A 72,089-nucleotide genomic window follows, 5' to 3' on the forward strand; every position below is an offset into this window, starting at 1 on the left:
CTTTAAGACACTTGTGGCACATTAAAAATGGTTATTAAGATTGGAGGATTAAACAACTGAAGTACCTTTTAAGAAATATTTACTCCTGAGATAAAGTCCAAACTTCATGAGATCTGAGCTGTGTTGCAAAAAATAAAATAAAATGGTGATTTATAGCACCTCCGCTATTTATCCATATTGGTGTTTAGGACGAGGTGCTAACTGCACGTTTGAACACAAGTATTCTATTCAAAATTAAAGCAATTGGATGAGCAGCAGGTAATGCTGCAACCCTCCCCAAGTAAAATAAAGTCAAGGATCCAGTATATATTCTTAAATATGGTTTAATACTCTTCTCCATTTCTGTACATCACAACACCAAGATATCACTGCTTGGGAGCTCTCTGAAGAGGCTACGTAGTATGCAAAAGGCTAGGATTCTCATCCTTTTAATGTGTTTGTGTAAGTGTAATACATATCAGTATATATTGATATATACATCAATATATAATGCAATATATACCACCAGAGATCACACATTGATTAAAGAGATACAAAATTTTGGCATCATTTCCAAACTTAAATAGTAAAAATAAAACTACCAAAAAAAAAGGAGCTGCATACCCTAAATGTGAAACAAGCAGTATATTCAAAACTAAATTTACACCCAATTTTTCTGCTCTTGTCATGTCATAGCAGACCCATTTACAATGGCAAAATCAAAGTATGCTGCTTTGAAGAGCTTAAGGATGCTTGTGATCACAATTTCGGCAAATCAGTCTGAATATTCATAATCATAAGAGCTTCCACCCTAAGAGATTCCACCCAACGTGAAAACTTCCTGTGGGCAAACACATGCATTGCCTGCTTGCCAAGTTATAAAAAGATACAAATTCTATTGCTCACATTGACAGAAAGTCATTTTGGACCTTTTTAAAGTATATACTGTGATGAGAAGGCTTAGTTAAGACAACTCTCCCTTCAATTCAAGTGAGGCAGGATTTGGAACGATATACAATGTTCGCAGGTTGGGAGTCTTTGACCAACACAAGAAAGATAAGGAAAATGAGAACAGAGCCAGGCGTTAAAAAATATCAGAGTACCTTTAGAAAATCAGCCAGTCCTAAAGGAATGCAGGAAAATGAGCTAACTGCCTTGTATGAATTATGCCGTAGTGTTGAATGTGAATCTTTGGTGCCTAACTTAAAAAAAAAAAGTTTATTTCTACAGAAGCTCCATAGCCACCAGTTCCAAGGCTTATGTCAATCACATTTTGCTAGATAATTGCATTTTAAAGCAGTTTGTGAATGTTGGCTGTTGATTCACCAAGGCAGCTTATGCAGTCCCAAAGCAAAACATAAAAAAACAAAACCTAGTAAAGTACAGAACCAAGCGTAAGCAATATTAGCTTGCTTGTGGAAACTGTTTATTGACTGACAAAAGGGAAAAGTGAAGGCCACACAACTCATAATCCTGGTTAAGCCTGCTGAGACCCTGGCACTTCAATTTTCTTTAATGAAACACACTTCCTGATTTATACAAACAGTGTTTTTGCAGTCTAAGAATGAAATAGGTGGACCTCCCAATTTTAAAGTCACACCTTTCAAAGCTGGCACAGCAGAGAGTTTAATTCCTTTTACTTCCACCACTGTAGACTGGCAACAATAGGAACAAGGTCTCCCTAAGATGGTTCTTCTGCAGTCTAAGCCAAGAACGCCATGTAAATGGGTCGTATCACTGCAAAAAGCAGCAATAAATTTCTTCCTATCAAAGTAAGAAACAAACCAGTATAATTACTTTGTTTCAAATGAAGGTTGAGAGCAGTTAATGTAGCTGAAGGTTAAAAAAAATCATTTTCATAAAATACAAGAGCAACCAATTTCACCATTAAGTAAAAGTAAAAACTGGGATTCTTTTTTTAATTAGTCCAAATGGCATTATAGAAATCTAGTAGAGTGCTGCTGTACTGACACTATGACAAATCAGTAGGGTTTGCTTTCTTTCTCTCTCTTTTTTTTTTTTTTTTGAAAACCGATGTTCTGGATAAAGTTCTGGAAATACTCCAATTCTAAGGCAGGGATCTGTTTTGTTTTCCATCATGAGTTTTCTCCTTGGGTTGGATGCTGGAGGGGTGAGGCACATTTGCCAGACCCAGGCCGACTACCTAGTAGTCATCAAGGTCAAAAAATTCATCATCTCCTCCTTGGTACTCCATTCCCTGGAAGTCCACTCGGTACCGCAAGATACCTTTGGAAATAAATGTTAAAGGGAAGATATTACAAATACTTCCTATTTATGAAGAACATTCAGCACAAAGCCTGCTTCCTGGTACCAAAGTACTGAACTAGACTATATTTTCCTTCCCACTAGTGTTGAACACTGTTTTAAACTGAGAAAAATCTCAGTTTAAATTGTTGGCTTCAAACAAGTTTGCCACTAATAATTCATGTCAGAGCAGTGCCGCAAATCTGACCTCTTAAAAGTATGTTGATTTGCAGCACACGATAGCATTTCATTGTATGTCAATTATGTTAAAAAATTTCAACAATAGTATAAGCATGAACTTTATCACATCTGGAAAAAGATCTTAAAACTATATGCTGAAACAAGCAGTTCACTATGGTGGGACAGAACTGGCAAAGAATATCTAACTTGAGACAGGCAAGCAAGAAATCACAGGGCAAACTATTTATGGATTAAAGTGTAGTCTAAAGTAGCTGGCATCCGGGTTCCAGTCTGAATAGCATATATTTGTCCAAAAGAGTGGAATAAATACATAAGAATTGTCATAAAAGTAGCAAGTGATTGAAAACATTCTTAAATTCTTATTGCAATTTTACTGTAAACAAATAGTCCGCCAACTAATGTGCTGTGAGTTATCTCGTATGTGAAATACTATTCCTGGAGATACCCACACAAAACATTTTCACACCTCTCTTTACAGAAGATAAGGAAACATTTGCATTTTTCTTCAATCCATCAACTATTTCTAGCCATCATCCCAAATTCAGAGAATATCTGGCATCTACAGGGGGTGGAACAGGGAAGGATAGCAGTCACAATCAGCTAAGAGCAGATAATGCGGCAATCTTCATCCTGGTTAAAGCAGCAGGGTTATACTAAATCAAGATATATAATTCATAAAGGGAAACTTACAAACTACAATGTTGCTTTCGTATCAGAATATACATGCATTCAGCAAACTGATGTCTCACCTAATGCCAACCATATTTCTTGCCATTTTTTTTAGTACAGGTAGTCTCTCAACTTACGACAGTTCTTTTAGTGACCGGAATTACAACAGTGCTGAAAAAAATTGTGACCCTTTTTCACACTTACGACCACTGAAGCATCCTCATAGTCACGTGATCAAAATTCAGATGCTGGGCAACCAGTTCATATTTAGAGTGTCTTGGGGTCATACGACAACCTTTTGCAAACTTCTGTCAAGCAGAATCAGTGGGCAAGCCAGATTCACTTAGCAATCATATTAGCAACTTAACCACTGCAGTAATTCACTTAATTGTGGCAAAAAAGGTTGTAAAATAGGGCAAAACTCACTTAACAACTATTTCACTTGGCAACAGAAATTTTGGGCTCAATTGTGGTCTTACGTCAAGGGCTAACTTTATCCTATTAACGTATTTTGCTCAGTCTCTTTACTGCATTGATCAGTGTACCTTAATATCAGCCGAAGAGGCTTTCTTTAATGAGAAAAGTAGCATTTACATCGTATCTATTCTAGCACTCAGCAATAACTATTCTTACTGAGTGCAAATCTTGTTAAGTTCAATAATGTACTCCCAAGCAAAGCTTGTCAAGGAAGCCTGCCAGCTATCAGATGTATGGGAAGCCTAAATTATCTGACAAAATTACTGAGATAATTGTGGAAGTATTACGAACACATACTCTCCATGTAGTAATTTGCTTTAAATTCTTATTGCATTGTTTACACCAGAAATATTTATATTATCATCTTTACATAGATCAAGGACTCTCTTAAAAAAAGCTGTGGGTCACAGAACATTGATTTTTCTTCCCCTTGTGGACAAGCATATTTGTGAGCAGTAATCCTCCAAGAGTTTAAAGCATGTCAATGCAACTTAAAGGACAATCAAAAGACTATGCAAAGCATCCTCTGAAAAGAAATTTCAAGTTATTCATTATGTTGTAACTATCTGCCAAATGATGAAATATTGATAGAACTGTAAATTCTATCAATGTAAAACACAATTTATGCCAAAAACCAGGAATGGACTAGTGGTCTGGAATACTACTGCAAATAATATTTGGCACAAATGCCAAAATAAATAATCATTTGTTGAAATAATTAATATTTCACAGGATTTTAGCATTCTCCATTGAAATTGTGTGAAATTTTGACAATCTTGCCAATTGGGACACAACAATGAAGGGCACATAGTAATCATGCACTCAAATTATTGTTTTCGTTTTCCATTTACCTCCAATCCCTCCAAATCCTTTCACAAACTGGGATCCTTCCTGTGACTTGTCTGTCACAATTTCCAACGTGGCTCCAAATTTCTTGTAGTTGTTTGCAAACCACTCAAGCAGAGGCATGCTTTCTATTAGTTCATGCTCCTGTCCCGTCTAAAAGAGATGACATTTGAAGTATACCTATTAGCAATGTTATGTTTCAAATCAAAAGGCAATGTACTATTAGTATTTACCTCACTAGACGCAGAGCATTGTGTTGCCAAAATAAAGAAGCATGCAATAGAAAATAACCAGAATAATGCCTTTCATTCACTTTCCATAGTGTATAAACCTAGCATCACACCAAAATGAATTGTTAGCAAGTCTATGTCACTTATCTCACTATTATACGCTTATCTCCATATTAGGACATCACTCAGGATATTGCTTATCCCCTTTAGAATCCTAAATAGTTTGGAACAATAGCATTTAAAAACCATCATCTTTACAGAATTATCTGCTTGCTAATTCCACTGTGCCCTATTACTGTGAAAGGAGAAAGAACAAAAGAACAAAAAAAGGTATTTTGCTGATTATTGGGAACCCAAAACCTTGGAATTAGCAAGCAGATAATTCTGTAAAGATGATGTTTTTTTAATTCCATAACAAAACTGACTTCATAGGCTCTATGTTAAGAACGTTCCCATTCTTCTGCTGGAACTATGCAAAACCCTTAAATCCAGCAGCATCTCCTAAAAATTATATCAAAAAATAAGGGTTCATCAAAGATAATAGCCGAGACTCAATAATTCTTAAACGCATAGAACAAAAATAAAGCTGTCGATCTGGTTCTCTTTCTAATGGCAATTATTTTCCAAAACAATTCATTCCAAGGGCATTGCTGCATGTCCTTGCTCTTGCCTACTAAGGCAAGGAGGAGCACAGGGGGCCCCACTGCTTCATACTACTGGAAGGATCATATCATAGCATGACCATAAGAAACAGTGTGCTTAGGCAGGAGTGCTTCCAGTTCTCTCCTGAAGAAAGGCAGATAATTATTTTTTATTCATTTATTCAATTTCTATAGCCACCATCTCAATGGCTCTAGGCAGCTTATTAATAAAATTAATTTGAGTATCTAGGAGATAGAATTTCCATTGCCTGTACTGTTGAATTCTGAACACAATTCTTTACTATGTTAATTTCCATTCCAGCACAAACTCAAAGGATTTAGAGTACAAATACATACTCTTCTCTTGTGATTTATCTGGAATGTCTCTACTGAAATCATGATCATCAAAATACCACAAATGGGGAAAAAATAAACCCTGGCTTTTGATAAATACCTCTTTATCTGTGAAGTGGGATTTATCTTTTTCTTGTTCTGGTGTCAAATAGAGAATCTTCTCTTCTGCAGGAGGGGAAAAAAAAGCATAATATGCATTAATAGCACAATGTCCTAAAGTGAAATCAGATGATCCAATTAGCATTACACAAAATATTACCAATACAGATTAGGGAATCTATTCATTATGGGGGGAAGTTGTGGTCCTTTACCCCATCTCACACTTTTCTATGACATAAAAAGAGATGCTAGAATATTGTTTGTTAAGTAAGAAAGAAGATGCAGGAGAAAATTACTAGCTATATGGACGCATGCCTTTTATTTTTCTAGAAGGAGAAGTAGAACACCACTACTGACTAGATTGGATTGGAAATTCCAGGAGTTTTTTTTCCCCTTGCATATTCAAGAAGAAACTGCAACCCAACAGATGAGTATGAAATACTGTAGAAGAGATTTGTTGTTATGAAAATGTGGAGGGATGTCACATGACCAATACACAGCATAAGCCGAGGTGGCGCAGCAGTTAGAGTGCAGTACTGCAGGCCACTTTAGCTGACTGTGTTCAGCAGGTCAGCGGTTCAAATCTCACCGGCTCAAGGTTGACTCAGCCTTCCATCCTTCCGGGGTAGGTAAAATGAGGACCCAGATTGTTGGGGGCAATGTAAATATATATATACATTGCTTACTGGTGTACACCGCTTAGAGAGTGCTTGCACTTAAAGCGGTATATAAGTCTCATAAATAAATAAATAAACAAATAAACCTGAGGAAAAGCACTGAAATAAAAAAAAAGTGGACAAACTGAAACTATTGGATGACCATGGAGGAGTCCCACGATAGAAAACAGAGTAATTTCTTCCAGATCTTTCATCGTGCTACCTCATGTAATGCTTCTTACTGTAAAACAGTCTTCCTTTCTAGATCTCAATATGGATGAAGGCAGATGTTAATTGTTCCCTTTTTCTGTCCTAGGCACTCAGATAACAGATAAGAGTTGCATGGTTGTAACACAATAGCTGAGAAGAATGAAGCTAGAACCATTAGGATAATAACTGCAGTTGTCTCAACTAGACATGTTCTGACCATAATCACTGTAAAATTAGAGCTACCTGCATGGATCACATCCAATGAGTACATATAGAAGTAGTCCTCAACAATCATCTGTTTAGTGACCGTTCAAAGTTACAACAGCACTGAAAAATGTGACTTATGATCTTCCTTCACACTTGTGACTGTTATAGATCCCCATGATCACATGATCAAAATCTGAATGCTTGGTTCATATGACGGTTGCAATGTTCCGGGGTTATGTGATCCTTTTTGTGATCTGACAATCAAAGTCAATGACGAAGTCAAATTCGCTTAACAACCATTGTTACTAACTTAACAACTGCAGTGATTCACTTAACAACTGTGGTAAGAAAGGTCAAAACTCACTTAACAGCTGGACTTAATGAAAGCAGCAAGAATGCAAACATTTACAGTGACCTACAATCCACATATAAATAATAATTCCTGAAATCCCAAGAGCAAAGTGATGGGCATCACATACCTTCCGTGCCTTGGCAATGAAGTACATATCTCATTATATCCAGGTTCTCATAAACTATCAGGATTTCTACTGCTCCCATTTCTAAGGCTTTTAGAGTATCTTCAACCCCAAAACAGTATTTTCCTGTGTCCTGACTGATTTCGTCAAAGTATCGCCCTACATTTAGTGCAAACCAGAGAGAAATGTTATAAAATATGATTATTTTGCACAAAAACAAATTAATTAGGCCAAGAAGGCCACATTACTGTGACAGATGGTGACAAATATGCTTAGGAAGACAATGATTTATCAGATTAAAAAAATGAGGCTAGATGACTATAGGACCAGATACTTTTTATAAATTCTTCTTTTGGGTGGGTAGGTATGGTTATGGGCAGCTACAGGGCATTCTTTTATATTTCAGCCCAGGTTCAGACAGCAGTGCTCTCTGTTGTAGATGATTTGTATTAAAGCATTGTATTATGCTCTATATAGAACTGCCTATAAAGCCCATTCAGAAAGTAAAATTACTCCAGAATGTGATGATCTGGTGGTTAGTATTGACATTCACCCCCAATAGCACATTATATCCTTGTTCCAGTAGTTGTGACAGTAGTTTAGCTTCCTATCGGCTTCTGAGTACAATTCAAAATGCTGATTGTCATCCATAATGTTCTATATGGTTGGCAATAAGGCTATTCAATTGGACTTCATCTACCTCATTCGTACATTTTGATAAAACTGATTACTTCTGTGACATATGGGAGCAAAGGCCAATCTGTGCCTACTTCATTACTAACACCTACTCTTGAATAGCCTTCCCTCAAAATCAAATACATTCTACTGTTTTTAACTTTTGAAAATTGAATTATTCCAGAGGGATTATGGTAAGTAGGAAGCCCCTTTGGTTTAATGTTTTGAATTTTATTTTAATTATACTACAGTTGTTTTATTACATATCCTTCGTTACTTTCTACTGTCTCATGATTGCAGCAGGTATAAATTTGGTAAAACACAAATTAGCGTGTACTGTTTGAACAAAAGGTTCTGATACATGACTTGAAATCCCAGATGGAGAAACAAACTTTTATTTTGTGACTAGCATGGAGGTTTCTCTTTGCATAGAGTTCTGGCTCAGTAGCAAATTATATAGTCACTACTCATAGTCACCAACATTGAAGCAATAGCATTTTCTTCTGGTAAGCTCAAGGAGTATGAAGCACCAACACAAAAAACAAATATACATAGGAAACAGATGTTAACATTTGATCAAATATTAAACTGTGTTAAAAATATTTTTAATTCAGATTTTTTGTGTCTGTAACTAACACCAAAGAATGTTGAGTGGAAAGCTGTTACCACTATTCCTTAAGGACAAGATAATTCCTATAGAAACTAGAGAATATGGATGCTAGACCTTTATTTTCTTTTTTTGACTATACAGTTTATGTTGCATGCAACATCAAAAAAACGGATGTGTATTTCTTCATACCTATTAGCTTCTTTTCTTGAATGAATTTCACATTAGACAGGACCTCAGTGGACAATTCAATTGCTTGATTGAATCCATTTTCACCACCATATGAGATGTCAACTAGCTTTAATACTTTGGACTGCAACCTCTGCAAAAATAGAGGTCTAATATTAGAAAAGATAAATGAACAATTAAAAATCTGAAAGTATTACACAAGATGAAATAAATAATAACCAGCATTAACTTTTTAAAAAAAATAATTCCAACCTCCAAACCATTTGCGCTTATCATCTTTTAGTGATTTTATTATAATTTCCTTGATTGTCATGAGCCACTGAGTTGTTACTATTATTAAAAATGGATAAACCCCACTAAAGCACTATAACCTTGATGTGCTTGTGGCACTTATGTGCTCTGAAGATAATGAGAGCTATGCCAGATATTTTTAACATACTGACAACTTACATCCTGCAATGATAATTTTAACATCCTCAAACAATATTTGCCTATTCCAGGTTCTTGGGAAGGACTTGATAGGTAGATGAAAATGCCAAATCCAGTCTAAACATCTGGCCGACTATGCAAAAACTAATAATTCCAACGGCCAAGATTTTAAAATCTGTAAACTCTTCTCCTTTAGCATTCTCAATGTTATTGGTTTTCTATTTTATAAATGTAGCTCCAATAGCCACATATTTCAGTTGCTATTATCAGCTTACTATTGGAAAGACTTTAGATGTATCCTAGTAAGCCATACAATTATCAATAAAATATTACATGTATAACTGTTAGTAACATTAACAACCAACAGCAAATTACTTCTACTTACCTGATCAAACATATCTGATTGACTTAATTCAGTTTTGAAATCAGCTGACCCAGCTAACACAAGACCAGCCACATTCACCTTGTCACCAGAAATAAACAGCTGCACAGCAGTTTCTGCTACTTTCCTTACATAGTTGTGACGTTTTTCCATTCTCAAACGAGCAAAACGCAAGGCAGACTGGCCTCCTCTCCCTTTGAAAGGCAAGAGATATAAATATATAATATTAGCTCTGGTATCGTTCAACATTCAAATTGGAAGAGCCTTGATTGGTCTAGTCAGGGTTTTATAACTATCAGGACAAACCTGGGTCTATCTCAAATGTCACCTGTCCAATGGCATGTAGAAAATCATGCAACATGTTAGCAAATGTTCAAGATCAAGCTTACGTTGTGGCAGTGATGGGATACCAACCCAAAACTAATTTTCTCTACCACTGTGTCCTATCAATGTCACTCAGCAGAACTTTCCTATGTGATTCAAGAACTTTTAGGATCTGACCAAAGCTAAAAATCATTCGGAACCCTGTAGCTCTTTTCTGCAACGCTTGGCTAGACTTTGTACTAAACCAGTGTTTCTCAACCTTTTTAATGCCGCAACCTCCAACCGGTCGTAAGCCGAGGACTACTCAACTGATGCAGCACCGTTTGCAGAATGGGATTTTTGGCGGGCTCAGCAGGACAGAGACAGCCTGGACAATTCCTATTGGTTTTTGACAGCCAATAGAATTAGACTCTATTCAAGAGAGTCTATTCTATTGGCTTTCAAAAGCCAATAGAATAAAAGGGAGTAGCACAGCTAAGGAAAAGGGGGAAAAAATGGCGGACTGCATTGTTTGGCGACCCCTGTGAAATGGTCGTTCGACCCCAAATGGGGTCCCGACCCACAGGTTGAGAACCACTGTACTAAACCAAACTGGCAATAACTTAAGAATCTACATGTTCAACAGTTCAATCTATAGAAATGAAAAAGCTGCCTGATCAAGATTTTGGGGTGGGGTGGGACTGCTTCACTTTTTAAGATCTAGTGATGCAGATAAAATGTCTAGTGGCGTCAAACAACTGTATACAGTAATTACTTGCTTCTTTTTCTTCACAGATTTTATTTTTATGTTCAGCTGGATTTAGGAGATTTATAAATTCCTCCACATGAATAAAAGTAAATCCAGCTTCATAAAAGGAGGTTGTAATGAGGCAAGTCCTGGAAAAAAATGGATTCAGAAAATTTAAGTAATTATAGGCCAGTGAATAAAATTTCTTCCTGGACAAGATGCTTAAGTACACGATGACAGATCACATCCAAATATCCTATGAAACAGATGTTCTAGATCCATTTCAATCAGGGTTTAAGCCTGTTTTGGTGGCAAAATAGTTATAATTGTCCTGTTGGATTTATCTTTGCTGGGAGAGTACAACCCTGTTGCTTCCCTCAAACTCTTGATGAATTTTAATACCATCAACCTTGCTCTTCAACATCTACGTAAAAATACCGAGACCATTAGGAATTTACCAAATAAGAATCAATGTACTGAAGTGCCATCAAAATAAATCAGAAGTGTTATTAGTGGCTAATTTATTTGCCAAGTGAGGGGAGATCAACCTATTCTTCATGTGGTTATATCCTCCAAAGGATTAAATTCCTAGCTAGGTAAGGCGATTTCTGGATCCATGAGTTCAAAGTCATTTTAAGGTCAACTTAGAAGTTACAAGCAGCAACCCTGCAGCGGGGGGTTTCAATGTCGGAATGCCTTCAGTGAAGTATCCCTGGGGTTTGTCATTATGGTTATAATGCCTTTGTTTTGTTTGATATATATTGTACTGTTTTTATAAAATATTTTAATGTTTCAAATTCTGTTAATACAATGTTTTAAAATGTGGCTTTAACTGTAATCCACTTAAGATTAATTCTAACTAGAAGAAGTAGGGGGAAAAAATTCAATGAGATAGCAAGTAAGTAAATTTGGAACATTTATTTCCATACATGTGGCTTCTGTTCTGTACTAAGTTCATATGTAAAAAAATCTCTTATATTCAATGTTTAAACATTTGTTTTAATGAATGACTCAGATGCAACTGGACTATTGTCTGGAGCCATTTCATGGAACTAAATGTATTTAGTGATTACTTTGTCAGCTGCAAAGAATATCAATTGATGTTAATTTGATCTCTGGCCTAACTTTTTAGTCTCCATATTACTGTACTGCAATTACCCAAACACATTGAGAAAAGAAACTATTCAGGATACAGCCTCTCAGGTATTATTGAACTGCTTACAAGTCTTACTTTCCCAAAATTATTCTTTCTAAAAACACATCTCTCTTATTTTTGATGCAATACCGTGCTTCTTTGGAAGATCCACTGTGAATTTGTGCAGCACCTCTCTGGTGTTTCCTTGAAGCGTTCCAAAAAGTGCACCACTACCATCTATTACAATGAAGCCGAATTTGCTATCATCTGACAATAGTGCTGTTAGGGCCTAAAAGTCAACATGACAGAAATTGAGTTGGAACAAGCTAATTAATGTATAACAAATCAGACAAGAGAGATATTCTCCTGAAGGAATGTTTTTATCGTTTTTCTACTCCAAAATTGCTTGGAGGTTAAGCTACCATCAATGTACGCTTTTGCACTTAAATAAAAAACACAAATGATCTTCAAATACAATCCATACATCATTTTGTGAACAAGAAAGAGATACTCCAAGATGAATGAAGCTCAAATGATTTGGGCTGTCTTGATACTACAGTTTTAATAATATCAGTAAAGTACCAATCTTACAAGTGGGCACATAAAGCAACACCCTCAAGTGAGCTTGTGTACTAAATAATTTTTGGCTCACTTTGTTTTCCAAGATAAAGGCTGTTAGTAATTTAGTTAGTAACACTAAGTAATAAGAGTCACACGCAAGCGTCACATAGACACCTGACATACAAAATGAAGGAAATGCACTGAAAGGTTAAGATTAGCCATAGTGGCGCAGTAGTTAGAATGCCACATTGCAGGCTAATTCTGCCGACTGCCAGCAGTTTGATTTCCACCCGCTCAAGGTTGACTCACATTTCATCCTTCTGAGGTTTGTAAAATGAGGACCCAGATTGTTGGGGGCAATATGTTGACTCTGTAAACCACTTAGAGAGGGCTATAAAGCATTGTGAAGCAGTATATAAGTCTAAGTGCTATTGCTATTAGCAAATCACAATCTGACTTCTAAACTTCACTAGGACAGTCCATTTAAATCACCTGTGATATGTGATTGTGTAATGCTTTGCAAAAAAAATGCAGAGCAACTCAGTTCTCAGATTATATTTATGTTCACATGTTCTAAATTTTTCTTTTGTCTCCCATCTTGAAAAATGCAATTGTCAACGCATTTTCATCTGGAAGTTCTGGAACTGATGTTCAGGAAAATGGTCATGTTTTCATACATGACTAGACTTCCCAATGCTCAGTAGCTTTTCTTGCTATTAAATAAACAGTATGGTTCAATTTTTAAGAAAATAAAAAAGTTAACTTACCTCTGTATGAAATTTATTATCACACAAATACAATGATGTATTTATTGGTTTGAAAGGTTCAAAGTCAATGTTCACTTTCTTCTCCTTTCCTTCTTCTGTCACAATTGTTCCACAGTAAACAACCAGACCATTTGGAGGTACTGTAAAAAAAAAGTTATAATCTTAAGTACTGCTGAAGCTTGAATCATTTTATGTATAATGGAATTAACCGGATATTTTACCTTTGTTATATAGTTTTAGCCGTTGCTGTACAGAAGTAATGGCGCCAAGGACTGAAAGACGATTCACTCGAGATTTAATATTTGATGCTGTGCCAAACTCATCAGCTAACATTTTTGCCACTCGGGAAATCTGGTCTTTGGGGGGAATGATCAAGGATATCATGCTGGTGCCATTGCTAAAATAAACAAAGAAACAAAAAGATTCAAACCAGCAACATCATATTTAAGAGATAAGATTTCCATACTAAATGTGGAAGAGATGGGCAGCCATATAAATTACCTAATAAATGGTGGATAGGGTAATAGTTATACAGTATTCATTACATGTAACAAAACATGCTGTGTATGTTATGTCAGCATATATGTTGCTGTATATAATTGCTCAACACAATGAAATTGAGGGAACTGAAATACTTTCAGGTTCTGTCAAAAAAACAACACCTTTTTAGTTCTAGCAAGTATGTAAACTTGATCCATTTTAACCTGAAATTATTAACAAATAATTCTTCAGAACAAGGGTCAATCTTACACTTATGAAGATAGCTCTCATATACATCACCACAGAGAAAGCTCATGCAGAGATATACAATACTGCAAAGATACAAAGGTTTGGGCCCATAATAATGGTGACATGATACTGCAATTGGAGCTTTTCATTTTGGCATACTTGATAAAGTTAAAGAAATAATGTTTACATATCCTTTAAAACTTGCTCTTTAGTACGGTGGAAGCATCTCTCTCCCTATTCCATTTTTAATACATTCTATTCAATAAATATCCCATTTTCCCATCTACCTTAAAGGCAATTAACAAATGACTCATTTTCATACTGGAATTTTTAGTGACAGGACATACCTTCTGAAATACAAATTTTAATGCATTATATGCCTTTCTAGAATTTTCTCTCAATCATAAAGGGCATATATAGTTATTCTTTCCATTCCTACGATTTTTGGTGTTCGAATCATCAGTTAGTCATTTAATCCTTCACCAACAGTATGCAAATATTTTAAAAAAATATATTTGAAATTCCCTGTACCAGCGTTTAGCATTTAGCTGCCAGAGATAGAACATGAGCAGTATCCCTTTATCTAATCTATTTTTCTCTACAGAAAACACTAAAGGTAAAATTAGTGTTGCAAAAATATGCTTTGATGGAAATTCACTAGCAGTTCCCCCTCTATCTTTTTAAAATGATCACAGAAACCTTCCACAACCAGTGAAAAATTTTGTCATATTGACCTTGCCAATGTCATCTAGCAGCACTCAGCCACCTATAGGTAGTAATAATGTCTCTAAGCAATAGATCCCACCTTCTATGAATGGGTAAAAGACCATGTTTTCAAAGCACAATGTAGCACTACTGGAGCAGCATTTCTTATTTGCCAAAACCTTTAATAAAGAGCCTTTGGTTTGATCTCAAATCTTCACAGATATTTGAGACCTGTCAACTTTACCACACAAATAGATCTTAGATACAGGCAACCAATTAAACTGTATCCAAGAAAATTACATGGATATAAGGAAGTGATTTAAAAGAGTTGTCTGTACATTCATTTCAATAAACGATTTTTGCACAGCATGCCAATGTGTACAGAACAAATTGCAAAACTGACAATGCAATACTGCTGCAGACCATAGAAAGAGTTATATGGATAACTAAAAAAGCTTTGAATAGAATTAAACCTAATTGGGTTTGTTTAAAGTGACTTCAGATCAAGTTCAACTACCATGTTTCCCCAAAAGTAAGGCCTACCCCGAAAATAAGCCCTAGCTTGATTTTTGGGGCGGGCCTAATATAAGCCCTACCCCAAAATAAACCCTAGTTTTGGGGCAAGGCTCATGCCTAAAAATCAAGCTAGGGCGGGGATGGAGCTGCCCACGTGCCCTGCATCCACTTTACCAGACTTCCCATGAATTGACACCTGCCTCTCCTCGCTGGCCCACTTCTTCTGCAGTGTTCCCTGGCTTGCATTTTGCAACCAGGGGCCTTTCTGTAAGGCCTCTGAAACCGAGAACAGAGCTATGGATTCAATCTGTAGCTTGGTTCTTGGCTACAGAGGCCTTTCTAGAAGGCCTCTGATGGCAAAACGCAGGCCTGAACTCCATTCTCAGCTGCAGAATGAAGCTGATCCTTCGGCGGCAGAAGTGGGCCAGCTGGGCGGGGCTGTCAGTGGCACTGCCACGAGTGGAAAAGACACCCTCCGAAAATAAGACCTTGTGCCTCTTTTGGAGGCAAAAGAAAAAAGACTTGATCTTATTTTTGGGGAAACACGGTAATGAGAAGAATGATATAAACATTCAGTTTTCTTGGCTACAGTACTGAAATTCTGAAATTGTTTGTTAATTCCCAGTATAGGTCATTGCATTAGAATTAACTATGAGTCTCCCAACGCAGGCTACTTAATTTCAATGTCCAGACAAGGATGGACAGGTGCTAGTGCCAACTTAGTTTTTCCAAAAAGTTAGCCATTCTTATACAATTTAATGGAGAAAGATATTTACTCAATATTTCCTCTAAGGTACAACTTGCCTTTCAAGACCATTTCATACCTACCTCACACATTAATCCATTTCAACATTACTAGAACACTAATAATAATTAAGCTGCTCAGTTTCTTAAATTAGATATATAATAAAACTGTATTCAGATTGAAAGAACAAAGCTGCATGAATCATTTAAGATCAAATGTGACTGTGCAACATGCACAAAAGTCAATCAAATTAACTGAATCATCAAATCAGAGTTTCATATAGCTCCTTTGCAGAACATATTCCTGCCATCTGCTGGTTAAATTAGTAAGACTTAGTAAGGAAAAACTGCAATGATGAAGATCAAGATCTCTATCTTAATCAAGATTCAGATTAACTTTCAGGATTCAGTTTTACCTCACAACCAAATCTTTCAATTATTCACAAGATTTTGACTCCTCAATGGGTTTCAGTTATAAAACTGCACTGAGGAACAGGGTTAAGAGTATTGTATCTATCCACAGTGAAGATGAAATAGCTAAAGAAATGTGTAACTCCAACAGCTTCTATGGAAAAGTACCTGCACATTTTAAGGCAAAAGTTTAGAGAGCTATGGATATTATGAACACTTTGTGTTGAACTTTCACTACAAACAGAATTTTCCATAATCCCTTAATCAATACAGCAATTAGAAAGAAGAATTAGGACAAGATTATCTGGAATATTTTATTATCAATCAGTAGCTAAGTCACACTTTGAACTGCAAAATATAAATTTATATTTATTAAATTAATAAAATGGTAAATCTAAACCTATTTGAATCCGTACTCTTTCATATACTAATGTTTTAATAAAATATATTTATTCAGTTCCTATAAGATCGGTCAACTAGCCCAATACAGCTGTTCTCTCACTTCATGCAAGCTACACTATTAAGTATCAATCAACAGCTAGTAGGCAAAGAGAAAGCCTCCAGAGTATAAGATTGTTTTCATTTACTATAGTTACTAGTCCACTATAGCATCTCTCCAGTTATAGAAACCCGTTGTTGGATTTTTGCAGTTCACTTTGAGATTTAAGTTTGGGTTTGTTAACTGGTGAATTTGGCCTCATGTAATTTTTGCAGCCACACGGTTCTCTGAAGTTTAGTTTGGGAGCAGTTAGGACGTTTTGCAATAATAACTCTTTTATGAGGGGTCCTTAGTGCTCTCTGAGCTTGCTTGTTTTCTTACAGACATTTCATTACCCAAACTAGGTAGCATCATCAGTACATCTTCCAATTGTAGCTCTTCATGGGCTGAGTTGATGGGCATCATATCTGATCATGGTGCTGGGCTTGAATTGCCGTTTCAGGCAGCTATGGAGCCACATCTCTTCTTGTAGGATAATATCTCAGGATGGGAACGTCAGCGTGTTCAGCCTACTTGGAGTGAACACACAGGAGTAGCATGAAGCCACCTAGGAAAAGTTATCCTAGAGGAAAGGTAAAACTAGGCAAAAACAGTTTGATCTTAGCCAGGACTGGTTGGGTGATACTAAGAAGAGCTGTTGCCAGCCATTCCAGTGGGTACAATGATGGCCACAGCCCTAGGAGTAAGCAAATAACACCTGTACATACAGAGCTACATCACTATGAGAGATCAGGTCTGTTCTGCCTCACTGAATCTGAGTTTTGTGCTTAGTTCCAGCTAAAGCATACTGCCCTAATTGCACAAATTACTAGATTATTATTACACCTGCTAAATCCTGCTCTTTCAAGTGTACATGATGTTGATATGCCAGTCTAAGTTGGCAAAATAAACAAACACATTTTTGTGCAGCATCAAAATATTCTATTATAATTATATTACGCCACCTGACATAACATTCTGTGTGAAGCATTTTACACTGGGTCTTGCATCACAAATAATAGTAATTTATTTCTTCCTCAAACTGAGGGAAATTCATTTGTATTGTTTAATGAAACAGATATGAGGATGGACTTGATCATACATTTTTATTTACTTATTAAATTTATATGCTGCCCATCTCACTATCAAGCAACTCTGGATAAATGAAAACAGCAGGCATTACTTTGTATTTAGATCCTTTCATAGATTGTGAGGTACCTAGGATACATGGATTAACTAACCCAGAAATACAAATAAGAAACAAAGGCCTAGGGGTGAGTCAGTTAAGTAAGTAGCTTTATGTAATTTATAAATGAGGATGAGACCTAGTATTGACATCTAACAGCCTGTCATATATTCCTTTGCAAAAATACAAGTCGAATAGACCTTGTCAAGAATTTAAAACATCTTTTCTTTTTACTGACCCCAGAAAATGGTGAGATCACCAATGTGTTATTTAGGATAAAGATTAAGTTGACATAACAGGACCAGAACAATCCAAATCAGAGAATTAAAGACATCTAAGATACAAAGGATTTTACTGATAACTATGTTATTCACACCAGCAAAAAATCCAATGAAGTAAAAATTTAAGTATTATGATAGTTAATAATAACAAGCAGAAGTCAAGGCTTAGAAGGATAACCATAAATTGACACTAGGAAAGCATTATATGGTAGTATTAATTTAATTTTTTTTAGAGATTTTGGAGGAAAGCAGGATATTTTAGAGAAGTTTCGTTGCATTGTTTAAGAATTAGGTTTTTAGAGTTGGGATGAATGAGTATTCCTGAGAATTCAAATCAGATGTTTTAATATTAACAAGCTTAGGTGGATGAAACACTATCCTTAATTTATATACTTAATATGATTAATAATGCATTTTTTGCAAAATAATTAAGTTTTGTGGGAAGTTATAAAGCAGATGAAACATCCTCTTAAAAATGAACGCCAACATATTTTGAGGAAAATTTTCAATATCTGTAATGTACCTTCTTTCTCCACATATCTGTTTTGTGCGGGGGTATGCACACAAAATTCCCAGCGTCTCTTTAAAAAAAAAACTAGTAGCAAGATAATTGGAAAAAGGCAAAAAAGTACTCGTACTCTTCCATCCAAAATGTTTTAATTGTTACATTAACAGGGAAATGCAACAAGGAAATGCAAATAAGCTTCTGACAACAGAGAAGCTGATTCCTGCAACAATAATTTGTTCTTTGGCAATTCTCTTTGAGGGTTCCATAGTTGTAGTATTTTTCTTTTTAAAAGGTACTATGCTTCCTCAGTCTATAAATGTAGGAGAGGTTAATTACCAATAGGGAGGCAAAAATTAATTTATAAAAATTGCTAGTATCAGAAATTCAAGACTTAATCATTTAATTTTCCATCTAGCTTTGCTCAATTTTAACCCCAAAATGATTAATTTAGGATTCAAAGCAGTTCAAAACCATTCCATATTATTTTTAGACAACTTGTTGTCTAAACTTGTTTTCCTGGTTTTGCAGCCTCAAGGTAGGATTGAAAGTTTTCATGACTCGAAAAAAGGAGGATGGCCCCTAAAAGTGCTGTTCATAAAGTATAATAAAAAGGTACTGGTAATTTCACAAGTATAATTTCCTTTTAATTATTCCATATAGATAATTTTGTATCATTCTCTTTCATATACATGCTTCCTATTCATTTATAAATAGCACTGAGGAAGAAGAGAGAAGTACTTAATACAAATATTATAAAGCAGTTGGAAAGTTTCCCAATTTAAAATTTTCTACAAAATTCTTATTACTGTAGGCTTAAATTATACAGCCATAACCTATGGGTATGAGTGTATGTGTGCGTGCGTGCGTATATGTACACACAGAAACCCACATCCTAAAGATTCATCACAAGTAGTAGTATTTGCTAGTAGACCAGCTTTACTCTTTCTACCTTCTTATTTCCCATTTCTTCCTAAATGATCCTTAGGTTTGGAAATCTTCAACTATGTCACAACTCTGATATTCAGGATAAAGATATAGCAAATACTTTTGACAGGGGAGTTCTTTCTTATATAAGCTAAAGCATTACTGGAAACTGCTTTGAGCTATTTGGAGTCAATGACTTTATAAAGCAGATTAGCAGGAATCTCTACTCAGTTATAATACTCTCTCATTTAATAAAAAACCCTCCACTTAGAAATGCAGCCTATTATGAGATCATTGTGCAACAATCTATATTCCAAAACAACTTGTTAGATCTTAGAAAATGTAAAGTAAGGAAACAAAAGAAAAGCATTCCTCATAAGACAGAATATTCAACTTTGTGTATTTTAATTAAGATGTTGCAAGTTTATCATGCTCTTGCCTGAAACACTCATAAATCTAAAAATGGTATGCCTAAAACCCAATTTTATATGAAAAAAAATCACTCAATTTACAAAGCACAACTATTCTGATATCTCACATGACTTTTTTTTAAAGTTGCAGAACTCAAACATTATTGGTATCTCCCTTAGCTTTCCCTAGCCTATAGGTTATAGGTTAAAGGAGTCACACAAACCAGAACAGTCTAAAGACTTAATGTTCAGTTGCTTTGTTTAAACCTTGTACAAGATCTGAGCCGTTTTATGTACACTTTGTGAACACTTCATGAAGATAGGGTTTACAACAGAGCAATAGCAAACCCAAAATAATATTCATCAGCTGGGATACATTATTTTTTTCCTAACCTTTTCAGAGAAAGCTAAATTTCTATGTTACTGAAATGTGAACTGTTTAATATTTGTATTAATAAAGTATTTCAAAAAAGAATATATCAATATGCTTTTCATGAAAAATGACACTATCAAGATCTTTAGGAAAAGTTAGAAAATACTATGATTTTAAGATGGAATTGAGACAAAAAAGATCAATAAAACACTTTATAAGATGATGCTTCCTCAGATATGCCACAAATTCAAATCCTTCAGTGCATTTAGCCCAAAACTCCTATTAATATTCTGAACATACTGTTTTTGAAAATTAGTTTGTCTACTGGCCAATCTTATTTAAATGTAAAATTATTTAGCTTCAGAAATGCCAATAGATCCCTCAACAACCTGAAATACTGCATAATTATTAGCAATAATAAATAGGCTTTTGAATTGTGTTGTGCTTGCTGTCTATTTTACTGATTAAAAAGTATACCCAAAAAACTGCCAATGCTTAAGTTCTCATATTGGCAATTAAGTAGAAAGATGTGATTCAAACAATTCAAAATATTTGCACCAAACTCAATTTTGGAAATTGTTTTAGCTAGAAAACATTAAAAGGTGCAATATAAAACAACATGTAAAGCATTCTTCCACTGCTACTGAACAGAAGTAGAATGTCAACTCTATATGTTAAGAATCCAAATGTTGTTCACTTCTCCCATATATTGGATAGTATACACATATGGCTGTAGAGATTAACTGGACATAAAGAATAGTTTTCCTACCTGTGAATTTCTTATTTACACGCTTCCCTCATGAGGGACAAAAAGGATTAAAATTAGCTTTTTCCATTCTAGGATTACAGATAAATTGCTAACACAATGAATTATAAATAAATGTCAATTAGTCATAAACCCTACTATTAGATTTGATTTGGGAAGGCTCAGAGGGAAATTGTAAGGGAACTGTAAAGAAGGGAAATATGTTATCTCAGTAATCAATACAGCTTTCTACTGGTCGAACAGCAATATATTGAATTTAGCTACTTTTTTCAAAGCTGGTTGTTGAACAAGCCATAGCGGCCTAGTTCTTATGCCAACACTAAATCATAGTTGGTAGGTTAATGAATCCAAAAGCAAATCATGCATATTATAGTTTATAATTAGGTGGAAACTGAACCCCTGCACGAAGACCCTTTGTGAGTATTTAACTAATATAGTACTTAATTCAGAAGCAATAAAGATAAATCACAAAAAACATCAACAATACTGATAATTTCTAGTGAACATACAGAGATAATTTTAGTCACTTTCAGTTCAGTCCTTAAATTGAACAACTATTAGCCAGGCAAGTCACATATAAAAAAATAACTAGAGATTAATAAAACAAAGGAGACAAGCATTCTTCATGCATCTTTTCCCAAAACCCATCATATACAACTCTATGGGGGACATAAACAATTATTAGTGACAAGCAAAACTCACCAACTGAGGAATAGAACATTCCAGAATTTTCCATACACTCTCCAGACCATGTTGTTCTGGAAGTAAATCCTATATGTAGGAAGTGAGTTGAAGTGTCCTGAAAAGACTATTCTGAATTAAATAGAACTGTTTTGGGGCTGGAGTACTCCAAAAACTTTGTTTTAGAGGGTTTATTTTTGAGCAATTCCCCCCCCCCATCCCACTCCAAAAAGAAGAGCACAATCTGGAATGTTCCAGTCTCAAATCAGATTAATCAGAACTTCAGTTTCATGCCATTTCTTAAAACACAGCTAAGCTTTCATAGGTACCTTGGAAAAGAGAGTTATTCAGCAACATTAACATGTCCCTTTGGCACTTGAATTAATATATACATTATATTTTTGATGAGGTCCATAAATCTTTTCTAGTAGGCCATTATTTGAAATTATTCATTAATTAATACCTTCCCAAAGTCCCTTTCACACAGCTAGCAGTCAAATAAGAGTCACTGTCTTTTATAACAGGCCTTCTACACAATTGCAAGGAATGGATGTGTATTAGGTTCAACAACCAAATGTAAAAACAGTCATACACTCAATTCTTTGTGCATGCAGGGCAGAAAAGCAACAAAAGCTATCTTTCTCAGCTAGCACAAAGCCAGAATCATTCCCTTACTTGCTTCAATGGATGGAAAAATTCAGAAAAAATCTTAGGAAAAAAAACTAATGAAGGTCACTAAGACAAGTGATCAGCTGATCATGCCAACTCAAACATCTTGTACCTGTTGTGCCTATAACAGTATAACTTCTGTACTTTGAAAACAAGAAAGGAACAGGATTAACTTTTATACTAAAAATTGTACTTTATCTATATGAACACATGTAATTATTTTTTTAAATCAATGACTGACTGTCCAGCAAGTGCTAGCATGCAACTGAAAGTAAAATATCCCAGACTAAGACAAACAAAAAACTAGATTGGACTGCTCCATAAATTTTGAGTATAAAACAAAATTTGTAATAACAGTGAAGTGGACGTTCAGAGGAATACAAGACGAGGAGGGAGAAAAACTATCAAATAATAAAGATATTTTAAATGGAGTAGAAGTGGCTGTATACACTGGCTTTTACAAAATTCATTTTCTGGATTTAGAATGAGTGTCCAAAATGTCTTTCCCATTTAAAATACCACTATCTTACACCTACTAGTAATCCTTCATCACACACACACACACACACACACAAAACCCAATGAAGCTATCTGAGCAGATATGTGTGTGAAAAAGTGAAATGGAGGCCGGTACTTACAGACTTGGCCTTAACTATTTTTACTGTGACTGAAAGTGTCCCAACTGCACCACAGGTGTGTCACCTCAGACAGCAAACGAGCCACGTACCGAAATAATGGAGAACGTGGGCTCCCCCTCTGAAGAAAAGAAACTCCCTCACAAACCGAGGACGAGTTATCAGAGGCAGGAGCCGCCTCACTCTCTGACACGCATCTTCTCGGGGCCCTCGCGGCTCTACACGCATCGCCAAGCACACTCCCCAGAAACTTAAGGCCTAACTCGCCGAAAGTCGCCTCGTGTTCCAACTGTGTGGACTGAGCAGGCGAGGAGGCAGACGTAGCTTAGCGCTCCCTCCGGGCCGGAACTCTGGAGACCCGGGAAACCTTTTCCGCGAGGAGGAATTTGGGGTGTGTGTGCGGCGGGGGAGGCATCCCACGCATTAACGACCCCCTTCCCCCTTTCCCGGCCCGCAAGGTTGCCTCCCCCGGGGGCGCACGTTGAGCGCCAATCCCTTCGCCGCCTCCAAGGTCTCTTCCTTACCCGCGCGCCGCCTCGAGGCTCTTGATGAGCTTCTTGATCTTCCAGATCTCCACGTTCCTGTCGGCAGCGCTGGGATCGTCCGCCATCTTCTCCCTCCTCCTCCTCCTCTTCCTCCTCCTCCTCCACCGCCCCTCCTGCGGGTGTAATCAAGTCGCCGAGCCGCCACGCGGAAAAGGATTGAGAAATGAGGAAAGGGGAGGGGGGGAGGGAAGCAGAGCCGTTAATCCTAGCCGAGGCCAGCCGGGCTCCCTCGGTTCCTCCCCCCCCCCAGCCGAAGAGCACGGCGGCGGCGGCGGCGACCACCACCACCACGGCCCGCCGCCCGCCCCGCTCCCTCTGGCGGGGCGACTCTCCCGCCCGGGCGCGCGCGCTCACCTCAGGCCTCGCCGCCGCCCCCTCCTTTCCTTCCTACTCCGGACCGCAACGAAGGGCTCCTCGCGACGGCGCTTGTGACGTCGTTCGCCGGCTTCTTCCTTCCTTCCCTTTCCCCTCCGCCTCTCCTGCTCTTCCCCCTCCCTCTCGCTTCTCCTCCGCGCTGCATGTGTTGCAATCGCCTCACATGGGCTTTCTGACATAATTTCCGGTCCCGCACCAATCTTTTTTCTTTTCTTTTTTTTTTTTAAAGGAAACGAGGGCCTGCCAGGAGGTGGATTTTCAGCTTTCCGACACTTCTCTATCTCTCATTGGCTACCTCTCTTCCGAGGTTTCTCTTCATTGGGTGGTTTATGCCCGTGACGACAAGGAGCCCCCCCCTCATAATTAGACTGTATGCCGGGTATCGTAGTTTGTTGGAAGGGTCAGTCAGGGCGGTTAAGCAGCTCTCGCGTTATCTACTTCCACGGCGTTTTTCTCGCCCGAGTGCGTGTTCTTTAAAGGGAACGCGCACACCTTTTTTGGGAATGTGCGAAGCTATGAGTCAAAACTTTCCACAGCGCGGGAGGTAATTGACAAAGGGAGCCCGCTTATACTTTTGCAACTATAGAAATTCTGAATTAGCTTAACGTAAGAATGAAGGCAAACATAAGTTGGATGTTGGCATGGTCCTACCTGTAAATTTTATCCAGGCTCTAAGCTTGACAATAAATTAAACTAGGATGCCAGATTTGGGGTATAAAATATGTATTAGGACTTAATAGCTGCAAAATCCTGGTGATTGGAGGTTTGCCGCCCAGATCCCGTGGCCCTCGTTAAAGGAGGGTCAGCTGCTACCCATTTCAGTTCATGTAATGGGGATGCTAATTCGGGCAATCACATGTTAGTCTTAGACATTATGAGAACCCAAACTATATGATTACTTTATGATGTGATGGCTAGGAAGATCGGTTATTGAATTTTCAGCCCTTCTGTAACATTTCTCCCAATTACATAATTATACAGGATTTGATTGCAACTTTTCTTGTACAACTTTTCTTGTAGTGATCATTTGAAACTACAATATCACTGAAAAAAGTGACTTTTCATAATTATGACCATTTCAGTATCCCCTTGGTCACATAAACAAAATTCAAATGCACGGTAGCTGGTTCATATTTATGACAATTGCAGTGTCTCAGGATCATGTGATCACCTTCTGCAACCTTCTGACAAGCAGTCAATGGGGAAGCCAGATTCACTTTACAATTGTGTTACTAACTTAACAACTGCAATGATGCAATAACTGGCAAGAAAGGTTGTAAAATGGGGCAAAATGTATTTAACAACTGCCTTGCTTAGCAACATAAATTTGGGGCCCAATTGTGGCTGTAAGTCGAAAACTATCTGTCTATAGTCATTGAATTAGTAAAATGAGAACTATATCAGATCACACCTGAAGCTTATTCAGGATCCTGATTTCCACCATCAACTTTCCAACACTTGATCCTGGAAAGACCATAACCAGAATAGTCTAAGGCAGGGGTATCAAACTGCCGGCCCGCGGGCCGGATGCGTCATGTGGAAGCCATGCAGAAGCCACGCCCACCCCATTGCCAGCAATGGCAAAATCGGCCCGATACGTTGCACGATGTCACAACATGCCTGGTCTAAGACAGGGCTTTTCAATCTTTTCACCCATTGTACCACTTTTAGGATAGGGCAATATCCGAGTACCACCAGTCGCCTAGCAAGGTGTCAAAAACTTGATGACCAAAAAAAGAGGAAAAAAGTGATAAAAGTAACAGGTAGTCCTCGACTTACAACAGTTTGCTTAGTGACTGTTCAAAGTTACAATGGCACTGAAAAAAGTGCCCCCCAAGCCATAGCAGAGCAAGACAGCACCCGGTGGCGCTCTTCCTCCTGTCTGAGGTTTTCATTGTTGTGAGTATTTCTGTTGAGGATTGGCAGCGAGAGTGGGATGGGGGGGGGGTGTTTGGTTTTTATTCCCCCCCATCTGCTGGGTGGTTGCAGCAGGTTTTGGTCATTTCACATGACCCTGGGACACTGTGACCGTCATAAATATGAATCAGTTGCCAAGCATCTGAATGTAAATCACAAGACCCTGGAGATGCTGCAATATTCCAGCTGATCGGCACTTCTGGGCTCAGCAGAAGTGCCAGGATCAGTGCCGAGCTCCAGTTGGACCCTGGCGCTGATACTGGCGCTTCCGCTGAGCCCTGACAGCCCTGCAGCTCCAGCCATCTCTCGCTCAGGCTTGTGCGGTGCTACCACCGGTTCAGCTCATTCCCCTTCCCCGCCACCACTTTTCTAGGATGGTTGCTTACCACCTGCCAGCTGCCAATGTACTACAAATGGTATCCGTACCACTGGTTGAGAAGCCCTGGTCTAAGGCGCGGGTGTCAAACTTGCAACATCACGTGATGTGTCATGACATGTGTCGTGACTTTTTCTCCATTGCTGGCAATGGGTGGGTGCGGTTTTGGCGTGACACATCCAGCCCATAGGCAGGCAGTTTAACACCCCTGGTCTAAGGTGTTTGGCTCTAGAACTGGATCTTTATAGAGTGTATTACTCAATTCCATGAATACATCATAAACATAACAATTTCTTGTTAGTGTCTTGTTCAGTTTTGTATTTCCAAAATATCCAAGTAACTGCTTTTCAGTAACTCTGAAACAAGACAACCTGTGATACTCTTCACCTGAATGTGTCTCCAGCATCTGGCCCCAAATCTCTGTCCTTTTCCTCTTTCGATCTGTGTTTAAACAGAAAAAAAAAAAAATCTGCCTTCAAACTAAATTGAGAAGATGGAAATAATCTGCATGCTGTAGGAATTTCTAGTGAAGCTGGCATCACTTACCCAGTTTCAATTTAGCTACCAAAGCTAATGGATGTAGTATGAGGTTTAGTAAGAAGATAGACTAGATAGGGACAGATCATCAAGAAGAGAATCTATAAGGTCATTAAAAGTTGATACCAGTTTGATGGCACATAACTTGGATCATCACGCTGAAGAACCATCTAGTCCACAGGTGTCAAAACTTGCGTCATGTGAAGTGTCATGACATATCATGACTTTTTGCATTGCTGGAGCTGGGGTAGGCGCAGCCTCTGTATGATGCAACCGGCTCATAGGCCACAGTTTGATACCCCGGATCTGGTCCAATGGTCTTCAAATGAGATGTCTAAAAAAACCTTCTCAATGTGAAAAATCAGTTTGAAACCCATTAATTGATATGTTTCATATGACATCCTATTACAGACTTTTCTCTTTTAAACAAAATGAAGATCTTACAATTTTGCTATAATCAAGTAAACTGTCAGGCTGAATCCTTTGATTCTCCCAGGACCCTGGGAAGAATACTATGGGATTAGGCCAATATCCATACTTTCCAACAGAAATCAACATCATGCTTCCAAAAAGTACACAATGGCAACAGCATTCCCATGAATGAAGTTATGTGTAATAGCTGCAGATTTATTTGTAGTTCTCCTCAGGTCTGATCCACTTCTTATTTTGAATACTTCAACTATTAAACAGTACCGCATCCTGAATTTCATTCATCTGTATAATGTTCAAGCAGTATCAAGAGTACCAAGCATAATGTTCAAGCAATATGTAGCGGTCAATTGCCATTAAAAAGGCTTTAGCACAGTGGTTCTCAACCTTTTTATACGGCGACCCCCAATCATAAGGACGTGGCGCGCATGCATGGCGCCACCCCATGTGCGGCAGCACCCCCATGCGTGGCGCGCATGCGCGGCAGCGCCCCGAGGGGAAAAAATGGCGGATCACGTTGTTTGGCGACTCCCGTAAAATGGTCGTTCGACTCCAAATGGGGTCGCGACCCAAAGGTTGAGAACTGCTGCTTTAGCATTTCCAAAGAATTGACAATGAAGCCAGTTTTCTTCATAGGCAAAACCATGGTCAGGTTACTCCATTAACTTTTTTCAAGGTAGCATCAGCATTTTCAGAACATGCATATTCATATAGCTAAGTCACAGGCAGGCCAATATGTAGCCTTCCAAATGCTGAATAGCGATTCCCAATATTCCCTTAAGGATAACACTGGCCCAAATTGTTGAGAGTTGGAACAAACATTTGACAATTCACAAGTTGCTTATCTTTGAGCTAAGTATGTAGCAGCTAAATTGGATAGAGTTAAAGGAGTAGTTGTTTAAAAAATGCACAGTTGCCGCTTCTTACTGTTAATCTTACACAGTGCAAAACAAATAATGGAGAAACAACTCCATTGGAAACATTCCAAACGTGCTGAATCTCCATTTTCTAACATGAGACATCAAAATCCAGCATTTTATCAGATTAAAAGCTTTAAATACACCAAATTTTTGTTTATGCATTAAGCAGTTAAAACAAATGAAATACTGACCATAGATACACAAGATTCAGGTTGCCTTTCTAATCGTTAACAAGTTTTTTGGTTAAGTTTTCATCAAATCGCAAATTCCAGTATACTGTATGTCATAGAATGGAGCTGAAATACTGTTCCAAGATCTGAATTAATCTAAGTTGCCTGCACAAGCCTATTATGCACTTCATTTGTTGCACATGGAAGAATGAAAATATATATGTATCCATCCACAGATATGCCACAATACATGTGCCGCATATACCGTAATAAAGATTTGTGGACAAGTATGTTCAATACAATGCAATAAACTAAGGTTAAACTAAAGATTTACCATAAACAAATCCAAGAAATTCAGACAAAGCAAATAGATTTAATAAATAGATAAAGAGTTTAATCTGGAAGAGTTAATGAATTATATCAGAAATGTGATTTCCTTTGCAATTAAGAGTTAAGGATGGGGATTTTTGTCCCAAAGCTGCTTTTCAAAAGGCAACTGGACTTGCTTGGTTTTTTCCTTTGTAAATGTTTTGCTTCTCATCTAAAAAGCTTCTTCAGTTCTGCCAGAATTGAAAATCCAGGTGCCTTTTGAAAAACACTTTTGGGACAACCATGACCTGGATGAGTGAGAATCTCCATAGACAACGGAGATTTTTAGCTATTTTAATTTCTTAATCAATAATAGCAATAGCACTTAAACTTATTTATCTTTCCACAGTGCTTTACAGCACTCTCTGGGCAGTTTACAATGTCAGCATATTGCCCTCAACAATCTGGTTGTTGTTGTTTTTTACCTACCTTGGAAGGATGGAAGGCTGAGTCAACCTTGAGCCTTAGTCAGGATCAAACTCCAGACTGTGGAGAGTTAGCCTGCAATACTCTAATCACTGCACCACCAGGGCTCACTTCATAATGCTTATGATAGTCTGACATATTGGTTACTATCAAGTATACTCCAGACCCCATTTAAATTTCTGATCCTTGACAATATAAGCAAAATTTAAGCTCTTGCGACACACCAGATTTAAATGTGATGCTTTTTTCTACTTATCATTAAATTCCACAGATTAGCCCGCACCTACGGACTGCATGGCTACAGCAGTGTTCACTTAATGACTGGCAACCGTCACTGACAGGGTTGTTAAATAAGATATCACGTGTTGTATGACTTCCGATCTTATTTCCAATCTCTATTCATTCTACTTGCTAAAACCCAAAAACCATATTAAAACGATAAAAACTATGAAAACAGGCAATGGCCAAACACATCTGAAAAACCTTACTAAGAAAAATGCAGATTTGTCCAGGCAATTGCCAACAGTCAAAATTGGCTTGAAAGTGCACACCTACACGTGCATCTGCTCCATTAAGATACCCAACTTTCTTGACAGTCAGACTTCCCTATCCCCCCTTGTCATTTTTGTACCTACTTTTAAATGCAGCACAAAGAATGTTGTCAGATACAACTTTTATCAGAGCAAGTTGTATTAGCTCAAAATCTTTATTCTTTTCATTTACTACATTTGCAAAATTGTATAGCAGATCAACAATGAAGAACTATGCTTTTTGAGACACACATTAACAGAGGTAAAATAACCCCAAATTTGTGTCTCATTTGATAAGGACAGTACCAAAGAAGCACGAAGTGCAATATAACTTTTATTTGGATCCTGTAAGATTACATTCATATACACTACCACCTGTGGGAACTACCTATGAAAATTTAAAAAAAAATTGCAACTTAAGTCTACAGCAGGCATGGTATCTAGGAATACCATTGGGGCAAGGAAACAAATTTTTACACAGACTACTTGGTCAACCGAGAACAATTTATTAATAGGGAATCAGATTTCCTGCAAGGAAAAAGACATTGGACAGAGCAGAAAAGCTACAAAAACAATGCATGGAGTATCCAGGTTGTCTTGTGGTTGCAGCTATATTAAAATAAGTCACATTTTTTTATATTAAAGCTAAGGTGTAGGTCTGCTTATACTTTTCCCAAGTAAATTGTCAGCCGATGACCCCAGGTCCCAATATCATCTCTTCCCAGAAGCAGAAACCTGTTCCCAGAGGAGACTCCGTTATTAAGGATGGAATTCACAATTCAGCAATGATGAATCCTACTTCCACTCTGAATTTGAGACATGGTTTCTAGACCTTCAAATTAAACAAGCCAATTCCTTCTGCTCGGAAGAAAGATTGCCAGGAATTCTCATGAAAACTGTCACTGACCTCTAAACGTTATCTTGCATTAATTTTTTTTTAATCAGATAGCAATTTGACTAAATTTATACATTTCAGAAAGTATGTATAGAATACTGCAAAAACACAGTAAGACATAAATCAGTCCACAGCTGCTCAGGAAAGTCCTTTGACTATGAAGCTGTGGAATAGTGTCCTCTTTCTGTTCCAGTCTACACAAGACTGCAATTTACTGCTTTTCCTCCTTCTGATCCCCAGAGCTTCCCGAGTCATGTGAACCAGAGCCTTGTGAGCTTCCGGAACTCTCTCGCTCTGATGCCATCTGTGAAAAGAAGAAAGCACGGCATTGGTTCAATTTTGTGAGTGTTCTTCTGCCTGAAGGGACAACTCAGAATGTGGGAAGAGTCACCTCAACCAACGTTCTTTTTTGAAGTATATTATGCTTGGGATCCTCTAACATAGCGGTTCTCAACCTGTGGGTCGCGACCCCATTTGGGGTCGAACGACCATTTCACGGGGGTCGCCAAACAACGCGATCCGCCATTTTTTCCTCAGCTGGCGGCACCTCGCATGTGCACTGCGCATGCGCGCGCTGCCATGCATGTGCGCCGTGCGTGGGGGCGGCACCACGCATGCGCAGTGCGCGTGGGGGTGGCGCGTCCTTATGACCAGAGTCGCCGGTATAAAACGGTTGAGAACCACTGCTCTAACAGAATGAAGACATCTGCATTTAGATACTGTGATACTACTATCACAGAAACATTCCGCATTCTTGAAATATAATTCAAACTTGAAGATAAGTGAAATTTTAATACTTCAGTTATACATTTGACCACTGATTTAAATACAAGGTGCAGAGTAATGCCTAGATAGGATGGATGTTGGAGGTTGCCCTTCAGCAACATCTGGAGGGACACAAATGCCTCAAGAACACAGGGACCAAATCTATGTATGTTCAGTACTGCATTCTTAATTCTCACGCTGAAAAAGATAACCCATTGTTTTTACTCTGAGTGTTATGCAACTGTCCAAAAGGGATATTAATTTTTATGAAACTGGAGATATTTTAAAATCTGTGAGCATGTGTGAGCCAGTTAACCTGTAACTGCAATTAATGTTAAGAGCACTGCTATGGCTCTTACTTACCAGGCAAAAGGCTCTATTATAAGAGAAGGAACTCCACCCCCAACAATATGCAATGAAAATGTGTAACTCACTGCACAAAACAACATAAAAAAGAATGTGCAAAAACTAAAATGCTTATTCTGTGCTATGATTTATGTGCCCTGCCATGCTGTGCAGAATCTTCCACAATAGCAAAATAAAAATGTATTCTAAGAATCATTAGTTAAATATGATTTGCTGAATAAATTACTGGCTCGATTTGCACAATAAGCTTGTATTGCATATTGAGTCAAAATCAACCATGTTAACTACCATGTTTCCCCAAAAGTAAGACCTACCACGAAAATAAGCCCTAACTCAGTGTTTCTCAACCTTGACCATTTTAAGGCATGTGAACTTCAACTCCCAGAATTCCACAGCCAGCATTGCTGGCTGTGGAATTCTGGGAGTTGAAGTCCACATGCCTTAAAATGGTCAAGGTTGAGAAACACTGCCCTAGCTTGATTTTTGGGGTGGGCCTAATATAAGTCCTACCCCAAAAATAAGCCCTACTTTTGGGGCAAGGCACACACCTAAAAATTAAGCCAGGACGAGGGTGGAGCTGCCCCACGTGCCCCGCAACCACTTATTTTGCAGCCAGGCTTCTCCTCGCTGGCCCATTTCTTCTGCGCTCCCCCTCACTTCAGTCAGGCCTTTCTGGAAGGCCTCTGAAGCCGAGAACCAAGTTATGGATTCAATCCATTGCTCAGTTATCAGCTGCAGAGGCCTTCCAGAAATGCCTGACTGCGAAATGCAGGCCGGAGCTCCATTCTCAGCTGCAGAATGAAGCTGCTCCTTTGGCCGGAGAAGAAGTGGGTCGGCTGGGCAGTGCTGTCGGTGCCAGAGGTGAGTGGACATCCCCCACCCCCCAAAATAAGACCTGGTGCCTCTTTTGGAGGCAAAAAAAGAAAAGTTCCAGGTTGTATTTTTGGGGAAACACGATAACAATTAAGGTAATGGACTAAGAGAAGGCAGAATTAAAGATTATTAATACAATCTTAGGTTCTTAGAGAAAATATGAGATATAATTACTAAAGTATCATTAATTTAGCACAGGGGTGTCAAACTCAATTTCATTGAGGGCCGCATCAGCATTGCGGTTGCCCTCGGGGGGGGGCAGGGTGGGTGTAGCCTACTGGGTGGGTGTGGCCTACTGGGTGGGCATGGCCAGCTCTACATTGTCCGCGTCCAGGGTGCCTGTGGGGGCCTGGGCAGGAGTGGGACAGATCTGAGGGTCTCTGGCAGAAGGGGGTGGGACCAGGGCAAGCATCAAGGCATGGTCCATTTCTTCATTCCTCACAAAGGGTGACACCTCCCCAGCATGCACCCAGAGGGCGGGGCTGATGCGGCAGGTTCCTCGCTGTTTCCAGACGGCCTTGTGAAGCTAAGACTGAATGCATTTCAGCATAGATGGCCCCACAAAATTGTATATTGGCTCCCAGCTGGCCTGGGCCAGGGCCAGGGCAGCGGGGACCGTTTCCTCACTGTTTCCAGGATGGTTTCGTGGGCCACATGAAACCACTTCGCGGGCCGCATCCGGCCCCTGGGCCTTCTGTTTGATATGTCTGGTTTAGCACATAATGATTAGCAGTGTATTGGCTGTGTTTACATTTCCTTCATTCATTTGGTGTTCCTTTTGAAAGTCATTGGCAGACAGTTTTGAGATGTGAAGTTGGGTCTTTTTCTGCCCAGACAGATCCTTCAAGATGTTGTCCTCCTACCTTTTTGTAGGCCATTTCAAAAAGTTTCAGGGATGCTTGTTGCAGGGACATCGCTGCCTGCCGGATGTTTTCGCCTGTTTCACTATCTTTACGAGCCAGTAACTCCCGCATTTTTGCAATTTCTTCCTTCAATTTGCCGCACTATAAAGCAATTGCAAAAAAAAAAGTAGCTTTTAGTGGAATATACGACAATATCATGTAATCTGTATTAGCAAGACACAATCAATTTAAATTTAAATTTAGAAGGCCACATAACTGATGATCAAATATCACAGATATATTCATAATTGGAGACTTCACAAATGAAAACTCTTCTCTGACCGTGTCTACTAATATTCTGATATGAAGCTAATCCCCATTTAGTTCTTCCGGTTGATTATTGCAGCCCCAAACAGTTGGAAAGTATGTTTGTGAAAGGGAAAACAAAAAGTGAAATGCAAGTCTAATTACTTTCGGTATCCTACAGCTGTAATATCCATAATAAATTATTGGTTTTGGATGTATCTGGCAGATTAGATGATATCTGAGTGCATGACATGGGAAATTTTATTAATCAATTTTATAAAGCTGCCTATTCACCAAAGGCAACTATGGGCCTTTTAGGAATATTTCTCCTTTAGCACATGAACAGTTTTCTTTGACCTACAAGATACCAGCACACAAAGCCACCTCCTAGAAACACAAAGACTACTCCAAGATGGAGAAAGGAACCACCATTCTTCATGTTTAAGAGAAAGCACAAGGCCATTCGATCCCAATTTCGACATATGCAGAAAAATGGGTTCAAAAAAGCAAGATTTGCAATCCTGTTAACCGTAACAGGAAGATTTGCAGATCACATGTAGCCTGTAGGATGGAAGCCCTCTCTCCTCCCAACTCCACCCTAAATCTTGGATTCAAGGTAAGAATCTGGAAAAACACAGCTGCCTTCATAAATCTAAGCAGATGGATATCTAGTCACCTTGAGCAATATATAATGCAAGGCCCCTGGTGTTCCAATCTACAGAGAAAAGGCATAGATGCCCAATGCAGACCATCTGTTACACTGTAGTGCAGGGCTTTTCAACCGGTGGTACGCGTACCACTTGTGGTACGCGACCATCTGGCTGGTGGTACGTGGTGTCCCCTTCCTCCCCCCCTCCGCTCCTTCCCACCTCACTTGTTTGTGGAAAATACGCTACTTGGCGGCAGCCTGCACAAACTTTACCGAATGTGCCCTGCAGGAGGCTCATGAAGAGCGCAGGCGCAGAGCAAGGCCCCGCCCTCCCCAGGGACTCATTGTGCAGCAACTGGTTTGACTTCTCGTGCACTCAGATCAGCGAAGAGGAGGCAGCCGCAGCGCCAAACTCCTGCGCCTGTCAGCTGGCGACCCCCCAAACCTGCGCTTGTCAGCTGGGAGGTCTGGCCCCGGCACCGGACGCCAGTCTCCTTTGCTACCCCGCACATCGTCCTCGACCCCTCCCCCAGCCTGTTCATGTCGAGCCCGCCGGGGCTTGACAGGGAGAGAGGGAAGGAAGGAGGGACTCCTCCTCCTCTCCTAAGGTTCAAAGCATGATCAGCTTCCCAAGGGTGCCACAATCCCAATTCATGTGTTTCTGCCGTATCTCCTTGGCGCTCCCGGGAATGGGGCGGGCGGAAGAAAGCTTGGCTAGGCTAGGCAAAGAAAAGCCACAGAGCCGCGAGCTCAGATCGCAGGCAGGCCAGGGAAGGGGGTGAAGAAGAGGATTGGGAGAGAGGAAACGCCAGGCTTGTCCTTGCCTCTCCCAAGAACCTCCTGGTTTCAGATTTACGCCGTTTTTGTCGTGCAGAGGAGAGAGGAAAAACAATTGTGGAACACTCGGGAATCCCTTGCAAGGCACCATGTACCTTGGTGCTTATTTCCTAATGCCTCCCCCCCCCGTTTTCTGCTCCACAACGAATTCGCCTCCCTTCCACTCTCCTTAACGCAGCCATCTCTATGGTCTTAATACAGCCCTCAGTCTGTCTCGCTTTCAACACCCCCTAAAATTCTTCATTTAGGCAAGCTTCCAGAATTCAGCTGGCAGAATGCAGATAACCCTTCCCCCGTCCTGCCGCCTCCCACAGCACCGCGCAGCTCCGCATAACGCGCCTCCGTATCTCAAGCCTCCGTGGCACAGAACTGCTGGTGTTATGCTTGGGCGGAAGATTTTTTTCTTTTACAGGTGGGGCGAGTGGGCCCGACATTCGCGGGCAGGCAGGACCCCACCCGCCGAGCCACCGCCCCCCCATCGCCCTCCACGTCAGCCAGCTCTGTCGCCAGACCTCCCAGCTGACGCGTGCAGGAGTTCTGCGCTGCGGTGGCCTCCCCTTCGCCCTCCACACCTGCCAAAGCGTTGCCTGACATTCCAGCTCATGGGTGCAGGTCCGGGAGTCGCCAGCTGACTGTCGCAGGAGTTTGTCGCCGCGGCAGCCTCCCAGCAGCCTGCTTCTTCAGCTGGAGCAGTTGCCAGGGCTTGCATGGCCCCCAAGGGCCGCTGACGCACCCCCGTCAGCTGGAACGTCAGGCAATGCTTTGGCCGGTGCGGAGGACAAAGGGGAGGCCGCCGCAGTGCAAAACTCCTGCGCCCATCAGCTGGCGATCCCTGGACCTGCGCCCGTCAGCTGGGAGGTCTGGTGACAGAGCCGGCTGGCGTGGAGGGCGATGGGGAGGCGGCGGCTCGGTGGGCAGGGTCCTGCCTACCCACGAATGTCGGGCCCACCCGCCTCATCTGTAAAAGAAAAAGTCTTCCGCCCAAGCATAACTTTTAAGGATTTTAAGGAGAGAGAGGGAGAGAGAAATAGAGAGAGGGAGAGAAAGAGAAAGAGGAGAGGGAGAAAGGGAGAGAAAGAAAGAAAGAAGGAGGCAGAGGGAGAGAGAAAGAGGGAGAGACAAAGAAAGGGAGAGAGGGAAAGAGAAAGGGAGAGAGAAAGAAAGAGAGAGGTTAAATTAGTAACATGGTTGTTCAGTGAAATCTGGTTTCCCCACTAACTTTGCTTGTCACAAGGTTGCAAAAGGTGATCACATGACCCTGGAACAATGTGACCATCATAAATAAGAATCGGTTGCCAAGCATCCGAATGTAAATCACATGACCCTGGGGATGCTGCAATGGTCATAAGTGTGAAAAATGGTCATAAGTCACTTTTTCCAGTGCCGTTGTAACTTTGAACAGTCACCAAACAAACTGTTGTAAGTTGAGGACTACCTGTACTTTATCACTTTTTTTTTGTCATCAGGCTTTTGACACCTTGCTGGGTGACTGGTGGTACTCAATGTTGCCATATTCTAAAAGTGGTACAATCGGTGAAAAGGTTGAAAAGCCCTGCTGTAGTGCAGTCATGGCGAACCATTTAGAGACCGAGTGCCCAAAAAAACCCCACTTATTTGTCACTGGGTGCCAGGTGGGCGTGGCCCACCGGGTGGGCATGGCAGCCTGGGTGGGTGTGGCCAAGGTGGGCATGGCCACCTCAATGTTGCTCATGGGAACGTCTGTAGGGGCTGGGCAGGGTTGGGGGAGATCCGGGGGATCTCTGGCAGGTGGGGCAGTGGGCAAGAGGCTCGTCCTGCAGGGTGAGGCAAGGCAAAGCAGGGCGGGGGTGCCATTGTCACAGGGCAAGGTGAGGCAGGGGCCGGGGCAGCTGCTGCCTGACACCATCAGCCCCTGCACAGAGGCCAGCGGGCGCATGGGGGCCGACAGTGTCTGTCAGTAGCCACAGCCTGCTGGCCCCTTGACCGGCGCACTCTGGGGCTCCGCAGCCCGCCGCCAGCAGTTCAGAGAACCCGCCTCTGAACTAGACGGATAACCGACAGCTGAGGAGGTGATGCAGTGGGTCGTGCCCGGGACAAGGAGAGCATGCGAGGCCAGGAGGGATGGGATGGAGGGGAGGGAAACCAGTCGTGCTGGAATGCATCTGGTCACGTGGGACCTTGTAGAGTTAGCAGGCAGCTGGTTGAAGAGGGATGGTTGCCATCTCTGGGGCATGGCGCATGTGCCCATAGAGAGGGCTCTGAGTGCTGCCTCTGGCTCGTGTGCCATAGGTTCGCCACCACTGCTATAGTGTGTAGATGCCATTTTCCTTTTACTCAATGATTCACAAAAAGGTAAGCTGTAAAATTAGCTTTCTTGGAGCAGTATCAATTGCAGCGAGCATATTGTCCAATCTAATTAAGGTGATCAACCTGGTCTGCATGCCAATGCAGAATATAAGAGGGATTCATACAACAAAATGCTAATACAAAACGCTGATGCACACAGAAAATTAAATTAGCCGGGGAATTCTTCTAGAACATTTCTTCAATGTACTACTTTTCAACACTTTGCACATACATTCATTGGTTTTCTATATATATGAAGGAAAACTCAAGTGTCACAGAGGATAGTAATCCCCAGGAATCAGTTCTTTGAAAGAAATGTTCTGGGAAAGAATTTTAAAAAGCAAGTTGGAAATTTTAAGAATAAATTCATGAGTTCAGCTTTATTACAGGTAGTCTTCCTTTAATGATCACAATTGAGACTGGCACTAAGTAAAGCAGTCACTAAGTAGGAAATTGTGTGACTAAAATGGTGTTTTCCTTCTCTCCCCCCCCCCCTTTGGGATGTTTACCCTGATGCTAAGATAGTGGCTGGAAACTGAAAAGACTAATCAGTTTCAAATCTTAGGCTTTTGTTTGCCTCCTATTCACTCCACTGCTCTTTGGACTATTCCCCCTAGTGCTAGAATAATTAACAAGAATAGAATTAATGTTTGTATTTACATTCGTTGAGGAACAGATTGAAGAGAGTAAGAAGGCACATAATAGGAATACACTGGTCTGTTTGGATAGCGCAATTGTGGCTGCCTGTGCTTTTGATGTATATTCCCCACTGTGTACCTGCTGACTCTCTTGTAATCCTTTTTCTCCAGTCTCTGCTTTGCAAGAGGGGAAAAAATGAAAAACAGGTCAGGCATAGGGCAACATGCACTGTATAGTGATGATTACATGACTGAGGAATGCTGCAGAAGTTGTAAATGTGGACGTTGGTTAGAAAGCTATATTTTCAACACATAATTTTGAACAGTTGCCAAACAAAGCAGTTGATAAGCAAGGACCACCTATACCATCAATAATTTTGAGAAAAAGGGCAAGCCTTCTTATCCCAGTTTCATCTGTAGTGAGGCTAAACTTTTGTTTCAAGTCCAAATGCAATATAACTATATCAATGATTTAAATCAGAAAGCTGTGTTTGACCGCTACATTTCACCCACTTGCCTGACAATTGCCCTACCGCTAGCAATGCAGACTCTTTTGCTCCTAATGCTCTAGTAGCAGCAAAATCAATTAACACTGAGAAAATTATATTTTCCAATGTATTTGGATATCATCGTAATGTCAGATATTTGTGGTAGATAAGGAGAAGAATCTTTCCCTAAGAGATAGAAGCAAAGGAATCTGGTAAAGCTGGAAAATGGGTAGATGATGGAAAGATTCAGGAGCTTTAATGCTTGTTTTTTTGAGTCTTATCACCTATAGTATTTTATGCAAAAAAAAAAAAAATTAAAAAAAATGGGAGGAAAACAGACATTGCCAATTTAACTGACCTAACCCATTACAATAGAAAAGCACTATATCTTCAAGTATTTCCTTCTGATTTGAAAATGTGAGTTGTCCCTGTGACTTTTCCTGTTTTTCTATTTTAAGGTCTTCCTATGCACCACAATTTTATTCAATGACACTACCTTTTTTGAGATGAAAGAAATTTAACAAAGTAGTAATGAAGTAAGTTTCCTAAGCTGCATTCTCAAAACAAATTGAAGATGGTAGGCGTACTTAAAACATGCCCAAGCAACGCAACATATCCATACATGTTCATTTTAGATTTTAAAAAACCTTTTATAAAAAGGCAACATTGTAGACTTACTTCATCTGCAGGCAACTGATCTTTAAACTCTTCCATCTTGGATTCTGTGTCGTGGATTATTCCTTCTGCCATGTTTACAGCTTCAACGCGTTCCTGAAGAAAACAGTAACTTTGTAAGACAGAACATAAAAGCCAATTTGTACTACCTAAGCATTCTACCAACAAGACATTTATTTAATGTTTTGCACAATGAATAAACTCCTGAAAGGGAAACCAAAACTAGCTAAACATGGCAAACACACATTCCATTGACGGAAATGTTTGCATACTACCAACTTTACCAACAGTATTTATTTTTTAGAACTGCAGAATGAGGGGGTGGGAGGCCTTCTATTTTGAAATTAAGGACAACCCAGGAAAATAATTTTTCAAGAATTTCCTTTTTGGGAGCAAATATGTATTTTCATATTTTCGTATTATTTTATATTATCACAGAAAGCATTAAAATTTCTGGTAGGTGTCAAGAGATATTTTGGCCGTTTTGTTAAAAAAAAAAATCCTGGGATAAGTTAGATGTCATTATTTGAAAGAATGTATATTATTTTTGCTTTGTATGGTTAAACATTAAGGATAAATAAAAGTTGGGAGTATAAAATAAAAGGCCAAAAAAATGTTTCCAGGAGAAAACCCATCCTAACTTGCATCAAAAATAGCACCAATTTCTTCAGTTCCTTGTCTGATTCACACTTTCACTTTTCTTTTTAAAAGCAGTGATTATAGCAACCCAGTTTGTAATTTGTGTTGCATTCAGCATCTGCATCAAAAAGATATGAACTGAAAGCAGTTCCAGACCCCTGAAAAAATATTTCAAAAGGATGGATATTAGCTTTTTTCATGTTGTTATAATCAGAAATTTGAAGGCTCTTGAAGTCACAAGATTTAGTTTTGTCTACATATTGCTTTGTTCCGGTTTCAAAATACTATATACGTCAATGCAATTTGAGGTAGAAATATTATAGCTAAGGAGCTCGATGTGATGCTGAACTATATTCTTAAAGCATAGAATTTGCCATAACATGAGTAATACTGGCTCTGGGATGCCAGGCATGACAAAGATTAATTTTACGTAAATAGAATCTTATCTTCCTGATTTGATGGCCTTTTTTTGTTAGTTTTCATTTTTCATTTGTAACTTTCAGATTATTTTAATATCTTTCTTCTCTATACAATTATTTCACCATTTAAAATAGAACATTCTAAAAAAAGCCAAGCTAATGGAAACCAGTGTTCTTAATTAGTACAAATGCAGTGCAGATGATGTTAGCACAGAAGCCATTCTCCATGCTGCCCATAGGTGACTTTTATTTGAAATAAATTTCAGGCCAATAAACTAGAAACCATCCTGGCAACATTACCTTTTTCCGCCTGTCTTCTTCTGCATATTTTTCTGCATTTTTTACCATGTTTTCAATATCATCTTTACTAAGACCACCGGAAGACTGGATCACAACTACAGGAAAGTAAAAGAATTTCCATTTAAAGAACGCTGTCTTTGAACTCAACATGCAACACGTAGCAGGATTGCAACATTTCATACAAAAGGATTACAATCATACCTGGGAAAGTTTTTAAATCGGGAAAACAACAAGTTTGGGAATGCTTCTCTAGGTTGGCTAAACCAGTCTACATTAACGACAATCTAGGCTCCCACTTAAATTTATTTTTACTAGACCACTGCTTCTCAATCTTTTCTTCACCATGGACTTCCTTTAAATACATTTTATGGCCACGGACCACTAAACTTATTTAAATCATAACATTTCTTGAAGCCTTAGCGGACTGTGATATTGCAACCCCCCAGTAGACAATATTTTTGCCAGTCTATGACTGTAGAATGTAAAGTATGTAAAGTATTGCTAACAATTCCTACTTCATATATCCTTTATCATTTTAGCATAAACATAAGCCTTTGAAACTAGAAATCATGTACAGGTAGTCCTTGACTTATGATCACAATAGGGACCATAATTTTCATCGTTAAGAGGTGATTGTTAAAGGAGGCATCATGTGGCTGTACCCAATTTTGCAAGCATTTTTTGCCAGTCATTGAGCAAATAACTCACGACTGTTAAGTAACCATGACTTGTGACCTCCTGCTTTTTGGAATGCTGGGAAGGTTGTGAATAGCGACCAAATGATTGCAGGGCACTCATAATTGTGAGCTGGTTGCCAAGCACCCAGATTGTGATTATGTGATCGCAGGGACACTGTGATGAACATAAGTGCGGGAACTAATTGTAAGTCATTTTTTTCAGCACTATCATAACTTCAAGCAGTCACCTAAGTAAAGGGTCATTAACCAAGGTCCCCCTGTATTGTTTGATTGCCATCTTTAAGAGCACTATCTATAATTTCAAAGTTATCCATCTCAGTGTTGTGCTCAGTCAAAAATCTTCCACACACTTTTCAGAATGATGTGTTGATAATTGCATCATAGCACACAAAGCTTGATTCTGGCCAAGCACTAAAACTCAAAGATTGTATGAAGCGCTTCTAGAAAAAAGGAAACTTGGCAGAAAATCCAATGATAAATTATTACTAAATTTTGGCAATTTACTGTAACAAACTCTGCTGGCTTTATCCTCCTAGCCGGCTTTTACAATAGTAGGCTTTCAACAATGCCCTTCAGTCTTTAAAGCAGCAACAATCCAAGTACTCACTCTGTTGTTCTCGTCCTGTACCTTTGTCTTTTGCAGATACATGAACAATTCCGTTTGCATCGATGTCAAATGTTACCTCAATCTGGGGCACTCCCCTTGGTGCTGGTGGAATCCCAACCTGGAATCAAAAGATACATCGCTGTTGACTTAGGGAAAAGCCATCGGTGTAATCCAAGCAAACTAGAGTGAAGTTGCTGGTATGACCTATTATTCACTAAAGCAAAAGATTCATGCAATCTGAAGAGAAATCACAGTAACCTAAAACAAAAGTTTATCTTTACTCACTACATATTTCTTTACAATTCTAATACTTGTGCTCAGGAAATTTTTACTATAGATGCCTTCCTAGCATTCCATAATTTACATTAGAAAAATATTATCAGAAAAGCATCATGAAGTGTATTCATTCTATAACAGTTAAAGAGTTTTTTTCTTTAACCAAACTAATGTTATGGCAATCTGTTTCCATACTTATCTGCCAAACCTAATAATCTAAAGAAATTTAAATGATTTTCATCAAATATATTGTCCTGTTCTAGGGAAGTTTGTATTTTAATAGGAAAAGTAAAAATTACTTTCCTTTCATTCACGTCTATTATTTTAGATTAAAAAATACATTCAGGAGAATTCCAACATACCAAAGTAAACTGGCCAAGTAGTTTATTGTCACCAGCCATTTCCCGTTCACCCTGATGAACTTTGATCTCTACTTGAGTCTGCCCATCAGCAGCTGTCGAAAATACCTGTGGAAGCAAAGCACATTTCATCAAAGCCATCAATGCTACCTAATACGATCATATAACTAAGTAACATGATAAGGTAATTTCCCGCAAGTAACAGAATGAAACCTCAGTACCTGCTCCATGAACTGTTAGAAAACACAGGAAATGCCAGAAAAACCTGAAGTTACAAGTGCCGCACCATCCCCACAGACACACAATTGCATTTCAGGAGTTTGACAACCGGTTGCAGCATCCCAGTCATGTAATCATATTTTGCAACGTCTTTCTCATTTTATGGCAAAAAAAGTCCATTGGATAAATTAGATTCAGACTCACAACCATGTGGTTTTGCTTACTCTGTGATTCACTTAATGACCACAGTGACTCACTTAATGATTGTGGGAAAAACACTTGTAAAATCAAGTTTGGTCATGAGGGGATTCAACTAATGACCTGAACAACTTACAATCAAAATTCTGGACTCAATTATGGTTGTACGTTTAAGACTATTTATAATGGCAGAATGGTTAGCGCAAGAAAGAATGGGGCAGCAATGACACAATTTAGATGAGTTTCAAATAGTAAGAAACTTTTAAGAACACATCTTCTCACCTGGCTCTTCTTGGTTGGGATAGTTGTATTCCTATTAATAAGCTTAGTGAAAACTCCACCTAGAGTCTCAATTCCCAGGGAAAGTGGGGTAACATCCAACAACAGCACATCAGTGACATCTCCAGCCAACACTCCTCCTTGGATGGCAGCACCTATAGCAACAGCTTCATCAGGATTTACTGCTTTACTTGGAGAACGTCCAAACATATCTTGTACGGTCTGCTGTACCTGTATGGACACATTCATATTTATCAGCAATACTTCCAGAAAATGGTCACCAAGCACAGAATACAGCAGGTGGATTCAGCACTTGAAACGAGTAGGGAATTTGGAAACTCAGATATAAAAGTATTCAAAACCATTGTTAATATCCTACAGGAGTGTTCCATTTGCCCTGTCACAGGCTAGATGTGGAATGTTTACTCTTGGACTTTGCAGTAAGCTATGCCCAGAATAACACTAGTCCAGTCCACAGAATTAATCCACATGAAAAAACCATAACAGATGGCTATTTATAAGAAGCTGCAAGATGTTACATTCCTTCAGTGAAATTACTGCTCCTTCCCACAAACCCAAGAAATAGCCCACCTCTTCAAGCTGAAAATCTTCCAGAATTTACACACTGAATAGAGTGCTGATATACTGACAAAAAAATCCCACAAAAATTTAAAAGATCTCTGAAGAATGTGCAGGTAGTCCTCAAGATACAGCCGTAATGGAACCTACCCATTATAGATGCATGTCATGACAGTCGTTAGGCAAAGCATCTCAACTTACCACCCACCTCCTGTCACTGCTCTCTCCCCAATGACCTGCTAAACAAATGCCCAGGTTGTTAAGTGGAGAACAGGGTGCCTTAGTAATGGAGGAGGCTCTTGGGAGCTTAGCACAGGCCCAGGCCTGCCTGCCCTGGTCCTGCCAAACCCTGCAAGATGCCCTGTGCTCCGCTTCCCACCCCCTTGGCTCCCCACAGGCCTTTTCCCACTCCCACTGGTTTCCCACCCCACCAGGCCAAAGACTCTCCTCCTCACTTACCTTTAAAGAGCTATGAGGCCTTCCAGAGCACTGGAATGGATTACTTTTTTATGTGGCTGCATGGTATGATTCTGGAAGCAGCCATTTTGCCATACCCACAAAATGGCCACTGCATCTGGGTTGCTGTCAGCTAGCCTAGGGACAAACTGCTTACTTTTGCCGCCTTACTGAGATGTGCATAGTCCTGCGGAAACTTGCTACAGCGCTCAGCAGACACTTTTAAGCCAGTAAAATGAAGCAATTTGTCTGGAAGTTGTCTGTCTGTTGGAACTTGAACATTTGTTAACTGACCTGTTGTATCTTGAGGACTATCTGTAAACTCATTATCAAAGCTATCAAATTTAGAAAAGATAACTGCAATTCTGCAAAAACAGCAGAATACTGCATATAAAGGGTTAAGGTTAGTTCTACACAGGCATCTCTACTGATTAACACATCTGTATTTTTGCGGTTTTATTTTTTAAGCAAGCAAAGCATAGTCCAAAGGGCACTTGGCCAAACTGCAATGACAGGATCTTCAAGTACATCAAGTCAAAGGGGAATTATTGTACCTTTGGCATTCTAGTCATGCCACCAACCAAGATAACTTCTCCAATGTCACTCTTGCTAACTTCAGCATCTTGCATGGCTTTCTGGCAAGGCGCTATTGTCCTTTTAATCAGATCTGCCACAATCCCCTCAAACTGAGACCGAGACAGCTTCATATTCAAATGTTTTGGTCCTGAGGCATCCATTGTAAGGTATGGCAAGTTAATGTCGGTCTGCAATACAAGATTAGCCATTGTTAGAAATAAGCCAGAACAATTAGAACTATACTTATTCGAAAAGTATTCTGTGATGCAGCTATTATTTGATTTTTATCCCGCCTTTATAGCTTTATAAGTAACTCAAGGCAGTGAACATACGAAATACTCCTTCTTTCTCCTATTTTCCACAGAATAATACTGTGAGGTGGGTTAGGCTGAGAAAGAGTGAATGGCCCAAAATCACTCAGTTGGCTTTCATGCCTATAATAAACTTTAAGCAGTCCTCTACTTATTGTCTAAGCCTAACATTTACCAGAATGCATCTCAGATGGTACTATATTCTTTGTTCAATTTTCAAATGCAATTGATTATGTGTCATCAAATTGATGTAGACTCTGCATAGATTTTCTTCAGGATATACTGTTCCCAGATTTGCCCTTCAGATCTTGCAAAGAATTACTGTTCATAATAGATATTGCAGCTCCCAAATATAAAGTTTCTTTAGAAAGCCAATTAATTATCCAGAATATATTGTCTTGGTGTGGTTTATTTAAGTCAATGTCAATGGGAATAATTCCTAATTCAGTATATTTTACTGAATGGCTATCAATTTTTTCCAGAACTCAAAATCGCAGCATTTACTACTGGAAAACCATAATACCATCTCACCCATGACCACCATCAGTATTTCAGTTTTCCTTTGAGTACAAGATAGAAGTATCTAAAACCACAAGGGGTTACCTTTTCTGCCATGTATCTCCAAACAGTATTTTATTAACTTTGAAGAGTTGTATTTTTTCTATAGTATTACAACAGACACGACTCAAAAACAATCAATGCAGTGGTTGATATATAATTAAAATGGAGTCAATTTTAATGAATAAGTGGGAAATTGCAGGCTTTTCTATTAAAAAGTTGCAATCTCAAAGTATCGACTGGGTCCAGGTATAGCACTGAGATATCATCAGGAAAACCCTGTAGGATTATGGACAGAATCTGCACATCTTCCAAGGGAACATTTCCATTTTCACTTTTAAGCTTTGCATTATTGACTTCTATACCCAAACATATTCATTTCTTTGGGAGGAGTGATAGTCATGTGGAAAAGTAAGTACACTCTCTTTGAGTTCTATGGTTTTACATATCAGGACGTAATAAAAATCATCTGGTCCCTAGCAGTTCTTAAAAGTAGGTAAATACCTCAGATGAACAACAATACATGACACATTACACACAGACACGATCCAATAAAGTAATATATAAAATATTCATTAGTTACTACATAATTTTTTAAATATTAAAAACTATTAAGGCAGAACTAAAACAAAAAGAAAACAGAGGGATGTTAATAATAATAGAACCACCTCACAAGTGGTTCCCATCCCTTGTGGCCCTGAGGCCTACTGATATAACCAGGTCTTGAGGGACTTTTTAAAGTACTGAAGTGATGAGGTCAACCTCATCACTGGGGGAAGAAGATTTCACAATGTGGGCACCACAGCATAAAAGGTCGACCACTGAGGCTCCACCAAACGTAGCTCATTTTCAGTTCCTCACCTGGACTGAAGAAGAAAGTTCACATTTTGCTTTCTCGGAAGCTTCCCTCACTCTTTGCAGAGCCATATTATCTTTAGTCAGATCAACCCCTGTCTAAAAAGAAAAGGACAAATGTTGATGTTCACTGTCTTCTATGTAGTCTTGATTAATCATTAAATAAATCTGATCATTAGAATAAAAGCTTAATACAGATAATCCACAACTGGTCATACAATCAACATTCAAATTGATTCTTCTTGCATTCTAAGGAAGACAGGTAATATCAATCCTTAACACTATGTAGCCCATTGTTTAAGTGACTTTACAACAAATGTGATGTAACATGGAAGGTTTTGTCTTATGACAGATGCTAGAAATCTTTTAATAATTCACATTTGAAGAAAAGTATTTGAGCCTTACTCCGCTCCTAATCGCATACTATGGTTCCCACTAGTTATATACATTCCCACTCAGAAATGCTAGATAACCATTTCCAGTTCTATTCTACTTGCATTCTAATTATTAAATTGTGAGCATGCAAGCTAGATTCAGAATGATCACAACTGAGAGAAAGTGGAAGAAAATTTATCCTTTCTACTGTATTAATAATAGTATGTACTGGATATTTTGAAAAATGTTTTCATTTATATAAATTGATAAAAGTCAAAATGCAACTGCCTTATTAAATATCCAATAAGTTCCCTGTAAGTATGCATGCATTTCTCCTTCAAGCAACTTCTCCAAGTCTAGATTTGGCTCACGTTTTTTTCTTAAAAGGATAATTAAATGAACATATTAGTATATGAAGATAACATCCATAATGGTAGAGATCTATAAGTCTGGGCTGCAATATAGATATACAGTTTAGATACAAAAATTACATTGAGATGTGTCTTGACTTTACTTCATTACAGTCTGAACACATCTAGGGAGGACACAAAGCATACAGCATGTAGGAAATCTATGCTACTGAATGTGCGAACACATTTCTACAGAGTAATTTCAGTTGTTGTTGTTAATTGCGAAGTCATGTCCGACCCATCGCGACCCCATGGACAACGTTCCTCCAGGCCTTCCTGTCCTCTACCATCTTCTGGAGTCCATTTAAGCTCACGCCTACTGCTTCAGTGACTCCATCCAGCCACCTCATTCTCTGTCGTCCCCTTCTTCTATTATCTTCAATCTTTCCCAGCATTAGGTCCTTCTCCAGTTGAGTCCTTCCTTCTCATCAGGTGGCCAAAGTATTTGAGTTTCAACTTCAGGATCTGGCTCTCTGCTATAACCTGTCCGTCTTGAGTGGCCCTGCACAACATAGCTCATAGCTTCATTGAGTTACGCAAGCCCCTTCGCCACAACAAGGCAGTAATCCATGAAGGAGAATTTCAGTACCAGTTGCCATATAATCTTCTTCAGTACTTTCCATAAAGGAACTGCATGAAATACTAAGGAAATGCTTAACTGGAATGTTTTAATCCAATTTCAAAATGGGCAGTTTTGATCTTGTCTGAAGGGTTCTGACCTCAAAAGAGCCCAAAGGAGGGGACCATTCCCAGTAAGGTTAGAAGCTGATCTGACTGCACTATCTGAACTCCCAATCACCTAAATTTGAAAAACCTCTTGCATATCTTTGTGAAATTCATCCTGTCATGGAGAAAAAAAACCAGAATGGCCATTAAAGAAATCAACTGCTCTGAAGATTAAATATGCTTACTTCATTGGTATTGCCACCTCAAAGTAATTTTTATGAGGCAGAGATAAGCTTTGCAAAATAGCTATTAATTATACAAGCAGTATATAATGGTACAAGGTGAATATAATAATATGATGAAAACCAGCAAGCTATTTTGGTTAAGTAAAACACAATCCTGAAATATTACGGTAGTACCAGAGTTTTCTTTTTCAAATTAAATTTACACTTGAAAGAGTTCCCTGAAGACCAGTTTAAAATATACAAAATGCTTACTTCTCTTTTGAATTCTTTTACTATATGCTGCAACAGGGCCTGGTCAAAATCTTCACCACCCAAGAAAGTGTCACCATTTGTGGATTTGACCTCAAACACTCCCTTCTGAATTTCCAAGATAGAAATATCAAATGTGCCACCACCCAAATCATAAACTGCAATACTAAGGAGAAAAAAGACACGCATTAGTACCAAATCTACACATTAACAGAACATTCAATTCATACTAAATTCTTCCAACATTTGTTCTATTGAGCTATATTTAATCTTAGATTTTCATCCATTATCATAGCATCTGATAAACTGATCTTAGAAGTTTCTATTTATGATACCTCATTATAATATTCTTTTGGCATCACTGGCCTTGGTTCTGCATAGACAATGATACGTACATATGTTCAACTCCTTTCTATCTTGTAAACATGTTCAACTTTTTTTTCTATCTCTGATAAATATGTATCACTTGGTTTGTTAAGCAGAGAGGAATTCAACTGAAAATTTACCTGAAAGCCTTCCAATTCCATTACAGGTCTTAAAAAGTGCTCTTTATATAAAGCTACACACTGAAGCTGGCAGCTAAAGGGATTAGCACATCTGCAGCTCCAGTAGGTAACACAAACCCATGAAGCACACACTCTCACAGGTTATGAAGTAACTGCAAATCGCATGGGTCTATTGTATACTTACACTTTGTCTTCAACCTTATCTAATCCATAAGCTAGGGCTGCAGCTGTTGGCTCATTAATAACTCTCAAAACATTCAACCCAGCAATCTGTCCAGCATCTTTAGTGGCCTTTGAAGAAAACAGCAATCTATTAGGTACTGCTTGTTCAACCAAGGGAAAATCCAACACAAGAGATGAATCCAATTATGCTTGCTTGTGCAAAGGAACCTTTTGTTCAGTCACCTTCCACCCACAGCCCATCTATTATCCAGACAGATTCTAAAACTATACAAGGATCTGCAAGAGGAAGGAGAATTACGGATTATTTTCACTTATGGTTTATTTTAGAGAAAAAAATTCTGATGTAAAATAGGTTTTTAAGAGATGAAATTGGATTGCTGTCGATACAAGCTGTTATGTGATCTGTGTTCCTACAACATTTGCCTGAAGACTAGGTTTCCACCAACTTAATATATAGTATTTCTAAAATGAAAGAATCGAGTTTGATTTGCTACAAACAGAGCATTAGAAACAGAAATATTTTCTCCTATTTAATCACTTTTGTGGAAAGCTTTTTTTATCGTCTTTTCTTTGAAGAAATACAGTATTTACTTCATACTGTTCTTGAGCTCTCGATGGGGGAGCTTTAATTTTACCCTATTTTGTTACATCTTGCTTGAATACTAATTTTGGGGAAGAAAAAGTGGGATTGAATAAATAAAAACAAATAAATATTGTCAAGTAAAGCAAGCTGCCGTACAATCTGACATCTGACAAAATATTTCCATAAGGGAACATATGTGGAAGTAACCAGTGGGTGGGATTCAGCCGGTTCGCACCACTATGGCAGAATCGGTAGCTTAATTTTTTGTTGCCGAGGCCCAGAATGGACTTCTGGAAGCGGCATCCACACAGAGAACTGGTTGTTCACATCTCTGAATCCCACCCCTGGAAGTAACCGTAAACATCTTTCTTCTGATCTCTCTCCCTCCATCAAGAGAACTGGAACCCCAATTTCGGCAACCATACCTGTCTCTGGGAATCATTGAAATAAGCAGGAACTGTGATGACAGCATTTTTGGCAGGATGGCCCAGGTAATTTTCTACAAAAGAGGGAACATACTCTGAAGAAAGGTCACCATTAAGATAGTCCCAAAATTTTAATCTGGGTAGAAATACGGGTAGCTGTACCTCAGAACTTGGAAGAGTATTACGGATTGGCTTAATATTTCATTTCACTAGAATTAAATGTAATTAAAACAGGGCTTCAAAAGTAAGATGCAAACAAGGCAATATTGACATCCATATTGTGAGCACCAATAGAATGCTTTGTGAGACTTATTTTAATTACAAAATCAGTTAAAACTAGTATTTAAGAAAGCCTTAAGACAGGCAAGCCAATTAGAAGAGGGTCCCATTCTCAGGCTAGTCCTGAGAGAGTCTTTTACTTGTATGTGCCAGAAAATCCCCCTAAAGCAGTGTTTCCCAAACTTGACAATTTTAAGGCATGTGGACTTCAACTCCCAGAATTCCACAGCCAGCAATGCTGGCTGTGGAATTCTGGGAGTTGAAGTCCTCATGCCTTAAAATTGTCAAGTTTGGGAAACACTGCCCTAAAGTATGGTAAGATTGTACAGAAGAAAGGCAGCCCTTTACAAGCAGGGTACTAAGTATTTAAGGCTTTAAAAGCAAGTTTAAAACTGAGAATTGGATCTGGAATCCTGCTGGCAACTATTCTAGCCAGCATTTCAGACTTCTTGGACCCTGGCAACAATATTTTATACTAATTGCAATGTTGAGCTTGCCCTCAAAAACTACCCCAGGCAAAATATATAGGAAGGATACCAGTCAAAGTTAGCCAGTGCAAGCTCTAGATTTGCTTCTCCTTTGGAGAGGAACCAGAATCACAATGTGTTTTAAGAACAGAGCAGATTAATTGGCAGAAAAGATGCCACACCCATCATAAAAAGGTTACAGCTCTCCATTTAGTCCTTCAGACAAATCATATATCAGGGCAGTTTTCTGCTGCAAATCAAACTAGCAGAACCCAAAATAATTTAAGGGTGAGTTTGGAATGGCATATCACATTTTACCCATCAGTAAGTTAATTGGATTAGGATAAAGGCTTAGACCAATCACGAAAATTCTGCTGTACAAACCTGCAGTCTCTTTCATCTTCATTAAAATAAAAGCACCAATCTGGCTTGGAGAATAGAGCTTCCCATGAGATTCTACCCAGGCATCACCATTGGAAGCACGTACAATTTTAAAAGGGACATTCTTGCTGAAATAACATAAGTTTTCAGAAGGTTAGAGCATAGCACTTTGTGACAACACCTAGCCAATTCTGATCTGAAAAGCATAATCTCAAGAAGACTTGGGTTAGTAGTTAAATGAAATATTAGCAGAAATCCCAGAACTATAGGCTAAGCCAAGGTTTTTCTTAGGCCACAGAACCCCTGATCAAGAGGGGGTGTGACTTCTGCATGTCCAATGACAAGCCCTGCACTTTCTGCTTATCTTAGCAAGGGGGGGAGCATTCAAATTTTTACTCCAAGAATCTTTACTATGATCCCCTATAAAGCTTTTTCCTCCTCCCTCCCATCACTAAAATAGTTTTTAAAAGGATTAAGGAATAAAAGTCTTCAGAAGAGATGAAGATGTTTTCCCTTTAGCCTGCAGAATCCCTCACCCCCTCATGCTTTGTGGCAAAAAATTACTGTCGGACCCCAGGAATCAAGCTTGAGTCAAAGGAATATTTACAATTTAAAACTGTCACAACTTTCAAAGAGTTGAACTAATATTATCTTTGGTAAAAGCTAGCAGGCTGTACAATCTTAGCATATACCATTATTACTTTAATATTACCCCTAAACCCCAATAAATTTTTCATCAGTGAAAAAAATAGCAAGCCAATATTATGTATCTCGATGTTAACTGCTTCTTTATATCTCCCACCAACACTACTTAGGGTTAAATCTGGAAAGCATGTGGATTTAGAAAGCTCAAATTCTATTTACGAAAACTCTGGTTCCAAACAGAGAAATAAGAACATTCTCAGTTCTTAAAATTATGAAATTTGTACATGCCACCATGTCACCCAGATCATAACAGCAATAGCACTTAGACTTATATACCGCTTCATAGTGCTTTACAGCCCTCCCTAAGTGGTTTATAGAATCAGCATACCACCCCCAATAATCTGGGTTTTTATCAACCTCAGAAGGATGGAAGGCTGAGTCAACCTTGACCCGATGAGAATCAAACTCATGGCAGTGAGTTAGTCTGCAATACTACATTCTAAATCACTGCACCACCATGACTCTTAAACCTCCTTCCAGCAACTTCCTGCAAGTATCCCAACAAATCAGAACACAATTGTAGGTGAAACCTTACAACTCTTGAATTGTTTAACCCCCTAAGCATAGAAAAATATGGATCATAAGTATAAGTACATGTAGGCATGTAGTTCATTTTTTTAAAGAATAAAAAAAACAACTCAAAAATATTTTCTCACATATCTTTCTGCACTTCTGGATCATCATATCGCCGCCCAATTAGACGCTTGGTTGCATAGAGTGTATTATGAGGATTTGTTACTGCCTGTCTTTTAGCTGGCATGCCAACCAATCGCTCTCCATCACCAGTAAATGCTATAACAGAAGGGGTGGTTCTGGCACCTTCTGAGTTTTCAAGCACCTACATAAGACAATAGTAGTAGTTGATAGGGGCAACAAATTGTCAAATTTATAAAAATCATGAGTTGGATCAGCAATCTGATTTGACTCACTTTTGCCTGCTTCCCTTCCATGACTGCCACACAAGAGTTGGTTGTGCCAAGATCAATCCCAATAACTGCTCCTTTGATTGCTTCTGACCTGAAAGGGAAATGTAAATGGGTTAAGCTTAAAAGGAATTTAGCACCTAGTTTTATTTCAACCTGCAGAGTTAAGTGGTGTGTTTACCTCTACTTCTAAAGAGTCATATGTCACGAGTTTGACACCTGTGTTCTAAGGAATTCCACTGACATTTAAAAAAAACAACCAATTAGGACTCCCTTCCCAATACAGCAGTGTGTGTGTGTGTGTGTGTGTGTGTGTGTGTGTTAGCCAATTAGGACTCCCTTCCCTAACACAGCAATTATCTGTATCTGTCTATCCGTCCATTCATCCATCCCCGTGTGGTCATAAGTTGAGGCACCCACATGATCAGGCCTGATTTTTTGCCTGTTTTTATGATGGTTAAGTAAATAATGCAGTCATTAAGTGAATCCATTCTTCTGAATGGGCATCTTTTTGCTAGAAACTGGTTAAAAAAATTGGCAAATTACTGTCTTGTGACCTCAGGATGCTGTAACCAAGCTGCACACAAAATGCAGTCATATGACTGGGGGGGGGGGGCATTTAACAGCTGGAAGTTGTTTTACAAGATGTAAAACAGTCTTTCCAAGGCCACATCTTTGAAGTTACATAACCAGTAATAACTGTTGTAATGCTTTGCCTTTAAAATTTCTCTTATTACTTTGCCATTTCCATCTGTCCCCTTTGACTTCTGCTTGCCCAAACTTCACTGGTCCTAGCAATACCAATGTCAACACTTTCTCCTGTTGTTTTTTATGCATGCCATTGCTTCCTGGACAGCCTGTGCAATTTCAAATGCTTCTGAAAATTCAAATTTTCTGCAAAGATTTTGGCAAAACTCGTAAGTTTTATTCTCTGCTGAAGGTATCACTTCCATTTTTATTATTCTTTTGCTCCATTCATTCATCTTTCAGGTCACCTCAATTACAAAAACATTTATACTGAATTATACATTCATAGTGGATGGTTTGCTGTCTTATGCTTTATAAGTATAATTGTAATAAATCTCATTTTTCTTTTAGATGTAATTTATGCTCAAGAGTCAAATATCTTTTGATATTACGTCTTTATATTATCTCCAAAGATTTCAGAAATCTGACTCATTTTTCAATTTTAATCTTGAATTTGTATTTTGTTTCTTTCCCTCCCTTTCTTCACACTTGTTTTCCCTTTCTCTACTGTTGTCCCCTACTATTTGCTTTTGTATTGTCATATTTTATGTTACAAATGAATAAAACTAATAAAAAAACTACATAAAAAAGAATTTGTATTTTATCTTGTAATGTTGACTCATACTTGTAAATGCTGTGGAAAATAGTAAGAAAATATATAGATGCACATTTTGATTGGACTCAGTCAATTATATATTCATTCCCAGATGTCCAGTTCTATTCTCCTCTCCGTTTCTTGTTGCCACTTCTCTAATAGAGCAGATTTTTTTCAGAAGTGTCATGGTTTTCACAAAATGTGGATAGAAAGCTTGTTTAGCCATATTATGAGGTTTACAATACTTTCCTGAACAGCAACTATTCATCTTAATATATAAGAAAATCATTTTGAGCTTTAATTTTATTACTTACGCATAATTCCTCCTTGCTACAGTTCTGAGGATATCTTGACTTAAACCATTCCAGATGACCTATAAAAACAAAAAAACTCAATAACAACATATTTACAAAGAGCAATTGCATTCTTCACTGATAATGCTGTCTTCTTCCAACACATTCCCATGCTTTATCTACAAAACATTCCTGAGGAGAGAATCCTATTTAAAAACGTTCAGTTAAGCAAGACCCTTCCCTCACCCTTTGGAAAGGGTATTAGTGAAATTGCTTATAGTAAAACATGCAGCGCAAAACTTGCTCATGTTGAAACTCTAGAAATAAAAATAAGCCTGAGCACACTCAAGAGGACTCACTCATAAAGAACTACAGTATCAGTAGATCCGAAAACTGTCAAAGAAACACACTCAAGAAATGCTACATTTCAAGGAAGTTTCTACTCTGTGTAACTGTTGTATTTTAAACAGCCCACAGATATAACTTCAGATATGTTAGTTTTGGTATAGAACACCTTTCACTATTTTTTTAAACAACAGCATCATAAAATTATACCAGTTGGGGACCCCTGTACTGGGCGACATGCCAGCAACTGGTCCGTGCAAACAAGCACAGCCCCTTAATGCATGGTTGTCCAACTTTTTGGCATGAACAGGAATTGTTTTTGGCTGCATACGTTATATATGTATCTAATATAGACAATGCATATAAATCGCATAATATTAAAAGTTTATGACCCCGCATTACATCAACTGTCCAGGGTTGCATAAGGCCGTGTTGGAGACGCCTGCTCTTAAATGTAACTTTACTGCCCTTACAGTGGATTTTTAAGGGTAAAAAATGGTTCGACACCCTATTTAACGAAAGCCAAGAAAGAAGTTCTCCCTTTCTGCCAGCCCACCGAATACAAAGCGCTGCTTCAGCAGCCTACTGGGCTGAACTGGCAGCAGAGCACGTGCTCCTTCCGGCACCAAGCGGGTGGCCGGACAAGCAGCCTTCCCACATGGGAATGGCATTTCTGATCCCTCTGTCTAAAATCCTTCGTTCTTCTGCCATGCTGTCCCGGAGGGAGGGGGCTACAGAGAATAAAACTTAGCTCTCTCCCGTGAAAAGCACCAGAATGGGCAGAAGTCATCAGAGGCATAACCTCTCCAGGACCATAAAGATCCTCTCTGATTGCATAAGGGGAAAGGGAAAAAAAACCACCTGAAGCAATCAGCGTTTCTGAATAAATGCCAACACTTCATTTAAATACATCCTGTTCTTGTTCGTAAGCCTCTAAAAGATTGGAGGGGGGGGGGAGACAGGAGAAATCGCCCTATCTCGCGACTACCCATATGGGACCATCGAAAAACCTCCCCGCATCCTCCCCAAAACTGGAAAAACCGCCGCCTTCGTACTCTGCCCGGAGGCATCCCCGATGAGCATTTATTAAGCTGCTAAGGCGGATCCATTTTGCGGGGTTTGGGTTTTTTTTTTTTTGGCACCGAAATCATTCTGGGCCTCCTGACTGGTAAAAACCACGGCACAGTCGTGCCCCGCAAGCTGTAGTCCCGGGGCGGCGGCGTCCCCCGGTGGCTACAGGCTAAAGACGGCACCCAAGAGGGGCCGTTTAAAGGGGCAGGCTCCGAACGCCCTTGACTCCTTCTGCCGGGGAAGGAACCGGCAACTGCCGCTGCGCCGTCGCCCCCCCTCCTTCCCGCCGACGGGCCTTACCTGGGCGGGCCCCAGGACTCCCCCTCCTCGGCGCAGAACGAGCACGCGGGCAGCGCTCAACATGGTGGCAGCGTGAAGAAGGCCGCGGAACAAGCCGAGCAGCGAAAAGAAACACGCACGCCGCCGACTACGGCTTTCTGGAAGTCTCCAACCCACGTGGGTAGGAGAAAGAGGCGTGACCGGAGGCCCTCTCTGAGCTATAGCTGTCCAACCAGTCGCCCAATTAAAACAGACCGTCAGCGAAAACCCGGAAAAGTAGATTTCTCATGAACCGGGACCTGAGATTTTAGGGAGGTGTGTCTTTTTTTTCTCTCTTGCCCACTAACCCCTAACTTTAACCCAAATAACGCTTATCCCACATCAGGCTTTTTCGAGACCAGCTTCACTGGCCGTTGGCGGCAAGTCCCCAAGCTTCAAGGTCAGAAAGTGGAGGTTGATTGATGGATGCATTAACCGGAAGGGCGGGGAGATGACTGCGCGTTTGCGCCGAAGCCTTTGGGGAGAGACCTCTGAGGTTGCGCTAAGCTAGAGAGAGACTTCCGGAAATGACGAGCGCGTGCTGCTTAGAAGCGGCTGGTGAAATAGGTTGCAATGCTGCGTGGGAGGCAATGAGCTTTTCAGCCAAAGCCGATGGAGTTGCTCAATCAGACATTTAAAAATGAATGAAACCGTGGCTCGTTAAGCTTTTGTTCCAAACTACCTTTTTTTTAATGAAATCTGGATGTAGGGTATTCATTCATACAGGGGAAAAAAGTGACACCCAAATGATGGCTTAAATAATACATGGATAACCGATACGGATAAATAAGTGGCTTTCATGATCGATAGAGCGTATGAATTCAAAAGGATCTAGTTGTCTTCGTTGTGTTGCTTTCTTTCTTTTTTGGATTTGTTTTGTAGTAGTCTCAATGTGACTAGTTTTCCCGCACAATGCAGACCTGGCATTGCATCACGTGTTTTATCTTGTGTTCTGGTTCTCACGGATGCATACATATTTAGGAAAATTTGTTTCATTTTCCTATTCCTGGTATAACCCTTGGATGGTTAACATTTTCTTGGCTGCTGTGCTGAGCATCAGTTCTGTTTGGGATAATCTTAATAGTTTGGGATGTGTGGTAGGTTTTGGTTTGGTTTCTTTTTTTTAAAGGAGAGCTAACCATGTTTGGCATGAAAACATTAATGACATTCACTTCTGAAAATCAAAATGGAAATCATTAATCATGTAAGCAATCCACAAACTACACTACTTTTTAAAACATATAGATTGTTTTTGCTTCAGCAGCAGTTATTAAAATTGGAACAATACCAAAAAGATCAGCAAATAAACAGATTTGCATTGTATGAATATAAATATAGATACTATGCATAGAATAGCCCAAAGTGCACATTCTGTTAGAAGTTCCCTGTGGATGGGCTCCAGCATAAGTCCAAAATCTCAGAAGACTAAACTTCTGATCTTGGTGACCAATCCAAATTGAATCCTGGGACACGTGTATTTGCCTTCACTTGTTAGAAATTTCAAGGACTAAACTATGGATATTTGGCAGACAAAATATTATCTTTCCCATTAAGCAAAGCAAGTACAGTACTTTAGTTGACTGCCTTGTATTCCCACCTGTTGTTTTTTTATTTTCAGCCTGCATGTTTATACAGAATTCATCACTTGAACCATTCCATTTTCTTTTTCTACTCTTCTCTCCACCTTCAAGTTTTTCACCACTGGATTTTGCCCCTAATTTTTAGTTTATTGAACAATCTGTACTCAATCTGTATTCAAGTTGTTTCATGGTGGAATGGTTCTGTTCAAAATCTCAGTCAACAAACCATAACTTTTCTAAAAAATTAACATTCTATTCCTCTGCTCTCCCTTGACTTTCACTATTTTCATTATAGGCACATCTAGATTCACAAAAGGCCATGATTTGCTTTAACTGTTTTTAAAAACCAGAGGTAAGTTTGCACAATATGCAAAACCATACAGTTTTATTCTTAGCTTATACAAATCAAGAAATGGTCCCAGGATATGATTAAAAGAGAGGCAATGTATTTTAAACTCAGTCATAATCCAAATCTTGCTGTGGGGATTAACTAGTATCCTTTCTTCAAGTTTTCCCCCCAAAAAAGTGCAGGAAAGGGGTGACAGCAGAATGAAGCCATAGCTGTGTGCTGTTTCCAGTTTGGTTTGCAATCCTTATGGATGCACTTTTTTTTTTTTTTGATCAGGTGAAGATAAAAATCCACCTTCTCCCACAGATGATTGCTCCAGTTCATTTTTTCTATCATGTACCTTTTTTAGTTTCAAATAAGGGACCAGGTTTGGATTTCCAGACCAAACCAATGCATGTGGGCATTGATGCATGCTATATTTTCCCAGATTGATATTTTGAAAGTGCCAAACACGTTCAACATATCCTTGTACCAGAGATTCTGTACAAGTGGATAAAGTAATGACATCTAAGTCATCACATGCAACATCAAAAAGTCTTCACATGCAGCTTCTGCTTCTTACCCTTGCTTTTTGCCGTGGTTGCAATGATTTCTTGATTTGCACCACTAGAAATACTCTGGCCCTGTTAAGGAAAGAAGCCCATATGCTGGATTGTCAGTATACTAGGTTTAGGAGTCTGGAAAGCAACATGGCTAACTGCAGTACTGAATGAGAAGGGCTGGAAAGTTTGAATGCATGTATTTATGTTTTTATCCACATTCATTTCTGTTTCTACTCAAGCTGTCCCTGGGAAATAAATGCAGAGCACATGGTGTCTAGGAGAGAAGAAATGCTAGCAATTTTCTGTTGGTGAATAGATTTGGAAGCACAGAAACACAATGAAATTTGAAGAAGTTGGATTAGATGTTCAGTTGTCAGCTTGACAGGAGAGTACAAGTAGTCCTCAGCTTACAACCATCTGTTTAGTGACAGTTCAAAGTTACAACAGCACTGAAAAAAGGGACTTTTCAATGTTTTTCACATGACCATTGCAGTATCCCCACAGTGACATGATCAGAATTTGGACGCTTGTCAACTGGCATGTATTTATGACGATTGCAGTGTCCCGGGGTCATGTGATCACCTTTTGCAACCTTCTGACAAGCAAAGTCAATCGGGAAGCCAGATTCACTTAAGAACTATGCTATTATACAACTGCAGTTATCCACTTAACAACTGTAGCAAATAAATCATAAAATGGGAGGAAAAAAAATCTTTTGAGTACGGTGACTTACACCTTAAGAGCTTTTCTCAAGCTGGTATCTTCCTAACATATTGGATTAATTACCCTGATTCCCAAACTATTTGTTATGTCTGCTTGGGAATTATGGAAGCTGAAGTCCAGCACATCTGAAAGATACCAACTGGGAGAAGATTAGTTGAAATAATTATCTTATGTTCTTAATTTTAGGACTTTAGTTCCCTACAGATTAATTAGAAGTAAAGATTGCCAGGTTGAGAAGAGCTACATCAAATCAGGGCTATTTCAAATCAAGAATTTATTTTGTCTGCACTATTATAATGTTGCTTACTCTGAAAGGGAATACGTGCACACTTTAGCGAGACAATGGTTTGTGGAATCCAGATTACAGAAGAAGAGGAATGAGATCCTATAAAGATAGGGTCCTTTATAGATAGATTGAACTTTAGAGGGGGAATTTTCAGGGGTCTGACTTCTGTTGGGCCTTGGGATTATAGGAGGGGAACTGGGTTGTTCTTATTCCATGCAAATGGAGCTATTTCCTATTGAGAAAACCATGCTGCCTGGGGGCTGAAAATAGCCATTGCCTTTGGCTAAAAAGTGGGAAGGACATTGATGGGATTAGGTGCTTCTCCTAAAAGACAAAAGAAAAGTTAAAGGAGGTTTGTTTCAAGAAGTTGCATGGAGGGAATCTTTGTTGCCTTAGTCAATTTTATCCTGCCCGCATTGAGACCGAGTCCTTTTCTTTGGTTCAGAAGTGTAAAGGGAGCTTTGTCTAAGAGCCAGACAGGTCCTCTGGGTTTGACAGGATTATGCAAAAATGGGCAGCTGTATCCAGGTCCTATCACGTTTTCAGCATCTTTTGCCACAACACCATAATCAATCAATCAACTAGTCAATCAATCAATCAAATCATATAAGAAGCCAAAGAGGCTGCATACCACGCAATTTGTGCAATGAGATATCCTGGCCATTTTAAAGCTAAAGCAATTTGTCTCACACCCAGGAAAATTTGTCTGAAACTCCTATTTGAAAGATAATTCTAAAGCAACTTCTCTTTCATCCAATTAAATTGTCAGATTAAAAGATAGGACAATTTTTCTGCCCAGCATTAGCTGAACCTTTTGTGACCTTCTGACCCCCGGGACACTGCAACCGTCATAAATATGAATGAGTTGCCAAGCATCAAAATTTTGATCGTGTGACCAAGGGGATGCTGCAATGGTTGTAAGTGTGAAAAATGGCCATAAGTCCCTTTTTTGAGTTCCATTGTAACTTTGAACAGTCACTAAATGGACTTTTATAAGTCGAGGACTACCTGTTGCATGAGAGTTATATATGTAGGAATTCATTTGACCTCAGGGTTCTATAAATAAGATTCTTGTTAATGTAGACAACTGTTATGCTGCTAAAGTGAAAAGAGAATACTTCAACCCTTCTATTACAGGCATAAAAGTAATTTGTGATATCCTGGCAAATCCTCAGAACAATGATGTCCATTGGGTCACAGCTGAACAACAAAAACAATTGTGATCCAGCGTTTTGCTCCTGAGATAATACAAAACTCCATATTGAAGGCTAAATCACAATTGCGGGCCGATGTAAAATGAAACACACTTGAACCAGAGAGTGGCGTGAAAGAGCTAGCCAGGACTTCTTCTGATTGCTCTTGTGAACAATGAGCAAGGGAAGAAAGAAAAAAAAAAAATAGCTCAGTTCAAGTCACTGACAAATGGCATGCAAATATTGGCAGACTGTAATTAAGGCAAAAGCATGCTCAGGGGGAAACTATTCCAAACCTTTGTTTATAACAACTCCCCTTTGTTGTCATTCCATTTAGAGAATCAATGCTAGAATGAATGGATGTCAAATGTTTCAGGAAAACGAGGGTTTAATTCTTGGCTCAGTCACAGGCACAGCAAAGAGCGCTATCAGCAGAGCAGCAGGCAAAAATCCATTTCTTTTGCTTCCAGAGAGAGGCTATGCACTCTTTCCCCCCCCCTCCCTAAAAAAGCAAGAGAAGAACAAACAATTTTGTAAACAGCTGTATGTCTTGATCTGGATATCTCATTCTGCCTTTGTCATCCTTTTACCAGAATTCCTGGCTGATAGCAAAAATGTAGCCATAATTGCTTCTCCCAAAACCTTGTGCTTTATTTTGTTCCAATGAGTTCAATGAAAATTTTAATTTAAGTGAAGCCCAGCTTGTAATAAGCTTTCAGTTTGTGCTCCACATCACCCTTTGCCTGCCCTGCACAGAACTAAGATTGCCCATGACGAACAAGTACTGAATTGGATAAAAAGCAGAAAAATCATTAGAGGTCAAGATTTTTCATCTGTGGTTCTTAAACTGAGCTTCACCAGCTTCAAATTTTGAATGAATCACTTATATCCATGAACCCACTCTTCAGCTCCTTTTCTGATGGTAAATCAGAACGCCTTCAGTGGAAAATCGTAAATTGCCGATGGTAACTTTTAAAAAAAGGATAAAAAAGGAATTTTCTGTAAGAATAAAGGAGAAAATCGGGAAGCGACATTATCATCACCATCACCACAGCTCTAACCCAGTGGCTTATAAACAATATCAGCAGCCATTAACAAAATATTTAATATGTAACACTGCTAATGTATGATTAAAATAACTTTTGGGCTCTTTCAAGAGGCAGTTGGTATTATGGGTTTTCTAGAGCCTGGGAAGAAGTTAGCAATTTTATTTTATTTATATATTTACATCCTGCTTTTATTATTTTTACATATCCAACAATCTTCCTTCTTCTATTTTCCCCACAACCCTGTGAGGTGAATTGGGCTCAGAGAGAGTGACTGGTTCAAAGTTACCCAGCTGGCTTTTATGTCTAAGGCAAGACTCAAACCCACGACCTCTCACTTCCTAGCCTGGCACCTTAACCACTAGACCAGGGGTGTCAAACTGGCGGCCCTTGGGCTGGTTTCATCATACCGAAGCCGGGCCCACCCCATTGCTGGCAATGCAAAAAGAGTCATGATACGTCATGACATGTCACGTGACGTGGCGAGTTTGACACCCGTGCACTAGACTAGACCAAACTCTTTTACAATAATATCGTATTTAATACAATACAATGCAATAATGCAAAACTAGTTTATAATGACATTGCAAGTACCTTTACATACTGTATCCCTCCTTGATCAGGAAAATACGTACAGTGGTACCTTGATACTCAACTGCTTTGAAACTCATTGAATTTGATAGTCAATGCATTTTGAGGTGAAAATTTTGTCTTGGTACTCATTGTTTGTTTCGTACTCGACACACAAGCTAGAACTTGTCAGTGTCAGCTACCTTGTGATTCACTACAGTATTCTTTATGGGAAAAAATTGTTTGGTATTCATCGTTTTTGGTCATCATGTCGCCTGCCGCAACCAATTAACATTGAGTATCAAGGTACCATTGTAGCCACTTCTCAAGTGCATCAACAAGAGGTTAGCAGAAAGATTAAGAACATATGATTATAGTACTGACTTAAAAGATGCATGGGATGCTAAATCCATATATCCAGTTACCAAAATTTCCATAACTTAGTCTTTTATTTTTTTTTAAATACCATACCTTAAATTTTTAGTAAATGTAGTTGGAAACAGCTCCAAAACGCACAGAAAATGGGCTTGGGGTCCTTAGCTTGTTTAGCCCTGTCTTTTGGGAAGGGAGAATTCAGCTAGAAGCAGGTTTCTGGATGATTTTCACCTGATTTCTTCCCTTACTTTAAAGAGCTTGATCTAGAAAACAGAACAAGATGTATGCCATTCATTGGAGTCTCCCCTCTCCTTTTTTTAAGCTACTCATGAATCTGGAAAAAAAAAGAGCTGCAAACAACTTTACACAACTGATTTCTTTAAAATAATATGACCGCTTTAAGAATTTCATGGAGCTGGGCTGGGGTGGAGTGGGGTATTGGCTTCACAAGGAACAGAAGAGGGGGCTTGTGAAAGATGCAAAGCACTTCTTCCAAACAAATTTCAAAGTTGGCATAACCCTAATAATTACAACTCAAAGTGCAGTGAATTTGTTTTGCTGCTCTTCGGAATGATGTATGGCAGTCATGGCGAACCTTTTAGAGACTGAGTGCCCAAAAACTGGCCCTGCCCCCACTCCATCCCCCTGCCCACCCCCGCTCTGCCCCCCCATTCTCTGCCCCGCCTACCCACAGGACCACTCACCGCCTCCACAGCCTGCCACAAATTGCCCAGGCAGCCCAACAACGTTATGGCGGCCATACCCTTTGCCCGCTCCCTGCAGCATCAACTGCACGATGGGGTGTGAGGGCAGAGTCTTGTCTATGCTGCCTGGCTGCCATGTCCTTGGCTGCGCTGCTCTGTGTGGGCCACGCTCGAGGGTGACTCTTCAGGGGTGTTGCTGGAGAGAAGGGGTTCACAGGGGAAGGCAAGGCTGGGCCAACAGCACGTGTGTCCACAGAGAGGGCTCCGAGTGCCACCTCTGGCACCCGTGCCATAGGTTCGCCACCACTGATATACGGTATATGCAGCCTTGTCAAAGTAGTTAAGGGAGCTGAAGAACTATTGTTGACAATAAGAAAGGAAAAGAAACTCATGGTCCATCGAACTACAAGGATCAAAAAGAGAAAAATCAATGGAAAGATGCAGTTCTACCCTTATCTACTTTCTCCAGGGAGCAAAATCATCACATTGGGTTTCTTTGGTACTGATTGCATCCTTCTCTGGATTCAGGTAATATGTCATACCACATGAATGGAATAATATTCAAAGAAATATCATTTCCCCCCCCCAAAAAAAAACAAACATTGGATCAAAGAAACAGATTAAATTAGAAGGATTTAAATTCTATGTGTATCCCTTTTTAGTTGTATTATGATTAATTTTATAAATGAGCAAACCTCTAAATGATCACATCCTGGCCCATGCCATGCTGTCACATCCATAATGTTTGATGTGAATTATATTGCGTTATTTCATAAAGCGCAGGGAGAGTAAAATTAGTCAATTGTTACATTAAAGATGCTAAAGATGCCGAAGAAATCAAAGTTCCTTATGAAATCTCTGATACCAGCAATGCAATAGTCAGGTTTGAAGGGTAGAAGTTCATTGTGACAATCTCAATTATGTATGATATATGCATGTGAAAAGACTCGGTATCTCAAAAGAGAATGGGAATTCTATACTGTGGGAATGTGCCCACAGTATAAAAATGAAATAAAGGTTATCTCCTCTCCTCTCCTCCTCATCTCATCTCATCATCTCATCATCTCATCTCATCTCATCTCATCTCATCTCATCTTATCTTAGAGAATGGGATGTGAGAGAATGTGAAGTTAGAGAGAAGAGCTTTTTCCACAATGTAAATAGGAGCTCTCCTATTTGCATTGGTAAGTACATTCAGAAATACGTAACGACATTTTAAAGGAAATTAAAGATTGCAGCTTTATGTTCATGGGATAGGGTGGCAATATATACAACACTCAGTTTATTAGATAGTATTCATTAAATCAACATCACTGCAATCTTAAACATAGATACCTGAAAGTAAACTTCATTGAAAGCAGTGGTGCTGAATTTGGTGCAAAATCCTGGCTATCATGATGATTATTAATTTTGGGGGGAGGAAGGAAAATAAAAAAAAAATATAAAGTCCTATGGGGCAGGAAAGCCTTGCAAGCATTGAAGAAAGTTTCCATGGATACTCAACAGTATACCTCATTCATTATCTACTCCAGGGAAGATAAGACTTTGAACAGAGCACTTCTTGTTTAGTCTTAAGAATAGGCAATAAGTTTAGGCAATTCATTTTTGGAGGAAGATGTTTCTTGCGGATAATTTGATATTTAAAGAATATATATTTAAAGAATTTGATTTTTGAGAACAAAATCCAAATGGGGGACAAAGCAAATTGGATTGATTCATGCATTCAAGGCTTTATGTGTTTAGCTTTTAAAAATCTAATTTAGAATCTCTGTATATGCAGCCATATTGAACTGACTCAAGGATTGTGGATCAGAGAAGGGGGAAGAGAACGTTGAGCCATTACAGAAAAGATATCTGAGTCCTTGGAAAGTAGAAAATGCAAGAAAGAGACTCGAAACAATTTCTATTAGGCCTAGGTGGAAGTAGAAAGGGCTGAGAGATTTTCAAGGTTCTCTTGCAATATTTTATCACATTAAACTACATCAGTTTGTAGTATTAGCTCTGTCTTTATTGTAAGGTTATGTTAACAGAATCTTACAAGTTTGAAAGTACATTTCTTCCCTTGCCTTTATGGTCCAAAAACCCAGGGAGAGTTTGCCATGCCCCCATTACTTCTGCGGCCTAAACTGCCTCTTGTCTGACTTGCCTGCATCTCTTCCACCTGTCTCCCAAGGTCATTCCCACATGCCATTACAGCTATTGACTCCTGTTCTCTGATCTTGTCTGCTTTGAACACCCACAATTTTCTGCTGGTTGCAAGCTCTACTGCAAGATATCATAGCATAGTCTTTCTGCTTTGGCATAGTCTTTCTGCAGACGTATGAAACATTTTGTCTATCTGAAGTTCCTTTTAAGGAAACAAGGATGGAAAAATATGTGTCAGAAATAGCCTATCCTAAATGCCATTGCAGCCTATACATATAATTCTTCTAAGAGAGTCTTTATAATCCATCAGGAGTGCTGACCCCTCCCAAACTCCATGAATTTATCAAAAAGTGAAAACTCCTTGAAGAAAAAGGTCTGAGACTGCCACAAAGCATTCCTTTCATCTACTATTTCTTTTTGAATTTTGGTGTATTGGCAAATGGTCTCATGATATATTTCAAATGAAACTCAAGAAAAATAATATCTGGGGATTCAGAGTAAAATGCCTATGCCAGGTTATTCTACCTGTGGACTTTAGCAGAACCACCATTTCTGAGCTGCAAAACAGTTAAAGAGATCTGCTGCCATCTAGTCAGTGCCCTAAATTTCATCCTTATTTTCTGGCAGGCTCACACATCTCACACCTCTGGAACTATTAATGGTAACTGTGGTCTAATCAGTTTTTCCCTTCCATGTCACACCACACTTTAGTTTAAACTATGAATTCTGTTAAGTATTGTCTGTACTAGCAATACCTTTATCTCTCTTACCGTACTTTCCGGCGTATAAGATGACTTTTGAAAGCGTTGAAATCAGCGCCGAAGTCGGGGGTTATCTTATACGCCGAGTCGTCTTATACGCTTGGAATTACGATAGTTTCCGGCATATAAGATGACTTTCTAGGCATGCGACTCAGCGCCGAAGACGGGGGTCATCTTACACGCCGGGTCGCCTTATACAGCGGAATATATGGTACTTGAGTTTGGCCACCATACTGTATTGTATATTCTGTGATACCGCTTATAGGGATTTATATAATGTCTGCATTGAACATCACTTCTATTGGTAAATGCAATGTCTCTGTTCTTAATATGTGTATAAAAATATAGCCTCACGCTATGCAAATAATATCGCAAACCAACTTTTGGGGGTGGCAGGGAAACAAGTATATTGTTCCTAGGTTCATGGTTGTCATCAATTACGCGTACTAAGGCAGACTGAAATTCTACCCACATTTTCTCCTCAGCAGCTTCATTCTTCTGGAGAAGAATCTATTATCTAATCCCTATTTCTCCTTTTTAGCGTTTCAAAAGTCAAACAGAAAGTACACTACTGAATACATAAAACATATAAATGTGAGAGGGGGAATGAAACTTGTAACGCTTCTTTAATGTCAATTGAGCATCTCAATACATCTTGAAGCAGGTGATTTAAAAGTGAAGGGTTTATTTTTGACATACCAACATTTATATATTGATGACACTTGTGAAAGGTTCAGGGTTCTTTTTTTCTTTTTTCTTGTTAATTGAATTGCTGTTGTTCTGAGATAGAGCAGCAAGCAATACAATAGCCAGAGGGCGTAAGAAGCATATCATTCACATATTTTCTTCTCTTTGGATCCAGATAACTAGCAAAACTGCCTAGAAAGCCACTTTCAGGGGGGAATTTGGGGTATTAAAGCCTGTTTAGTGAGCCGGGACCAGTAGTGAGAGGTTCACAGATAGCACTAAACCTGGAGTGATGTGCGGTCTGTGACTATCAAATCCCCTCAGATTTTGCTAGCTCTAGAGATGCCTCTGGCTGAAAACAGATGACGTGATTTCTCATCATTTTAAGGTGGATATGTCACCACGACTAGCTGTCATCTCTAAATTATTGTATACAAATGCAATATTGAATGAGGGGTCCTTGATGCTCTCTGAGCTTGCTTGTTTTCTTGCAAACATTTCATTACCCTCACTAGGTAACATCATTAGTGCTAGTAAGGAGTGCTCATTTCAACCCTGAGCTACAAATATTCTCCTTCATTGGCAATACTGGATATTGTACATCCAATCCCAGCTCCATCTATAGGGGTGACTTAAAGGTAAGGCTTTCCTATCTGTAGATCTCACTTGGAGCTAATATACTTTTTGAAGAGAAAGAGGCAGGAAATTCTTTAGTCTCCTAAATACAGAAAGTTGCCTAAGTAATAATAAAAGATTGTGGTGGTGCATTGGTTAGAATTCAGTATTGCAGGCTACTCCTGCCAACTGCCAAGAATTTGATTCTGACCGGCTCAAGATTGGCTCAGCCTTCCATCCTTCCAAGGCCAGTAAAACGAGGACCCAAATTGTTAGGGGGGCAATACGCTGACTCTGTAAACCGCTTAGAGAGTGCTGTAAAGCACTGTGAAGCGGTATATAAGTTTAAGTGCTATTGTTGGGTCAGTGGCATTAGCAAAGACCGTTTCTCTTAGCCACCTCTCCCAATTTACCCTAGTGATCAAGCTCCTACATGCAAAGAGACAATGCAAGTCTCTTTACAAGAGTCCTTGGTGGGCCTTCAGATGATTCCTGAAAACAGACATCTTTCGCTCCTGCCATTTTGAGAGAAATATGAACAAAATGGGAGAAATTCCCCTCCCCCACCCTCCAAAATCTTCCCATACTGTAGAAGAATTTAGCTTGGGCTATGAGATGGAACAAAGGGAGGGAAAATGTCTCATCTCCTGAGAAAGTAGGAAATGTAAGAAAGAGATTCGGAAAAGCTCTGCCTTGAATTTGTTATCCTTAAAAAGAGGGCAGGCTTTTAGACAGGCTTTCAAGCTCCTGTTAATATTACCCTAGGGCAGGGGGTGTCCAACCTTGACAACTTTAAGAGTTATGGACTTCAGTTCCTAGAATTCCTCGGCCAGCATGAGGTGATTCTGGGAGTTGAAGTCCACAAGTCTTAAAATTGCCAAAGTTGGATACCTCTGCCCTAGGCCAGGGGTAGGCAACCTTGGCTCTTTTATGACTTGTGGACTTCAACTCCCAGAATTCCTGAGCCAGCAAGTCATAAAAGAGCCAAGGTTGCCTACCCCTGGCCTAGGCCAATACAGTAGCATTTCTGGAATCCCTGTTCCTTAACTGGACTTACCTCAAAGGGCCAACGTTTGCCTGTATGTATGATATGGTCCAACCTCACCCAACTTAAAAGTGTTTAATGCAGCCTTTGACAACTAAGATATTCCCCCTTTCAATTATATCTGTGATGATGTTTAAAGAAGTATGTCTAGTTTAATGAAGAGTATGTCTTGTTTAATGAAGAGAAGGACGAGGGGGGACATGATAGCAGTGTTCCAATATCTCAGGGGCTGCCACAAAGAAGAGGGAGTCAAGCTATTTTCCAAAGTGCCTGAGGGCAGGATAAGAAGCAACGGATGGAAACTAATCAAGGAGAGAAGTAACCTAGAACTAAGGAGAAACTTCCTGACAGTGAGAACAATTAACCAGTGGAACAACCTGCCTCCAGAAGCAGTGAATGCTCCAACACTGGAAGTTTTTAAGAAGAGACTGGACAGCCATTTGTCTCAAATGGTATAGGGTTTCCTGCCTGAGTAGGGGGTTGGACTAGATGACCTCCAAGGTCCCTTCCAACTTTATTATTATTATTACTATTATTATTTCCTTGAAATCAATAGGATTTACTTCTCAGTGGGTAAAATCAATTCTATAGTAAATTCCACAGTCATGTCAAACACAAGCAGTAATTTGGTGGAGAATCACTCTCTTGAATATAAAATACCCAGCAGAAATCAACACATATATAATATTTTGCCCTCTGCTCTCAAGCTCTTTTCCTTCAGAAATATGTTGTGGCGTTTCCCTAATTGCTTGAAAGCAATTAGGGAATCCAGCATTTAAAACTACAGAATTTTCATTTGAGGGATGTTGCTAGGGAAATGTGCATCTACTTATTTAAGCCAATAAATAAAATAAAATAAATAACCCAAGTTTGGGTACCATTCTACGTTTCTTTGTCTAGTAGTTTCTATGAAACTGAACAAAAAAGCAACAAAAATGAATAGGAAAGAAGGAATGAGAATTCAAGCTAGGTGTGTCTATAGATAGAACAGTAAATTAATGTGTACTGTATGCTAGCAGCAATGGCAGCAACATAATTATCTGCAATGGTTAGAAAAACATAAACCCCATAATCTTTTCTAGCATCACCTGCAGGTAGGAAGTATGGGTTTCACACTGATGTGATCTACTACACAACAGATACATTGTAGTGCTCTTTGTCCTAGCACAGTGATGGCGAACCTTTTAGAGACCAAGTGCCCAAAAACTGGCCCCACCCCCGTTCCATCCCCTATCCTGACCCCGCTCGGCCCCCACCCTGCCTGTCCGCAGGGCCACTCACCGCCTCCAGGGCCCGCCGCAGATCACCCAGGCAGCCCAGCAGCGCTATGGCAGCCATACTCTCTGCCCGCGCCCTGCAGCATCAACTGTGCAGGATGGGGCGTGAGGGCAGAGTCTTGTCTACCCTGCCTGGCTGCCATGTCCTTGGCTGCGCTGCTCCGCGTGGGCCACACTCAGGAGCGACTCTCCTCCAGGGGGGCTGCTGGTGAGGAGGGGGTCGCAGGGGGAGGCAAAGCAGGGGCAATGGGACGTGTTCCCACAGAAAGGGCTCCGAGTGCCACCTCTGGCACCCGTGCCATAGGTTCGCCATCACTGTCATAGCATATCCTTACTGAATACCATTTTGGAAAACTATTGCCTGATCACTTAAAAGAAAAGTCCCAGTAAACTAGCCATAAATCAGGAAACTGTCAGGATAGGTGACTCTACAATTTCAACATTCAACGTTTTGGAACCTTGGAGGACGGGAAAAAGATTAATTTTTTTAGAGCAAGACCCCTCCCAGTGTTATGGGAGTGTTTTGATGGCAGTCCAAAGCCAGAGATACCAGCTCTTCCCTCTCTCATAACCCATTGACCAGAAGAGGATTATAGATTTACCGTGACCCTACTTTAGCTGCCACCCTGCCTGCTCTTTTTGTAAGGCAGTGCTGGGCTGGACTGGAGGACCCCCCCAAAAGTCTGGAATGGTATTGGGTGTTCTGCGATGTGCAGGGGGTTGGACTAGAAGACCTCCAAAGTCCCTTCCAACCCTATTCTATGTTCTATGCTCAACTTCAGCAACTTCAAGATGGGTAGACTTCAACTTCCAGCATTCCCTAGCCTAGCCAAAGTTTTTGAGGTTGAGAAATCTGAAGTCAGTCCTTCCTGCCTTTCTTCACTCTCTCTCTCTCTCTCTCTCTCTCTCTCTCTCTCTCTCTCTCTCTCTCTCTCTCTCTCTCTCTCTCACTGCAAGTTCTTGGCTTCTGGTAGGATGTGGTGATGTGGTTTCTTATTTGTATAATGTTTTTCCTGTAAATAAGTCTGCTGTAAATCATTAACCAGGTGAAGTTCGGATTCCTGCTCTCAGAAACACTGACACCCACAGAAAGAAGGTTTCAGCCTCCAATAGTTTAAAGCAGAGCCATCTGTGGCAGATTTTTTTCCCCTTTAGTAAAGATTTTTAGACTCATTACAGTAAGAAACTGATCTTGAACAGGCAGAACAAATGGAACCTCCTGTTACTTGCTACTCCTATTGTGGTTGGCTTCTTTCCTCTGTATCTCACTCCACTAAGATCAGTCCTTAGCTTTGACACTGCAGACATTGAAAAATGAGGTTTATAGCTTACTCTTTACAGATCATTTAAATGTTTTAAAGCAGTTCCTTCAAAATATGAACAAGGTGCCCGAGATCTTGGCAGATGTACATGCTGTGCTTCTCTAATAGTATTTTTTTTTTTTTCGGGAACAATCGGCTTTTTATCTTTAGCTGCTGTCAGCATTGATAGAAAATTTATTGTATTTTCTCCCAGTAAAAAGTAATGCTTTTATTGTACTTTTATATAAAGGTAGCCTTATTTTTGAATTATGCCAAGGGACAATCACTAGTCTAGGCTGAATATAGAATATCACACCTCTCTCTCTCTCTCTCTCTCTCTCTCTCTCTCTCTCTCTCTCTCCCTCTCTCTCTCTCTCTCCCTCTCTCCCTCTCCCTCTCCCCCTCCCTCCCCCCCCTCTC

The 72,089-nt window shown here is 39.5% G+C and overlaps 2 protein-coding genes and 1 non-coding gene across 3 annotated transcripts; all 3 read right to left on the reverse strand.

The window, feature by feature from the left end:
- Positions 1-307: 307 nt before the first annotated feature.
- ETF1 (eukaryotic translation termination factor 1) lies at positions 308-24,173 on the reverse strand. Its single transcript, XM_039329420.1, has 11 exons — positions 24,022-24,173; positions 23,647-23,780; positions 13,328-13,503; positions 13,107-13,246; positions 11,929-12,067; positions 9,596-9,786; positions 8,785-8,914; positions 7,314-7,469; positions 5,763-5,827; positions 4,443-4,590; positions 308-2,226 (listed from the first exon to the last, which is right to left on the reverse strand). The coding sequence occupies exons 2-11, from the start codon at positions 23,730-23,732 to the stop codon at positions 2,144-2,146; spliced, it is 1,314 nt and encodes a 437-aa protein (XP_039185354.1). The 5' UTR covers positions 23,733-23,780; positions 24,022-24,173; the 3' UTR covers positions 308-2,143.
- Positions 24,174-30,199: 6,026 nt separating this feature from the next.
- On the reverse strand, positions 30,200-56,613 carry HSPA9 (heat shock protein family A (Hsp70) member 9). The gene is made up of 17 exons (XM_039329421.1): positions 56,453-56,613; positions 54,758-54,816; positions 53,108-53,195; positions 52,835-53,016; positions 51,477-51,601; positions 50,347-50,420; positions 49,340-49,446; positions 48,653-48,815; positions 46,711-46,803; positions 44,959-45,168; positions 43,373-43,600; positions 42,677-42,781; positions 42,039-42,156; positions 40,734-40,828; positions 39,379-39,471; positions 33,479-33,619; positions 30,200-30,915 (listed from the first exon to the last, which is right to left on the reverse strand). The coding sequence occupies exons 1-17, from the start codon at positions 56,513-56,515 to the stop codon at positions 30,823-30,825; spliced, it is 2,037 nt and encodes a 678-aa protein (XP_039185355.1). The 5' UTR covers positions 56,516-56,613; the 3' UTR covers positions 30,200-30,822.
- LOC120301811 lies at positions 41,754-41,818 on the reverse strand. The gene has a single exon (XR_005555038.1). It is a non-coding gene; the product is annotated as a small nucleolar RNA SNORD63 (small nucleolar RNA).
- Positions 56,614-72,089: the final 15,476 nt, after the last annotated feature.

This window comes from Crotalus tigris, unplaced genomic scaffold (genome assembly GCF_016545835.1).
Source record: "Crotalus tigris isolate CLP2741 ecotype Arizona unplaced genomic scaffold, ASM1654583v1 scf7180000024397.1630199, whole genome shotgun sequence".
In the NCBI taxonomy this organism is placed as follows: Eukaryota; Metazoa; Chordata; class Lepidosauria; order Squamata; family Viperidae; genus Crotalus; species Crotalus tigris.

Excerpts from the sequence above, each read along its gene's own strand:
- ETF1 (XM_039329420.1), bottom strand. The coding sequence starts at position 23,732 with ATGGCGGACGATCCCAGCGCTGCCGACAGGAACGTGGAGATCTGGAAG. Across the intron at positions 13,247-13,327 it reads GCTAAAACTATATAACAAAG|TACCTCCAAATGGTCTGGTT; the intron begins GTAAAATATCCG and ends TTTTTTTTACAG. Across the intron at positions 7,470-8,784 it reads TCAAGAAAAGAAGCTAATAG|GGCGATACTTTGACGAAATC; the intron begins GTATGAAGAAAT and ends CACTAAATGTAG.
- HSPA9 (XM_039329421.1), bottom strand. The coding sequence starts at position 56,515 with ATGTTGAGCGCTGCCCGCGTGCTCGTTCTGCGCCGAGGAGGGGGAGTC. Across the intron at positions 48,816-49,339 it reads GATAAGGTTGAAGACAAAGT|TATTGCAGTTTATGATTTGG; the intron begins GTAAGTATACAA and ends TTTTCTCCTTAG. Across the intron at positions 40,829-42,038 it reads TACAGGACGAGAACAACAGA|TTGTGATCCAGTCTTCCGGT; the intron begins GTGAGTACTTGG and ends ACTTTCCTGTAG.